The sequence below is a fragment of the Emydura macquarii genome, unplaced genomic scaffold, assembly GCF_026122565.2.
Source record: "Emydura macquarii macquarii isolate MOO-44397 ecotype Brisbane River unplaced genomic scaffold, CSIRO-AGI_Emac_v2 contig_1498, whole genome shotgun sequence".
Taxonomy (NCBI): Eukaryota; Metazoa; Chordata; order Testudines; family Chelidae; genus Emydura; species Emydura macquarii.
Window position 1 is genome coordinate 57,915 of NW_027131635.1, and position 72,089 is coordinate 130,003.

The 72,089-nt window shown below is 43.6% G+C and overlaps 2 protein-coding genes across 2 annotated transcripts; both read left to right on the forward strand.

The window, feature by feature from the left end:
* The first annotated feature begins 10,363 nt into the window (after positions 1–10,363).
* On the forward strand, positions 10,364–17,910 carry LOC137157430 (natural killer cells antigen CD94-like). Its single transcript, XM_067554679.1, has 7 exons — positions 10,364–10,457; positions 13,315–13,413; positions 13,615–13,713; positions 14,153–14,221; positions 14,726–14,874; positions 15,755–15,858; positions 17,775–17,910. The coding sequence occupies exons 1-7, from the start codon at positions 10,364–10,366 to the stop codon at positions 17,908–17,910; spliced, it is 750 nt and encodes a 249-aa protein (XP_067410780.1).
* A 10,386-nt stretch (positions 17,911–28,296) lies between these two features.
* On the forward strand, positions 28,297–44,107 carry LOC137157431 (natural killer cells antigen CD94-like). Its single transcript, XM_067554680.1, has 7 exons — positions 28,297–28,390; positions 29,851–29,946; positions 31,310–31,408; positions 34,726–34,794; positions 42,589–42,737; positions 43,282–43,385; positions 43,966–44,107. Exons 1-7 carry the CDS (start codon positions 28,297–28,299, stop codon positions 44,105–44,107), a joined length of 753 nt encoding a protein of 250 aa, XP_067410781.1.
* Positions 44,108–72,089: the final 27,982 nt, after the last annotated feature.

Here is a 72,089-nt window from a genome sequence, read left to right on the forward strand (position 1 = left end):
CTGCCAACACAGACTGGCAGCCACATTAACCAAGATAAGAGCGTGTAAAGCCTGACTGAAGGTGCTCAGCAGCACTTTGAGTCCTGGCGTGCCTCATGTCACCCACTAACTACTTTCTAATTCCTGTCTCCCAAGAAAGAAGGATAAAGGCTGATTGGGGTTGTTAATCAGGTTATTCATGTCAAGTGAAGGTTGTTTTAAGCAAACCTCCACAGACTGAAATGTGGACAGCATTCTGTCCTCGCACAGTGCGGGCTCAACTACTTTCCTCAGTGTTCGAGCTGGGCACTACCCCCACTACTTTTCACCATCCAGGGGGGATTTGGATCCATGCCATAAGTACTGCTGTGAAGGCTGAGAGCAACAAATACTTCTCAGGCTTGCTTGAGAACCTTGTTAAATTCAACCAGGAGAGTCTGGGTGTTTATCCCACTACATGGCAATGCTTGAATAGGAGGAGAGGACCCTGCTCTCCAGACTGATCTCTGATGGAAACATTGAAAAGGGATATGTATCCGAGGCAGGAAATGTTGGAGCTCTATTAGCTTGCAGAGAATTTGGTTACTCCTAGCTACTCTTTCCTTTTACATGAGACTTTCTGACTATTCTCATTATAAAGGGCCAATAGGAGCCAACAGGGGAAACAAGAATATGTATTGAAGGCCCTGGTTATGCCACACAGGAAGCCTCAGACTCAGATTGCTGGTGAGAAGCTCTGCACCTGACCAGAACATGGAAACTTTTAGAATTAAAGACAAGCCATCAAAGAAGAGTAAAATTCTAATGTTTTTTTTCCCCAGATTAACTTCTCAAAGTTAATGAAAATGTTGTGTGTGTGTGTGTGTTTGTGAGAGAGAGAGAGAGAGAGCATTTCTAGAACCTTTCTGTAGTGTTTTTTCTTCTTCCTTAGATTCTGAAACTTCACATAAAAAAACACACACAAGGAACCTCAGGAGAGCAATTTATATCTTTGTCCATTGTGCATGAACATTCACCGTGTAAATGATGCTGCTAATTTCACCTTGCAGAAAACTGGCTGTGGTCAAATATCAACAACTGAGAGGAACATCTCAATTATGCACATATATCTAACCAACTTCAGGGTGCTCTAACTTGCACCAGGTTGCTTCCACTCTAGCCAATTGAACTGTTTGTTACTGAAAGGGTAGGCTAGGGATCATTTATGTGCAACCCATCTAGCCACGCTGATTCATGTGGAGAACCATTTCAGGTTTGCCCTGCATCCACTATAGCACTGTTATAAACCCTTTCAATTGCAGTGGTTTCCTGGGATCTCACCAAATTCCCAACACAACTCCTGACAAAGCAGTAGATTTCAGAGATTTTTTAAATACTATTCTTGAGGATTGGTTGAAACATTTCCACTCACCCTGACACTAACATGCTTCAGACTAAAATGGGTTATGTGAATAACTCAACATTTAACACTGCTGAAAGCACATCCACTCCAAATGGTATTTGTCTTGCATTTGGAGTGTTTTTGTGACTAGACACAAGATAATAAATGGAGTAGGGGACCATAGGGTTTCTACTGTGGAGGGAAAAGAAGATGGAGTCTTTATTTCTTAAGAGAACTGGTCTGTAGGAATGGCCTTTCTAGCAAATGTTTAATCTTGGAATGTTTAGAAGTAATAAAATAGTTATGGGGCCTAGGCGCCGGCAGGGATGGAATGCGGAAGAAGACCTTGCAACTTAAATAGGGACAGTTAAAAAGTACTGGGCCAAAAATTCCTAAATAAGCAGTTTGTTAGTATGTATGGCCATAAAAACTGTAATGTAAAAAAACTTGTTTGTGTAAAGCTATAAAAGCTTTTAAAAATAAATGTTTAAAGTGGCACCTAGCATATAGGGACATAAAAAATAAACTCTTAACTTTGCTAAACTGCTGTCTGGTTAATTTAAACTATCCGCTAGGCAACAAAAGTATAAGTAAGAACCCCTAAATTTGGGTTCTTCCACACTACCATGGTATATTTCTCTAGTGTAGACAAGGTTGAATAATTGAGTCATCAGCAACCAAAACATAAGGTGTTGGAGTTAAAGTATTGGACAAAGTATTTGCAGTGAATCTTGAAAGTGCATCTTTAGGCTTGGGGGCCTTCTCAGATGCTTGTGTCTGAGATACTTTGTCTTCAGCCCTGGAAAGATGGAAGTCTGGCTGGTGGGCAAGTTACCTTCCCACCTTTTTTTTTCCTCTCTCATGTCATGTATTATGAAGTGGTTGATTCAAAGATAAGGTTAAGAATCTTGGAATGACTTTCAGCCATGCCCAGGACATCCTTGCATTGAATATGGCACAAAAGGGTGTTTGCCTCCCCACTACACACAGTTTTGCAATTTGTACAAGTCACCCTTATGTATCCTATTATGATGGCAACAACTTTTGACCACAAGAGCTCTGAACTTGTTTTTGATGCACATACACTGCTTGTTGCTTTGAGAAGCTGGTATCATATTATACTTGTGTTACATTTTTTTTTAAATTAGCTGCCTATGATGTAGGAGGCTGACATTAAATTGGCTCTTGTAACAAGGCGCTGTGGCCTTCCTCAGACCCTGGGCCTAAGGAAGGGTTGTGACACCCCTGCTGGGCAGAACAAGGTCCTACAGGCCAAACTACCCGGAAATAGAGGGGCAGAGCCAGGGCAGAAAAGGGAGATATAAAAGGCCGGTCTAGCAGGTCAGTAAGGGGGAAGCTGCTGCCGGAGGCCAGGGGCACCAAACTGTTTGCTAGCCCCACCTGTGGGAAGGTGGGGGGCTATAAACTGCATGCCTGCCCCATCCTCCCTGAGGGCCGGGGGCACCAGACTGTTTGCTAGCCCCACCTGTGGGAAGGCAGGGGCAATAGACTGCTTGACTGCCCCACCTGTTGGAAGGCCAGGGCGACAGACCCCTTATCAGCCCTGCACTACGGGAGGACCAGAGGGCTACAGACTGGGAAGGAAGCCCACCTGGCCAGAGCTAAAGACTTGTAACTGGCACCGCTTATTCCCCTAGACCAAGGTGCTGTGGCCTTCCTCAGAGCCTGGGTCCGAGGAAGGGTCGCGACGCCCCGGCTGGACCGTGTCACCTTCTTACAGCCCTATTGAGTTTTGAAGCTCTGGTCATTTTTAAGAGCCCCCTCCTTCATCCCACTCTTATGGGTATTTATATTCTGATGCAGCAAAACTTTTAAGAATTCCACTTTCATCATGTCTTAGATGTTAGATAACTTGGCAACCAACGCAAGGGGGAGAGTGCATAGTACAGATGATTATGATTTTGCTCTGATGGGTACCTTTGTATGGTACTTGATTCTCTCTGATATCTATCAAAGTAAAGCCTGCTGGAGTTTTAAACAACACTTTAAACTGATTTTCCCCAAATGTATTTTAGTGAGACTGCTGTTTTCCTTATATTTGAATTTATTTCTGTGTTTGAATGAAGTGCAACAAAGTAAACAAAAAGGTAATTAAATGAGACGTTTACAAATTCTTTTAGTTTTAGTCAGGTAGAGTGACATATCTTTGTTAGTACAAGTCGGAATTATTTGTACATTATTTTTACCAGAGACTGCACAAATTTCTGTTCCAGAGTGACATCTCATTTAATCAGAAGCAAAAAGACAGACACCTGGGTGGGTAGGGGTACTCTGATTAGCTGGTGAGAGCTCCAAAGGGATGTTATCTATCATATTTAACTGATATTTATTTTTAATGTCTGAGTCCCAGCTCCTTCTCACACTGACTCATCACCACTATATGACCACAGCACAGTGTATTGGATTTTTACAATATAAATGCAGCCTCTGAAGAGAAAAAGTCACGCACAATAGCATTTATAAGAGGATATTTGTGACTGTGTTTGGGATTCCACAGGATAAAATTCTCATGGTTTCCCTGTTCCATCTTGTGTTGATATGTCATTTTACACCAAAAGAGCTGGCTGCTCACAAATATGGTGCTTTGCATCTTTGCAGTCATCAGAGAAGAACTTTCCATCTCTGCCTATTGCACAGTTCCCATCAATCTATCCTTTCTTTACTGGAACCCTAATAATGAGGGCTGGAGCGGGGAGACTTATTTCCAGCCATTGTAAATATAGCTACATCACTATTTCAGGTTTTTTTTAAGGGGGAATATAAGTGCCTTTGTATATGGGATGGCCAGATAATTTTATTTTATTGAATGACCAATTGTGGAGAAGAAGGAATATTATTAAGGATTTATTGGTAAATGTGGTGGTTATGAATATGCGGGAATAACTGCATTGGCTAGTGAGGAGTAATACAGCAGATGTACAACTTTCTGTATAACTCTACAATTTCACCTCTGCCATGACATATAATCTCCTGTCTTCCTGTTTCAGTCCTGAGTCCCACTCCACTGTCAGCTCTGTCAAAATGCCTTACTCCTGTTTTGTGGCTTTCACTGCTATTCCACGTCTGGTGGTGCATCACCTATAGATTTCAATTATTAACCTCTCAGTTTTGGCTTGCACCATCCTCTGCTGTCTTGCCCCTCCCACACACTCAATCCCCTCACTCCTACCCTGTATTGTCAGTGTACTTCAGTCATGGCGTCCACAATGAGAGTGATATAAAAGCTTCAATAGCTAGCTAGGTATATAAAAGATCAGCACCAGCCCTTGCTATTTTAATTAGCTTATTGTTTCAAATTTAACATTGGTTTTGAGATGTTGATTACTGTGAAATAAGACAAGACATTAACATACATTTACTTCTTGAAAATCAAGATCAAGTTTCAGTAGCAGATGAATCCTGAGGAATCAAAGATCCAGTCTAAATGTAAATGGCCAACAATGAACGAAGGGAAGGAAAATCTAGATTACATCCATAAGTGAGACAGCAGTACAATTTTATCTGTGTACTGTACAGAATGTTTCATTTGTTACTGCCACTGGACCCTGGCTGGGTAATTTGGTTCATACTGGATCTCTGAGGCACATTATTGCAAACGTTTTGAGCTCAGGATCTTGGGATCTCCCCTGTCCTTTGGCTTCATATTGGGCACCACAGAAATGCTGTAAAACAATCCCCACAGAAATGAGAAGTTTCTAGAAGTATCTGGGATTCACTGATCATGGAGAGAGCTGTGCCATCCCTCCTCATCCAGGGTCTATAGGTCTTGTCATGTGATAACCCTATCCAGTGATACCTTGCCGGTGGGTTTATGAAATCCTGAGTAAGAACAAAACCAGTGTGTATAATTACATTCATTTCCCTGCTTGTTCCTTGGGGAACTAGATACCAGGTACGATAATGTGATTAACAAGACCTGATATGCTCAGGGAACCTCATGTCGGAGCAACTCTATTGGCCAGACTAATCATGTTCTTCATTTTATTCAACAATGTTACCTTTGATTTTATAGAAATTGTGATCACAGTCTTTCTCTACACCTTCTCCCACCACATTTTAACACCTTCCTCTCCATCAAACTCCTCAGGAGACTGAGGAAGTTTCCTTTGGAACCTGCCAATCCTGCTCCATTGATGCATTGCCTCCACCCAGAGGATGCATGCAATGCTTGGGAATTCCATGTCCTTGCTGACCCCAGGGAGTGAAAGAGTTAACCTTTATCCATGACACAGTATAAAGCGCTAATTCCTCATGCACTAAACCTGGCACTATTACATTTCTTTCAACTTGTCAGTTCTTTTAACTACTTCAGTTCTGGGATGATTTAGTTGGGATTGGTCCTGCTTTGAGCAGAGGGTTGGACTAGATGACATCATGAGGTCCCTTCCATCCCTAATCTTCTATGATTCTATGATTCTGCTTTGATTTCAATGTTACACACAGTCAGCATTTCCCAGACTCTTCTCATTGACCTAAATTTATCTTGTTTTTTTTCTTGGCACTGTTTCCACTCTTCTCTCTAATATTGCAGTGTCTAGTAAAAAATGAATAAAGGAGCTTCTAGGGCTGTTGAAGCAGAAACTGATAGATGCAACGTCTCTCATGGTGTTGGTGATGATGGTGCAGTTCCAGCCGCACGCATGCACACACTGCTCATGCCAGTGATACTTGTGCTCAAAGGTTTGGTAGCCTCTCCTCTTTCTGGTGATGATACTGGTGACACTGATAGTGATGGAAACCGAGTAAAATAAAGGAAATTTCCAAATGCAAAGGTGTATAGAGACTCCCCACCACCACCAAGTATCCCTCTGGTCAAAGCCATGGGAGAGGAGGCTCCCTCTTGGGAAATTGGTGGATAAAGAGTTCATCCTGAAGTTAAAACAGGGAAGGTAAGACCAGGCTTTTAAAAGTGTTTGGACGCAAGCTGAGCATTTGTTTCTTAGTCACCGTTGCTTCATGCAATAATTCACATATGTACCTGTCCAAACCAAGTGCTATAGTTAATGCCTGAGGCCTAGTCACCCATCAAGATGAAAGACCCTTTTCTCTGAGCGCATTGTGTAGGTGTAACATCCGTTAAATTATCAAAGCGAGAACATCCTTTGCGGTTTGAGTTGGAACATCATAGAGCATATAATTTTCCTCTCTCATTCATGCTGACCCTCTTGTATCAGCACAGACATATTCTGCCTCTCTCTGTCTCTCTGGATAATTTGATACAGGACTCGCTGATTACACCTTCTAAAGTTCTATTCCTGGACTCTTGCTCAATGACCAGAGGACGTCTGCACAGGTATCGTCTCTAAGTGTTTGTGGGGTCTCTCATTGTTAGGAAATGTAACTGCTGTAGGATTTTCCTCTTCTGACTAAATCAGGAATTGAGACTTAATGGTTGATGTTTTCAAAAGTACCTAAGAATCAGATAGAATTCATTGGGAATTAGGAGTCTGAATAGCTTTTAAAAATCTGGCCTTAAGTGACTTTGGAGAATAATTCTTGGTGAAAGTCAATGGGGCTCTAGCAGGAATGGCCTGTCCCCTTTAAAGATGGTAGGGACTAGGAATCAGCCAACCCTTGTTCTTTAGTATTGCTCTTCAAGATTTGGGGAGTTTGGATATAAAGGAGAGCCTAGGAAGAGGCAAAGGCATATACTGGAAGGGAGGAAGTAGTCCCGGAGGGCGAGTTAGTGCTTGGGGGAAATCCTTGCTACTGTTCCTTTAATGGCCCAGGAGCAGGAGCCTTGTAATGCAGGGTGGGACAAGTTCCCCTCTCTCCCAGCCAGTCAGAATGAGTCCTGGAAAGGAGGGACACATATATGCTGCCAGCTCCCTCTTAAAAGGGACACTCTAGGAGGAGGAGAACTGCTGCCTGCTGACCTCTCCTGACTGACAGGTGAAAGGACAGACTGAAAGGGGCAAGCTGGGGAGAAGCTGATTGAGGACTGCCGCTGGCCTGAATCAGAACCCAGCTCCAGAAGGAGAGCTGTGGAATCCTGATCTAAGGAGAATGAGACTGTTTGAATTTTAACCCTGCTTCGTGAAGAAGGGCTGGGGACTCCTGAACTTGGGAGAGGACACTTGTCTGAGTGAGTACCCAGGGCCAGATGAAGGACTCAAGGGGCTAAAGAAAAGGTTTGTACTCTGTGGGAAAGGTTAATAAATGACACCCCACAAAGGGGTTCATGTTTGAAGTACTCACCTCTGAGAACAGCCTTCCAGAAGAGCCACGCAGAGCCACAAAGGGACGTGCTCACAGGCGGTGCCCCATTGCAGGCACTTATACTCCTGAGTCAGTTGGGCACTTTTGAAAATCCCTTCTATTATCTTTATTTAACAGGATTTTAGATATCTCTGACTTTTGCATTTTTTCTTTCCTCTGGTAAAGTTTAGTCTCAGCAGCAAAATTTGTATTTTTGGGATGAATGACATTGGTCAATCCATGTAATTTATGGTTCTGCAGTTGTAGCTGTGTGTTCTTTTTTGCCATATCCATTGGATCTACAAGATCACCAATAACTAGGGTAGCAAGTTTGCGGCAGAGATCTCAATATTAACAAATCTTCTGATCTTGTCTAAAGAAACTAGGGTAGCAATTTAGAAATGAGCATGAAATTATTAATGAGAATTTGCCAAGGGTCCTTAAAAATAAGGCAACAAACTCATAACTGAGATCACCCGAGATGCTTAATAGCCATAAACGTAGGTTTGGTGGAGGGTGTTTTTGGTGGAACCTTGAATTCTAATTTTCTCCCCTTGCTGTTCTTGCTGTTGAATTTTTCTGGCCTTTGAGGCATGATGCAAGCCTCACTATTTTTTTTTTTTTTCATTCTTGCATTTTCTTAAGGGGAGTTTTATCCAGGAACAGGGTTGGGATGATATGTTTTCAGCTTTTCTCCCTATCACAGCATTATTACTGTTTGAATTAATTGGGACCCTTAGATAAAAAATTTAAAAACTGTCTGAGTGATTTAGGGGCCTAAATAACATTGAATATTTTCAATGGGCCATAGTCTCCAATGTGATGTAACTACTTCTGAAAATGGTGCCTCTTATTCAGAAAAGCACTTAAAGAAGTGTAAAACAGGAATAAAACCCACTGAGGTTCAGGAATAAAAAGTAGAAACCATTGTTTTAGTTACTAAAGTCAGCAGATATGATTCAGACTGCACAGGAAACTTTCTTAAGAGAGAAGATGTCCTATTTCCATAGTAATCTTTCAGAACAAAGCCACACATAAGGTTCTTCAAAATATGGTTTCTTAATTTTGCATTTACATACTCTTTAGAATATAAAAAACTTAGTGTAGCCTTAATGTGCAATTGCTTAAAAAATGGGTTCCTAAAGTTGACCTATTCAAAAAATGGGTGCCTAAAGTTATCTATACACCTAAAAACTGATTTATGTTCAAAAGCATTTAGCACTCAGCAGCCCCTCTGAAGTCCATGCTTGCTACTGAGTGCTCAGCACTTTTGAAAACCAGGCTGCTTAAATAGGCACCCTCACATAGACTTAGAAGCCTAATTTGTAGCACCCATTTTTGAACATTTTGCCATGGTCCCTGACCCAAAGATTTAGATAAACACATTTTCTTTTTAAAAATATAAAAAAAAAAAATAAAAGAAGCAGAAAGTGGTGGGCAGTTTGGAAGGAATTCATAAAAAGACATATACTTTATTAAAGTGTCTGGAGGGATTGATTTATAAAAAAGACTGAAGTAAACATATGTAATCAAAGTTGTGCAAACCATTGTTGGAAATAACCAAACAGGTTGTCCCTGGGGTGGATCGGGGAGACGGAACCCTTTATTGCCTGCTCGTTCCACCTCGATGCCACAAGTGAGCAATGAGGGGGTTACTTTACAAACGTTTTATCCATAACAGTATGTAAATCTATACATTTTCAGCAACGCCCCATAGACCCTTATTTGGTTATATTGACACCTATAAAATGAATATTAACAACTACATGATGAATATAATTATACCCGCCCCTGTTTGTTGTTTAAAGAATTACCATACAGAGGTCAGGCACATTACCTTAACACGTATAAATTTTACACTAACATTCTTTGAAGAAAAGGTAAGCGCAGGAGTGGTGATAGTGATTTTATTAACCTCACTTCCAGCACAAATGGCCAGGAAGGAAGGAAAAGAAGAGAGACTCTAACTAGAATTCACACCAATTAACAGAAACAAGGTTTGCCCGTGCCTTGACCCCGTTCCCTGTAGCTTAGGCCTCACAACTTGTCCAGCTTTTAACTCTTTACTCTCCTACAACCATGACTAAAAGGAGATGTATAATGATGTCTAGAAATATTGAAAGTATATGAACACCTAAGAGGGAAATGGGTTATTCGGGGTGGTGTGAGGTTGTAGACCTAGGTGTAAATGGAGAGAGTTAAGGTAAACAACGTTTTCTCAAGATAAGTGGTGGAAATGCCTCCACAAAAATCATTTGAAATTAGACTGAATAAAGGACTAGACAGAATCCTACATTAAATGTACAAAAGTATAAATTCCAGTTTGCAATCGATAGAAAAATACTGCATTGACCGTGTTTCTGTGTGTGTGTATGGGAGGGAGGAAAGGGGGGAAGGGTCTCTTTTTCACCAAGGAAGGGAAGCAATCTCCAGTCCCAAGTCCCTTTTCATCTTCTTTACTGTTTACAACAAAGGGAACAAACAAAAATGAGAAAAATAACAACTGAAAATGTTGGTCATAATCCCCAAAGACTTCTCTCCCTCAACGAGTCAGAGGGAAAGAGGACTCCCAGCCCCCTGTAACTCTTCTGGACCCAGAACTACATGCCATAGTCCAAGTGCAGTGAGATAGAGGCTTTGTTCTTGCAAAACACACAGTTATTCTGTTATTAGATCATGATGATTGCTGTTGTGGTTCCTTAGTACAAATATCAGTTTCCATCAAATACTATTGTTCATCACAGTTTACTAAATCCAACCTTTTTATCCCAGAGTGCATCAGAAATGAGTGAGCACACAGTGACATATGTAGACTTGAAATTTCACACTTCTTCTGAGCAGCAGAAGAAACAGAGATTGAAGAACAGCAAGGCCAAAGGTGTGGTATGTTTCTAAACATCTGAGAACATCTCTGCTGTTACTGATATTTTATTGCGTGTGTTAAATCTTTTCTGTGAGCTGTACATATTTACCAGACTTTATCTACTTATATTTCGCCTTTTTCTTCATTCTCAGGCACAGTTATTTTAGTAATTTATCAACATCTTTCAGCCACTGAAATGCCCCTATAATGGCATACAAAGTACCATGTTCTCTCTGGTTTGCCTGATTGTGATAGTCAACATCATGAAGTCATGACTGATTCTTAACTGTCCATATTTACTTACCATCCCAGACCCTTAAACTCATTCCTGTTCAGCAAAGTATTTCCTGATCTATACAGGAATTCCAGTGAACATCAAAGAAATTGAGCAATTAGTTTTTTAGAAGATGATAATTAAATATGCTCTTTTTAAAAAAGAAGAAGAAGATGGTCTCCATCAAGAAGAGCATATTGCCAAGTGCCATGTTTCATTTTTACATCAATTGTAAATCAGACATTGTCTTCAATGACAGCAGGCTATAGCCTTAAATTAAGGATATAGCACTAACTATGTTGAATGAGTTTGTAAATTGTATTGTAGATCAGAGTTAAAGTTGTGTTAGAATCATAGAAATGTAGGGATGGAAGGGACCTTGAGAAGTCTTCAAGTTCAGCCATCTGCACTTAGGCAGGATCAAGTGAATCTAGATCATCCCTGACAGGTGTTTGTCCAACTGTTCTTTATTTGCTTCCAATGATGGGATCTCCATGACCTCCTTTGGAAGCCTATTTCAGAGCTTAACTATCTTATAGTAATAAAGTTTTTCTTAATATCTAATCTAAATCTCTCTTCCTGCAAATTAAGCCTTCTTGTCCTTCCTTCAGTAGACATGGAGAACAATTGATCACCCTCATCTTTATAACAACCCTTAAAATTCTTTTCTCAAGACTAGACATGCCCATTTTGTCACCCTTTCCCCACTGTTCAGATTTTCTAAACCTTTTATCAGTTTTGTTACTCTCCTCTGGACCCTTTCTAATATGTTCACATCCTTCCTAAATTGTGGTGTCCAGAATTGGACACAGTATTTCAGCTGGGGCCTCACCAGTGCTGAGTAGAGACGGACCATTATCTCCTGTGTCTTACATTCAACAATCTTGTTGATTCCCTCCCCATCATAGTTTTTTTTTTGCAGCTGTGTCACACTGATGACTCATATTCAGTTTGTGGACCACTGTTGCCCAAAGTGCTCACAACCCATATCCAGCTTGGTGTCATCTACAAATGTTATAAGTGTACTCTCTATTCTATTGTCCAAGCCATTAAAGAAAATATTAAATAGAACTGGACCCAGGACTGACCCCTGAGGGACCCCACTGGATACACCCTCCCAATTTGACAGAAAACAGTTGATAACTATTCCTTGAGTACAGTCTTTCAACCAGTTGTACACCCATCTTATTGTTATTCTATCTAAACCATGCTTCCCAATCATAATTTAGCTTATGTACCAATGATTCCAGTTCTTTCTGTTCATTCCTATACCCCTTGCTTATGTGTACTCACATCTAAAATGTTGATCCAGTTGCCCCACTGATTCCTTTCTTATTGCTCCTTTGACCCTATTGTAATTTTCCATGTCCCCTCCTCACAACATCTAACTCGCTGTTAAGGTCACCTTTTTATACTTACCTGTGGGCTTTTGTCACCTGCCCCCCTAGAACCTAGTTTAAAGCCTGCCCCACTAGGTTGGTGAGTCGATACGCAAATATGCTCTTCCCTTTCTTGGTCAGGTGGCCTCCATCTCTATCCAGAAGATCTTCTTCCCAGAACAGTGTCCCATGATCAAAGAAGCTGAAGGCCTGCTGTCGACACCATCTGTCCCGCCATGCATTCATCTCCAGGATGCCCGTCTCCCTGCCTGGTCCCTGACCCTCAACAGGGATGGTGGCCAAGAACACAACCTGCACCCCTGACTCCTTCACCCTCGCTCCCAGAGCCTTGTAGTCATGCTGATCTGCTCAGGATCAGACCTGGCAGTATCAGTAGTGCTCACATGGATGAGTAGCACAGGGTAGCGCTGAGGGGACAGATGAGCAATGGCAATCTTTCCATAATATCTCAGACACAGGCACCAGGCAGGCAGCATGTCCCCAGGACATCATGTCAGGTCAGCAGATGGATGCCTTCATTCCCCTCAGGAAGGAGTCCCTGATCACCAGCACCATTCATGTCCTCCTCTTGTATGTGATGGTAGTTAGCCTTCCAGATGTGGGGCAAATGGCTCCTCCTTCTCAGCCATTGGGATCTGCTCCTCGTCTCCTGTTGCCAGTACAGCATACTGGTTCTTGACCTTGATAGACAGGGGATCAGGGTGGGAGGTGGAGCATTGTCTACTGTCTAAAGTGGCCAACAACCTGTCACTTCCTCACAGAGCTGCCCATTCTTCCATTTCCTCTGTTGCTCTGTACTCCAGTAGATACATTATTTTAACTGGTGATTTCCATAACTTTTAATGCTTAGCTTTTTTAACTGTACTTTTCTGATTATATAGTATGTGCAAAGGTTATATTGCTCCTTTGAACGACTTTAAGTGTAAGTTAACAACACTTTTGAGCGGGATTCTAAATAGGAATCAGATATCAGAAAAATGTGATAAGATGCATCTGCTGTATTCACAGATGTTTGTTGATCCCATTATGCTGATAAGCTAATGAAGACCATTGTACTGTAGATCATAACCTTTTAATACAAAAATCCTGCCTTACATACTGCAATTACAGTTTTATACCCCTGTAGATTGTAATCAGATCTGTCCACCTTGTCAGTACACTGAATGAAATTCACTATTTCTATGCTATAATCCACTAGAAATAAATAATCAGGTGGTGACCTATAAGGAACTGAAATGTTGTCATAGTGCTTCTGAGCAGCAGAAGAGACAAAGGACTTTGAAGGCCCAGAGCAAAGGTACTGTTTGCTACAAGCTGCTGACTCCACACATAACACTATTTAACTATCTATAGCCTAATGCCATCCTTGAACTATATGGGACATGAAAAGAAAAACCCTGCATAAAGATGCAGGAAAAATTACAGGTTGGGTTTATGCCTAGTGTGAGGTTTAAAATTTTCTCCTTAATACTGCATTTCTCCCTTTTTTCTCTCTAAGGTTCTTCTGCTCCATCTCCTGTATGGAAGCTCGTTGCAGGGATTCTTGGGATCTTCTGCCTGGCTTTACTGATAGCAGGGGGTATCTTGGGTGCCAAAGGTAAGTATGAGCAGAGAAGAAACTAAAAGTCCAGTTAATTCTGTGCTGACCTCTTAAGTCAATTTTCTCCTTACGTGCCTAGCTTGGAAAATCACGTTTGTGCTTTGTAGTCATTTCAAACAACCACTGTTGTGACTAAAAGATTAGAAATCAGAATATTTTCATTTGTATTTTTTTCAGCATCTTCAGAGTCAGGATTTTTAGTCACATACAATTTTTATTTTTAATTTCAAGGTGCTTAATTTTAAATGAACATGTACTTGCTTTAAAACTGCCTGCTATGTTAATAGTAACATGGTAACATTATTAGAAATATATATCAGATGGCACAATTGTGCCCTTTGTGTTACTGAAAGGCACAATGCATTGATCTGTAAAACTATGATGAGATTTAGTTTTAAGCTGTCCATCATATAGTCATGTTTATTTTGACTTTCAGTTTTTCAGGTCTCTGATCCACCATGTGGACAGCTGGAAAACCTCACAAAAGAACCAGAAATTATCCAAGGTGAGAATGCAGACCTACCATAGGTTTTGAACAGGAATGATATAGGTCAATTTCCTTCAAAAAGCAACTCTTTCTTCTATATCCTTTACCTTTTGACTGAAACAATTTCAAATTGAATCCCCAACTCTGTAGCAGCACTGAGCAAGAATACACAGAGTATGACAGTTGGGGTTCATTAGAACATTGGTCTTCTCTGAAATGCTTACCAAAGAATCTCTCCATATCCTCACTAGACAAAATTCAGAGGTGAGCCTTAGGGAAGGTGAGGGAAGCTAAACTGATCTAAGTCACATGCATAAAGGTCACAGAGAGAAGTGTGGCAAGAAAAGCAGTCAGCGGGAGAGAAAAATAAACTGTAAAATAAATCAGTCGACGTCCCACTTTGCCTTACACTTTCTTCTGGATTCTCAGCATATTGGTTACACCATCTTACAGTCCCTGTCACTCCCATGTCAGCAGAGGTTAACCGCGATAGGAACCCTGAACTGAATTTTCTTTTTAAAGGATGGAAGTCTCTTTGCTCAGAACACTGGTTTCAATATGGAAAGAAATGTTACCACTTTTCTACTGAATACAAACCTTGGCTGGAGAGTCAAAAGACCTGCTCTTCTCTTGGCACCAGACTCCTTCAGATAGAAGACGGAAAAGAGTTGGTAGAGTATCTTCTTCTTTTTGAGAACTGCATGTTCAAATCTGCCAGTAGAAGATTTGTCAGTGAAAACAGGATTGGAGAGAATGAGATTTGGATGCATTTTGTATCTTGCTTTATTACATATTTTTCTTGAAGGCTAATTACCTCGCATGTTCCCCACTCCTGCCAGTATTAGAATTATAAGTAAATCCTAAATTAAAATCAAATACATTCCTGCGAGGCAGGAACCCAATGTTACCTGAACTTTACATATTCATATTCAAGGTGCTGCTATAACTGTAGTATAAGAAGGAGCTGTACATTGTGCTGGGCATATTCTCTTGCCTCAGAAGTGATCTATGGGAGATGATGTCTTCCAGACAAGAGAGTGAATAGAGATTAATCAACAATGAAGAAATGATTTAGTTGAAAGAACTAACAGAGTTTAAGGAAATGTAATTGCACCAGGTTCAGTGTCATAGGAATTAGTGCTCTGCACTTCTCTGCTAGAGATCAAGGTTGGACTCTCCTTTCTAGTCTTTTCACTGCCTGGGGTCAACGAAGACAGGGAATTCCTCAAGGAGGAGACAGTGCATCAATAGCGCAGGGCTGGCAAGTTCCAACAGAAATGTCCTCCGTCTCCTGAGGGTTTTGATTGAGATGAAGGTGTTAAAATGTGCTGAGGAATGGGGGGAGAGAGAGAATGTTTCTACAAAACCAAAACTTGCATTTTTGGAGAAAATGAAAAACACGATCAATTTGGTCCATGGAGTTGCTCCCACATGATGTTGCCTGAGCATATTGGGAATTGTTAATCACATAACCGTACCTGGTATCTATATACCTATGAAAGAAGCAGGGAGATGAATGTAAATGTATGAACTGGTTTTGTTCTTGCTCAGGATTTCATAAACCCACTGGCAAGTTCTCACTGGATAGGGTTATCACGTGACAAGACCTTCAGACCCTGGATGTGGAGGGATGGCACAGCTCTCTCCACTGATCGGTGAGTCCCAGATACTTCTAGAAATGTCTCATTTCTAAGAGGATTGTTTTACAGCATTTCTGTGTTGCCCAACATGAAGCCAAAGGACAGGGGAGATCCCAAGATCCTGAGCTCAGAAATGCTTGCAATAATGTGAGTCAGAAATTCTGTATGAACTAAATTACTCCTTATTCCAACCAGTATCCAGGAACTGTATGTAAGGAATGAAGAATTTTTTTCAGTATATGGATAAAATTGCACTTCTGTCTCATTTAGGGATGTAATCTGGATTTCCATTCTCTTTGTTCATTCTTACAATTGGCCATTTATGTGAAAACTGGATCTTTGATTCCTCAGGATTCATCTGCTATTGAAACTTAATTTTGATTTTCAAGAAGTAAATAGGAGTTTGTAAATGTCTTTTCTTATTACACATTAGTCACCAATGTTAAATATCGTTTGATTGACTGATTAGACTACTGAAGAATGATGCTGATCTTTTATATAACTAGATAGTTATTTAAGGACTTATACCACTCTTACCATCATGGTATGTGTGTACATGGAGGACATGACCGAAGTTCATTGACAGCATGGAGTGGAAAAATACCCCAGCATGGAATAGCAGGGAGTACAGCACATCATTACTGAAAAGTATTTTTACAACTCTGGAAGGGGCCTAAAATGGTATAAGCCAAAACCGAGGTGTATTAACTGAGACCTATAGGTAATACAACACCAGAAGTGGACTAGCAGAGGATGCTGGAGGTCAGAGCTGAGAATGAAGTGGGACGCAGGACTGAAAAATGGAGACAAGAGGTTTTGTGTCATGGCAGAAGTGCAATTCTAGAGTTATTCAGAAAGTTTACATAGCATCTGGGACACTACTCCTGCCTAGCCAATGCAATTATTCCCTCATATTAATAAACACCAAATGTATTGATCTATCTTTCAATAATGTTCTCTCTGCTTCTCCACAATTGTTCTGTTATTAATAAAACTATCTGGCAAAGCCAGATGTTAGGGCTCCGCCACCCTGTCCCATCTCAGTTCCCACACCCACTTCACTGGAAAGCAACAATCCAGAGTGCAATCTGCAGGCTCTCTGTGAAGGGTTTATTGAGGGTTACAGTGCCAAGCTTAAAACCATAACCGTATCTCCAAGCCCTTCACACCAGTTGGGCTTATTCCTCTATATGCTGGTGGAGTTTCCCCCTTCCCCCCCCATCCTAATTCTGTACACCCACAGAACTCCCCCTTTCCCTGACCATAGTTCCGTATGCTGAAGAAGCCCCCTCTTCCCCTCCTTCTTCTTGATAGCCTTAATTACACCTGTAGGCGCCCCCTGCCCCTGGTACCATCCTTTTCAATATGTGGTCATGTTCCATTTTGTGAGATCTGGGTCTAAGGGCTTTATTACAACCCCTTTTATATGTCGTGGGAGGGGCAAGGAGCAGTGTCACATCTTGGCCATGGTCAATTAATGGCCCTATGTTTATGTTTCTTTTTAACACCTCCCTTCACATTCCTTGCTAGCCAAGCCACTTGCTTAGCTTTTCTCTGGCCTCTGTTTTGAAGAGGAGTCAGAGCTTTCCCTCATTTGTGCATTCATAGATCACACCTTCACTACGCCTTGAAGCATTCTAACTACATCCCTTATCTTTTCCACAGTAATAAAGAAAACCCATCTAATTGCTGGCAGGCAAAAGGAACACAGTATGTCTTTGTTCTTTGCTTACATGTGTATTTTAAAGAGCTTAGCTCTCAGGCAGGCAAACAGGCCCCAATAGCAGGCCCAGAACACCATCTAAGGCAGATACACAGGCCTGAATACTTACTTAGTTTCCAGAGTTATTAGGCACCTCAGAAAAAACTAAAGTAGTGATGTAGATACATCTACAGTGACTGGAAATAACTCTTCTCCTCCCCCATTATAGGTTTCCAGTAAAGAAAGGATACGTGGATGGGGACTGTGCAGTTGTCAGAGGTGGAGAGTTCTTCTCCGATGATTGCAAAGATGCCAAGCGCTATATCTGTGAGCAGGCAGCTCGTTTCCTGAAACCTGACAAATGAGCACACAGTGGAGCTTGGAAACCATGAGAACGTTATGCTGGGCAACCGCAAACACAGCAACAAATATCCTCTTATAAATTCTACTGCACTTGACTTTCTCTTTTTGGAGGCTGCGTTAAAACTATAAAAATTCAATATACTGTGTTGTGATCACACGGTGTTGATGAGTCAATGCCAGAAGGAGCTGGGACTCAGCCATTCAGATTAAATAACAAATGTTTAAATATGAGAGTTCACATCCCTTAAGGACTTTCACCAAAGGACTTTCACTCCTATCTGTCCAAATGGCTGTTCTTTTGCTTATGATTCAGAGAGACATTATTCCAAAGTACAAATTGGTTCAATGTCTGGTAAAAATAATTTACAAATAATTCTTACCTGTGCTACTGGTAATAATAATTCTCTAGAGATTGCTAGAACTGAAAGAATTTTTAAAATATCTAATTCAGTTGTTTCCTTTTCACTTATTTTGTTACACTTCATTCAAACACAGAAAAAGATCATGGACAAATAAATTCAAATACACGGACACAGTGGTCACATTAAAAATATATTTTTGGGGAAATCAGTTTAAAGTGTTGTTTAAAAGTTCAGTAGGATGGACTGAAATGCATATCAATGGGAATGAAGTTCCATGTCACAGGACGCACCACAGCAAAATCCTAATTATCTGCCTTGCATACTTTCTCCGTTTCATTTTGTGTCTGTTGCCATGTTATCTAAGACATGATGGTGGTGGGATTCTTAAAGGTCTTGTTTCATCAGAGTAAAAATACCCATCAGGGTGGGCTGAAGAAGGAGCTCTGAAAAACTCAATAGGGATAGTTTAATGACAGCCTCTTATAAAATAGTCAGAAAATGAAAAATATATAATGCAATATGTAATATGAACCCAACCTCTCAAACCACTAAGCAGAACTATAGGTGCATCAAGAACAAGTTGAGATCTGTTTAGAAGTTCTTCTACTCATAAGGATAGAAATTGTTGCTCTCATAATAATGATGTAAGCAGGGTCTGAATGAGCTCTCCCCTGACAGCTAGCGGAGCAGGGAAAAAGACTTCAGGACCAGACTGTATTTACATGAACACGCCCACCCTGACTAGGGATCCAGTAGACAGGCTGTGTTGACAGTTAAAGTGACCAAGTTTGGCTGGTGTTGGGTTACAAATCACTTTACAAATTCACTTCATTTGAATGCAGGAGTAATGAGATGTTGTTATCCTTGTTGTATGGGTAAAGGGCAGCAGAACTGTGCTCAGCTTGTCCTGATTGAGGGAGTCACCTTCAACTGAACTGAACAAGCTAGGCAGGAGGCTTGTATGCCAGACCCCTGTGAAAGATAGAGGGGGTGGGGACAGGTGTTTCTGCAGGGCTTCTGCCCAAGAGCCCTAGGCATGGTTTAACCTGCCCCTTCCCACTGTTCAAAGATAGAGCTAATTAAGGTTCCATTGGGAGTCGTTTGCTTTGTTAAGTGATCACTTGTGATGGGACAGTGTTTCTGCCCAGCCAGCTTTAACAATGACATTCCCCCACTGAGAGCTGAAAATCACGGAGAACTGGGAGGAACTTCAAGAGGTCATCGTTGAGCAGCACGTGGCAGCAGAAGGTGACAGTGTTAATTGGTGACATCTGGCAGGGCACCCAGCAGAGCAAAGCAACCAGCTGGGCTGCCGGTGAAGTAGCTAGGTGCCTTCTTCCCCCTCCCCACCACAACCGAGGTGGGAGGTGAACCCTGCAGCTGCACCCTGGAACTCTGGGTCTGCACTGACTAAGGACAACAACTGTGAGTGGGGTGCTGTGTGGGGACGGGCACAATAAAGGAACTTTTGCTTGCTGCACTTAAGAACCTGAGGCAGAAGGAAACTGCCCAAAGTACTCTGGAGTGGGTGTTTTGCTCATGATTTGCCTGTGAATCCTGCTTATGACATTTTCCCCTGTTAATGCTGGGTCACTTTCCCCCTTTTATTAAGAGTTTCTTTCCTACACTCAATGTGTGTGAGAAGGGAAGTATTGTTTCTAGATGCGCCCAAGAGTGGTGTGTAATTGTCCCAGGTTACTGGGCAGGGGCTTGAGCCAGTTTTGTGTGTTGTTGAAAAGGAACCCCTAGGTATTGAACCCCGCCTTTATTGCTGCTGACTCCAACTGGCAGAAGGGTTACAGTATAATTAAAGGTGCACATGTAAAAATTGCAAAACTATGTGTAGCGGGGCGGGAAACCCACTTTTATACCTATTTAATGCAAGGATGGCCATGGTCAAAAGTGATGCCAAGATTCTTAACCTCATCTCTGAATGACCCCTTTGCAATACATGTCATGACAGAAGAAGAATTTGAGGACAAAGTGTCTCTGACATAAGCGTCTGAGAAGGCCTCTATCCCTCAGGCTGAGCTTTCAGGATCCACTGCGAGGAATTTGTCCAATACTCTAATTCCAGCACCGTGTGCTTGGGACAGAGATGTCCTTGTTCCACAAGATGGTCCTGCTGCTCACGACACAGTCACCTCACCCTTGTCTGCACTGGAGAAATGAACCATGATAGGATCCCCGTGGTCCCTCTAGTATGTTTATTATCTTGTGCCCATTCACAAAAGCACATTAAACGTACGACAAATGTCAGATGAAGTAAACTTACTTTCAGCAATGTTTAATGCTGTGATCTTGGTGGCTGTTGGGAGTTGTGTTGGGAATAGGTGAGGTACCAAGAAACCATTGTAATTGGAAGGGTTTACAAGAATGATATTGTGCATGCATGAATCAGTATGGCTAGAGTGGATGCTCTTAAACCAATCCTAGCCTACCCATTGAGTAACAAACAGTTCAGTTCTCTAGTGTGAAAACAGCCTGGTGCAAATTAGAGCAGCCTGAGGTCTGTGAGATGTTGTGTGTGAATAATTGACCTGCTACTCTCAGCTGGACCATAGCCAGCTTCTGGCAAGGTGAGGTAAGCAGGTTAGCAGCATCAGTTGCACCTTGAAAACTCTGCACTATGGAAAAGGATATCAATTACTCTAGCAGGGTGAAGGTGGGGTTCTCTGAACTCCCAAGTCCAACTGTTCATTGTTTACTGTCTTGTTCCCCAGTTAGCAGCACTTGGGGGATCTCTCTGAGGCAACCGCAAATGGACCCAGGTCAGTGCCTCCTCGTCCCTTCCCATTGCAAGAGATGAGGATCTGTCAGGAAAGAAGGCCAGTCTCTCAGACAGCCCGAAGATACTCAGTTCTAAGAGTTTAGTCATCCACATTGGCGCTTCAAAGGGTTTACCGTCTTCTCCTCTTCCTGGAGTGTATTACCTCGCTGATACTCAGGACGGCTTTGGGAGCAGTGTGTCTTGTGACTGACTCCTCCTCAGCTGGATTATCTCTGCTACCTGCAGCCTCTGGGTAGAGCATCTTCCTATTCACCACCCCTCCCTGTGGTAAAGTCCCCTTTTCGAGCTCCTCCTTCAGGCTGAAAAAGTCTTGCAGGTGTGTCCTGCTTGCGTGGAACAGGCCCAAAGAGCTGGTTGGTCTCCTGCATATCAGTAGGAGGGTGTGTCCCTTCACATGGGGCTTTCTGGTGTGTTTGTTTGCTGTGTATTTCTATATGAAATCTCAGCATCTACGGAAGTAGCGAAAACGCTACAGAAAGGCCCTAGAAACTGAGAGTTTTTGATGAGAGCATAAGATGATAACATATTAACATAAGAATGGCCATACTTGGTCAGACAATGATCTGTCTAGCCCAGTATCCTGTCTTCCAACAGTGGCTAATGCTAGGTGCTTCAGGGTGAATGAACAGAACAGGCAATTTTTGAGTGATCTGTCCCCTGTTGTCCACTCCCAGGTTCTGTCATTCAGAGGCTAGGGACACCCTGGCAATGGAATTGAATAGCCATTGATGGCCCTATCCTTCAGGACCTTATCTAATTCTTTTTGAACCCCATTATAGTTTTTGGCTTTCACAGCTTCTCCGACAATGCGTTCCACAGGTTGACAGTGCGTTGTGTGGAAAACTACTTCCTTTTGTTTGTTTTAAACCTGCTACCTATTCATTTTATTGGGTGACTCCTAGTTCTTATGTTACGTGAAGGAGTAAATAACACTTCTTTATTCACTTTCTCCACAGAATTCATAATAGCATATTGGGCTGCATTAGTAGGAGCATTGCCAGCAGATTATGGAAAGTGATTATTCCCCTCTATTCGGCATTGGTGAGGCCGCATTTAGAATATTGTGTCCAGTTTTGGGCCTCCCACTATCTATCGCTTGAGGTAAATTGTAGGGATTATATCCTTTTTAGAGGCCTTCATCAAGTAGGAAGAAAATCCAACTCTTGAGTATATTGCTTTCTATCCAATGGAGAGCAGTAGGGCAACGTACACAAGTATTGACATTAAATAACATTAAATAATATGAGATTGCATCACACCCATCCACCAGATATATGATGAGTCTATGAATGTGTTTTCTTTTCAAGGAAGTGAATGTAACCTTTGTCCGGGGACTGGAGGCTGCATGGAGAATTTTGTTACCACTTTCCCACAAAATGGAAAACTTGGCAAGTAGAAGCGTGTGTAGACTAGAACCCAAGTCAGCACAGTGTGAGGAGGACGATAGTCCCACAGTAACACCAGGAAGCCACACAGAGCTACATCAAGGGAGCACTCTGGAGAGTAGGTGCTGCAGGAAGTACCATCCAAGAAGCAGAGTGGCAGTACCCTGCATCCCCACTGGTTGGCCAAGTGCTCCTACTTAACCTGAGGGCTTGCCCTGGGAAGTTGTCTGGGCAAAGACACAGGTTTTGACCTACTGCAAGGCCAGATTTTGCCCTGTCTCCTCGTCTCTGACTCCAGCCTGACTCTGACCCTAATTCCTGTCTCTCGATTCTAACCTGGAACAGACTCTGATCTCCAGTCTCTGATCCTGGCATGATTCTGACTCTGACTCTTGTTTACAGGACCTGCAGTTGGGATTTCTCCAACTCTTGCCTGGTGGTCAGACCTCAACCCAGCTGTGACCGATAAGTCAGACCACCTATGCCCTAGTTCCTTACAGCAAGGGAATGAAGATTATTGCATTTCTTTGGGCTCCAGTCTTAAGATAGAAAAGAAGAAAGAACCGGTAATCTCTTACTCTGCAGTTTCCAGAACCAATCTCAGCATTTTTGGGCAAGGCTGCAAGACAATTTTTTCCCACAGCCCTATGCCCCAAACATTACAGATTCCTGTGCCCCATAATCACACCAGCGTGTAAAGAGCCAACCCAAGGATTTGAAGTGCTTAGCAAAATGATTCTTTATTACCCCCAAATATAACTAACTCTCACAGTGTGTGTAACGAGACAAGGACAGATATTGTGCACTAGTGAAAGGCAGGAAAAGAAATTCTAAACCTGTTGGTTCCTGAAGCCAAAACCACTTGAAATCAATGGAAAGACTTGCATTGACTTCAGTGTGCTTTGGATTAGACCCCAAACTGGCAAAGGCATCCTGTGTAAAGGATCCATTAGCACAAAAAGGAGAAAGTGCCTCATATTTCTCCGCAACTCCTGGACCTCACTAAGGAACAGCAACAGAGTCTGAGGGTAATCCCATCCAGTTTCTTCAGTTGGATGGGTGGTGGCTGTCCTGAGGAGAGTGACCCCAGAGGGAAAGAAAAGAGTTCAATTGTGTCATGCTGTCTGGAATGGATCAATAAAGTTAATCAGAGTATTATCCACCAACACTGTGTCCAGTGTTCAACCTTTTTAGACTTCTCCCCTATCCCATAGGGGGGCTGTCTATCACGAGTCTAACAGAGTAACCTAGACTAATTGGAGGATTGGGCCAAAAGAAATATGATGAGGTTCAATAAGGACAAGTGCAGAGTTTTGCACTTAGGACGGAAGAATCCCATGCACAGCTACAGACTGGGGACCGATTGGCTAGGCAGCAGTTCTGCAGAAAGGGACCTGGGGGTTACAATCGACAAGAAGCTGAATATGAGTCAACAGTGTACTCTTATTGCCAAGAAGGCTAATGGCATATTGGGCTGCATTTGTAGGAGCATTGCCAGTAGATCGAAGGAAGTGATTATTCCCTGTATTCAGCACTGGTGAAATCACATTTGGAGTATTATGTCCAATTTTGGACTCTCCGCTACAAAAAGGATGTGGCCAAATTGGAGATAGTCCAGCAGAGAGCAATAGGGGGGGTGGAGCACATGATTTATGAGGAGATGCTGAGGGAAATGGCTTGTTTTAGTCAGCAAAAGAGAAAAATGAGAGGGGATTTGATAGCAGCCTTTAATACCTGAAAAGGGATTCGAAGTAGGATGGAACAAGGCTGTTCTCAGTGGTGGCAGATAACATAACTAGGAGCAGTTGTCTCAAGTTGCAGTGGGGGAGGTCTAGGCTGTCTATTAGGAAAAACTTTTTCACTAGGAGGGTGGTGAAGCACTGGAATGGGTTACCTAAGAAGGTGGTGGAATCTCCATCCTTAGAGGTTTTTAAGATGCGGCTTCACAAAGCCCTGGCTGGGATGATTTAGTTGGGGTTGGTGCTGCTTTGAGCCAGGGTTGGACTAGATGATCTCCTGAGGTCCTTCCAACCCTAATCTTCTGTGATTCTATGACTGTCCACAGCCCAACTTGATAGTGCAATGGTGGACAACACGAAGAGCGCATCCAGTTTTTTCCTGCTCTTGACTCATTTGCATTCATTCCCTGAGGGAGCTTCATGAGAGACAAAAGCCCTCCCCACAGAACTGCATCCTGGAGCAAACACAAATGCTCCAGTATATGAATATATAAGGATGGTAATTTGTGAATCTCTTTTGTCTGAAAGAAAGGGAAAGTTTGAGAGGAGAAAATGGAAAAATCAGAGAGAGAAATCGGGAACAGTGGGTCACAGGCAGTCTGACCCAGTGGTCAGAGCAAGAGTCAGGTGTTGGGTCATCTCAGATACTGGAAGGTCAGAGTCTGATGCAAGCCAGAGGCCAAAACTGAGAGTGAGGTGTCAGGCAGGGTCATGTTATCAGATCAGTATCTGTCAGTAGGAGCAGGGGAAGCAGTCCTGAGCAGGGAGAACCAGTTGCATGGATAATATCCTGTTCCTGTGCTTGGATTAAATAGGGGCTGGGGACCAATCAGGACTGCCAGTGTTCCACTAATCAGATCCCAGTACCGGAGTCTTCTGTCAGAGTTCAGCTGCTATTCCGACTGCTGTTATCAGGTTGCTGTGTGAGAAATCAGGATTGCCGAGTGCCAAGGAGCCCTGTGGACTATGTTCATGACCCCTGGTCCCTACCAAAGGATCCAGAAAAGAGATAATGCACAAATGTTTGGTTATAATTTAGCAAAGACTGGGGATTGTTTTTCTTGTACCAAAACCACTTCATTGCCTTCCAGAGAATTGAAGTGGCTTGGCCATAGTCCACAGGTGCGTGGTAAAGTCAGGAAGAGCACTCAGGTCTCCACTGGGTGACATTTGCCTCCCCGGTAAGTCAAGTTGGGCATGGAAGAGACCACAGTCTAGACCCTGATCTCATTTATATCAGCATAAATAGGGAGTGAATGTATTAACTTCAGTGGAATTACTGTTGTGTCAGTTATTCTGGTGTAAACTCTTCAAATGAGTTTTCACTAGAGTTTTCACCAAAGAATTTTGTCCCACGTTTTAAGAAGTGCAGAGACACTAGCTGATCATTGGTTGCTTAGACAACCCGGTTTAATAAATTCAATATTTAACTGACCTCAAATAGGTTAAAAGTAACACCCTAGGCCGCGCCTAAAACCTCAAAGAGAAAAGTTCCTATGAGCGCTTTGTGCAGAGTCAGCGCACTTCAAACTAACAGAGTGAGAACTTCCTGTGTAGTTTCAGATGGAGCATTGAAGAGTGAATACATCTTCCCCTCTCATCTCCTGTTGTCCCTCTCCTTACAAGGCAGTGGGAGGGTGATATTAGACTATCTCTTTTGATCCCCAAGGATTTTCATGAAGGACAAAAACATCGCGGCACTGCAAAGTCTAGTTCCTCTCCTCCAGCCTCTTATCAAACAGCTACAAAGGTATGAGTTCCACATTCCTCAGGGGAGCTTCGTTGTTAGAGCACATAGTTGTTATAAGAGGTATAGTTTATTATTTCAGTATAATTCAAGAACTGAGTGACGTTATTCTCAAATAGACATATTCTGCAACCTTTACAATATATTTCTTCTGATTAAAATTTAAGAGACACAGTATGAAATATAGTACCATTCCATTATTATTATTTGTATTAAGTGATATGAAAGGATTTATTATCTTAGGCAAACCTGAATTAAAATTCTACATTTCCGTATTTTATTAATCTCTGGTGCAGTATATAAACTATATAACTGTATATCACAAAGAAGATCAGTATACAGTGTGGAAAACTAGAGATATGATACCTTGATTTTTAGTAAGGAGTTTAACAGTGTTTCTCAAGATATCTTACTTAGCCAATTAATTCAAATAGTCTTAGATGAAAACATTATCACTGAATTAAAAACTGGTTGAAGTACCATGAAAAAAGTGTAGTAATAAATGGAAATAGACTGAGTTTAGTGGCAGTTTTGACTTTTTTATTTATCATCTTCATAAATAGTCTGGGAACTGGAGTAAATAGCTTCTTAATGTAAAATAAATTCATGTCATGTAATTCTCAGATGATTCTAAATGGAAGGGTGTTGCAAACACAAACAAGATCAGCTAGATAAGATCAGCAAACCAATTTGGAAAGTTTAGCAAAATGAGCAGAAAAATAAAGCTATAACACCTGGTGTAATAATCCAACATATGGCTATTCAGTGGTAGGGAGAACTGGAAGCCAGTAATGATGAAAGAAAACTAGGAGTGAGAGCGGATAACAGATTAGACATGTTTGCAATGTAGTATGTTTGCAAAAAAGCTAAATAACATTGTGTGCATAAGTAGATACATTGTTTAGCAGGACTCTGTCTCTCTCTCTCTGGCGCTGGTGAGAGTGTACCTAGACTACCACCCTAGATTCTGTGCCCTTCTATTTTGAGTCATTATTTTTAGCATTTTATTATTTATTTGTCGAACACCTACTGTGTAGCTGGATGTATAGAAGACAGGAGAGACGGGCCAAGATTTTCAGAAATAGATGTCTAAAGTTAGTCTCCTACAGTCATATCTAGGCATATAAAAAGTAGATTTATCTTCGAAAACTTTGAGCATCCATCAGCCCCCTCTGAAGTTGCAGGATGCTACTGGGTGCTCATCGCTTTTGAAAAACCAGGCTGCTAAAACAGGCACTCACACCTAGACTTGGAAGCCTAATTTTTAGCACCCATTTTGAACATTTTGGCCATGGTCCCTGCCCCAAGGATTTATATAAACTTGGCTTAAAAAAAATAAAGCAGAAAGCAATGGGCAGTTTGAAAGGAATTGAGAGAAAAGACATTCACTTTATTAAAGGGTCTGTAGGGACTGACCTACAAAGAATGACTGAAGAACTGTGTGTCTAAGGAATTTTGTGCAAATCATGATGAAAAGGAGATGCACAATAACATTCTGACCTCAGTTGGATTGTGTAAATCTGGAGTAACTCCACTGATTCCCATGGAATTACACCAGATGTACACAGGGCTGTCTCAGAGCCTGACACGGCCCCCTGACTCTGTCTGTACTGGAACTCAATAGGCATTATGCTAAAGGATAATCACTCACGGGGAGCAGGTGCATGCCTCAAGGGGCAGTTGTTGGAGGCACCAGAGCCTAAAGTTCTGCTCCTCAATCCATATTTAGGTGCCTGAGGGTGGGATTTTCAAAAGTGCCTAAATGATTTAGGAGCACAAGCCGTATTAAAGTCAGACCCAGAAGAATCAGGAGAATCAGACCCAGGGCCATTAGAAACCTAAGGGGAGAACAGAGAGGTATACCCCTTGTAATGTTGCACATGTATGACATGTGGTAAACATTTTCCTCAGCACAGCCACTCCTGTCAGCAAGGGGAGGGCTCCACAATCCAGTGTCTGCATTACCCAGAAATTGACAGGGGATCTTTTGCTATAGGCAGAGCTAACTGCTTCCTGAGTTCTCCAGCATGTGGAGACAGATTGTGTCTAGCCTCCCTCCACCTCAAGAGCAAATTAAATTGTAGTTCTGCTTTTATACTCTTCTCCTAAATCAGTCCCTCCAGGATTTTATTTGTTTGTTTTTCTTTTCAGTCAGCATTAAGGTGTCCCCCATTCAGAATCGTGTGCCACATTCCAGTTGCATTGAAAGAGAGGCTTGGTTCTTCAAAAATCCCCAGTTTATTCTGCTGTTAGATCATGATGATTGCTGCTGTGGTTCCTTAGTACAAGTATCAGTTTCCATCAGATCTCATTGTTCATCTCAGTCTACTAAATCCAGCCTTTTTATCCCAGAATGTACCAGAAATGAGTGAGCAGGCAGTGACATACGTAGACTTGAAATTTCACACTCCTTCTGAGCATCAGAAGCAACAGAGATCTAAGAACACCAGGGCCAAAGGTGTGGTATGTTTGTAAGCGTCTAAGAATATGTCTGCTATTATTGATATTTTATGGTCTGTGTTAAATCTCTTCCTTGAGATGTGCTAACTGTATGTGAATTTATCTACTTATATTATTATCATTTTCTTCAGTGTCAAGCACAGTTATTTTAGTAATTTGTTAACATCTCTCATGCATTGAAATTTCCTTAAAATGGTACACACTATTTTGGGCAGGAGAGCAAAAGTTATTGTACCTTTGAAACCCTGGAACACAGGACTGTGACCATGTTATCGCAAACCTCTCCTTGTTACTGGATGTTGTTGATTTGCCCTGTGTTCAAGGAGATGTGGTCTCTTTAAGTCATGCCTCGTGGTGGGAGGATTAAAGAAGGTGACATCTGAATTCTTTTCTCCCTTCTGAAACCTTAATAAAGAACCTTAATAAAGTACCATGTTCTCTCCGCTTTGCCTGGCTGTGATAAACAACATCATGAAGTCATGACTGATCCTTAATTGTCCATATTTATTTACCATCCCAGAGCCTTAAAGTCATTCCTGTCCAACAGAGGGTTTCCTGAACTGTAGAGGAATTCAGTGAGCATCAAAGAAGTTGAGCAATTAGTTTTTGAGAAGATGACATTTTAAAATGCTTTTAACAAAAAAAAAAAAAAAAATGATCTCCGTCTAGAAGAGCATAGTACCTAATGACATGTTTTCACTGAAGTCAACTGGAGTACAGCTATTGACTTCAATGGGAGAAGAAGCAAGTTTTAAATCAAGGAAATGGTACCAGCTATGTTTAATGAGTTTATAAATATGTTTTTTAGATCACAATTCAATTTGTTTTGAATTATGTAATGTGAAATGTTACATTTCAAGATTGTCATTAGCAGAATGCATGAGTCATAAGGTAATCGAGTAGATACATTATCATAACTGGAGACTTCCATAACTTTTAATGCTTAGCTTTTTTAATTCTAATTTTCTGATTATATAAAAACAGAGAGAGTTCCGTGGCACCTTTAAGACTAACAAATTTATTTGGGCGTAAGCTTTCGTGGGCAGAAAGTGGGTTTCTGCCCACAAAAGCTTATGCCCAAATAAATTTAAGGTGCCACAGAACTCTCACTGTTTTGCTAAAACGGACTAAAACGGCTGCCCCCGCTGGATCTGATTATATGGTGTGTGTAAATGGCTATATTAATCACTGGAACAAATTTAAGTGATAGGGTTCTAAACAGGAGTCAGACATCAGATAATAGGCAATAAGATTCATCTGCTGAATTCACAGATGTTTGTTTACAGTACACTGGCATGCTACTGCACACCATTGTACTGTGGGACAAAACCTTTTACTACAAAAGTCCTGCCATGCCCTATGTACTACAATGATAGCTTTATAGCTCTATAGATTGTAATTATATCTGCTCACCTTGTCAGTGCAATGAATGAAACTCACTATTTCTATAACTACTAGAAATAAATGAGCAGGTGGTGACCTACACAGAACTGAAATGCCATAATGCTTCTGAGCAGCAGAAGAGACGAAGGACTACGAACACGCAGGACAAAGGTACTGTGTGCTATACATACTATGTTTAACTGTCCATAATCTAACACCTCCTTGAACTGTACAAGAATATTGAAATTCTGCATAAAGATTCAGAATTTAAATACCCAAAATCAAGGCATTCAGTGGCTAAGATGCCACAAGAATTATTCACCTGGCTATTTTGCACATTCTTTATGTTAAGATACAAAGTTAATTTGGTAAAAATAAATTCAGAGCAGTGCTCTGTATCTATCCAATAAAGAGAATTGGGCCAGATTATTCCCAGCCTCTGTATGAATGTTTGTGGGGAGAAGCGCAGAGGGTACAAGGAGTGCCCTGCCTTTTACCCCCAAATGCAGTGGTCAGATATTTTCTTCCCAGATGCAGGGATTGTTCCTCCTAGAACACACTGCCACACTGACCACCCTAAAGTGGGTGGAGGTGGAGACACCACTGGAGCCTTACATAGCCCCCTCCCCAACTAGGTAACTCAGGAGAGCAACTACATAACTTATAAGATAGTGCAGTGAGTGCTCTCCTCTTACACACTTGAGAGCTCGGGGAGCGACTGTGCCTCAGGAGACATAATACCCACCCAGGCCTCCTGCTGGGGAGGCTCCACACTGTCCCAACACAGGGCAGGGCTGTCCTAAAAGGCAGAGTGGAGTCTTTAATGTTGTTTTTTTAAGATGCCCTTTAAGGTGTAACTTCTGAGACGGACGGGGGAGTCCTTAATATTGTTCCTAGAACTCTTTGTTCTGAGCCTCCTTATCCTTACCCCACCTTTATGAGTGCACACAATACTTGCAATGAATGAAGATAAGGCTTCCCCTCTTTCATAAACTGCCAAATAGAAGCAGTTTGGTCCATTGCACAGTGCTTCAAACAGACACTCAGGGGGGTTGGGTTTTAGTCACTCCCTTGGTAAGGCTGGACAAAGCATTTCACATCTCTCTGTTTCAATTTCCGCATCCGTAGAATGGAGAGAGTAGTTTCCCATCTTTTTAAAGTGCTACAGTTGAAACGCTTAATATAATTGGTAAGGTGAAAGGAATATACCTTAGTGGTGTTCTACTAGGGCCCGGGAACACAGTTGTGTTGCCCTCAAGTCCCATGTAAAATTGTCTGTTTCCTTACTAAGGGTTTATTAAGGCTAGATCCTGCTATCCAGACATGCTGACCTGTATAATTTTAAAAAGGCAAGAGTTTTCATTCCATAGTTCAAGAGCCCTGATGACCTCTTCTGGCATGGCTGAATATGTGTGAGGTTAGGGGGTCAAACTGCATTTCATTAACACAGAGAATATGAATGGCTTATGCCTAGGTTTTGGTTTAAAAACATTTCCCCCAGCAATTCTGTACTTCTCCCTTCTCTCCCTCTCAGATTCTTCGGCTCCATCTCTTGCATGGAGGCTTGTAGCAGGGATTTTGGGGGTCTTCTGCTTGACTTTGCTCATAACAGCGGGGGTCTTGGCTGCCAAAGGTAAGCATAAGCAAAGAAGATATTGCAGGTCAGATTCTGTGCAGACATACTCCTTGTGTAACTCCTGGAGAGTAAATCTCATGAGGTGTCATGAGCTGCAAATGGTTAGCACCTCTGAAGGCCACATATTTAGATGCCTAATTCATAGAATCATAGAGTTGGAAGGGACCCCAGGAGGTATCTCGTCCAACTCCCTGCTCAAAGCAGGACTAACCTCAGTTAAATCATCCCAGCCAGGGCTTTGTCAAGCCGTAGCTTAAAAACCTCTAAAGATGGAGATTCCACCACCTCCCTAGGTAACCCATTCCAGTGCTTCACCACCGTCCTAGTGAAAAACTTTTTCCTAATGTCCAACCTAGATCTCCCCCACTGCAATTTGAGACAGTTGCTCCCTGTTCTGTCATCTGCCACCACTGAGAACAGCCTTGCTCCATCCTCCCTGGAACCCCCTTTCAGGTAGTTAAAGGCTGCTATCAAATCCCCCCTCATTCTTCTCTTCTGCAGACTAAACAAGCCTAGTTCCCTCAGCCTCTCCTCATAAGTCTTGTGCTCCAGCCCACTAATAATTTTTGTTGCCCTTCGCTGGACTCTCTCCAACTTGTCCACAACCTTTTTGTAGTGGGGGCCCCAAAACTGGACACAATACTCCAAATGCGGCCTCACCAATGCCGAAGAGAGGGGAATAATCACTTCCCGCGATCTGCTGGCAATGCTCCCACTAATGCAGCCCAATATGCTATTAGCCTTCTTGGCAACCAGGGCACACAGCTGACTCATATCCAGCTTCTTATCCACTGTAATCCCCAGGTCCTTTTCTGCAGAACTGCTGCCTAGCTCATCAGTCCCTGGTCTGTAGCTGTGCATGGGATTCTTCTGTCCAAAGTGCAGGACTCTGCACTTGTCCTTGTTGAACCTCATAAGATTTCTTTTGGCCCAATCCTCCAGTTTTCTTAGGTCCTTCTGTGTCCTATCCCTACCTTCCAGGGTATCTACCACTCCCCCTAACTTAGTGTCATCTGCAAACTTGTTGAGGGTGCAATCTACCCCATCCTCTAGATCATTAATGAAGATGTTGAACAAAACCGGCCCAGGACTGACCCATGGGGCACTCCGCTTGTGACCGGCTGCCAGCTAGACATGTAGCCATTGATCACTACTTGCTGAGCCCTATGCTCTAGCCAGTTCTCTATCCATTTTATAGTCCATTCATCCAACCCATACTTCTTTAACTTGCTGATAAGAATACTGTGAGAGACCGTATCAAAAGCTTTGCTAAAGTCAAGGTATATCACGTGCACCACTTTCCCCGCATCCACAGAGCCAATCACCTCTTCATAGAAAGCAATCAGGTTGGTCAGGCATGACTTTCCCTTGGTGAATCCGTGTTGACTATTCCTGATCACCTTCCTCTCTTCCAAGTGCCTTAAAATGGATTCCTTGAGGACCTGCTCCATGATTTTCCCAGGGATTGAGGTGAGGTTGACCAGTCTGTAGTTCCCTGGATCCTCTTTCCTCCCTTTCTTGAAGATGGGCACTATATTTGCCTTTTTCCAGTCATCAGGGACCTCCCCCAATTGCCACGAGCTTTCAAAGATAATAGCCACTGGCTCTGAAATCACATCAGCCAACTCCCTCAGCACCCTCGGGTGCATTGCACCTGGCCCCTTGGACTTGTGTATGTCCGGTCTTTCTAAATAGTCTTGGACCTGTTCCTTCAGCACTGTGGGATGTTCACCTCCTTCCCATTCTGTGCCACCCAGTGCAGTTGTCGGGAAGCTGACCTTGTCTGTGAAGACAGAGGGAAAAAAAGCATTGAGTACTAAGCTTTCTCCACATCCTCTGTCACTAGGTTGCCTCCCCTATTCTGTAAGGGGCCCATACTTTCCCTAATCTTCCTCTTGTTGGTAACATACCTATAGAAACCCTTCTTGTTCCCTTTCATGTCCCTTGCTAGCTGCAACTCTAATTGTGCTTTGGCCTTCCTGATTTCATTCCTGCATGTTCGAGCAGTATTTTTATACTCCTTCCTAGTCATCTGACCAAGCTTCCACTTCTTGTAAGCTTCTTTTTTGTGTTTAAGTTCACCAAAGACTTCTTTTTAAGCCAATCTGAACACCTACCATATTTGCTATTCTTTCTGCACATCGGGATGATTTGTTCCTGTGCCCTCAATAAGGTTTCTTTAAAATACAGCCAGCTCTCTTGGATTCCTGTCCCCCTGATATTAGCCTCCCAGGGGATCCTGCCCATCAGCTCCCTGAGGGAGTCAAAGGCTGCTTTTCTGAAGTTCATGGTTCGTATCCTGCTGTTCTCCTTCCTTTTGTCAGGATCCTGAACTCGATCATTTTATGGTCACTGCTGCCCAGGTTGCCACCCACTTCTACTTCCCCTACCAAATCTTTAGATATTTAGATATCTAATTATTTAGATACTTTAAGGGACCGGGCATGGACGTCAGCTGGCTTTTTCACATTCTATCCCCCAAGCACATCCAAACCCATGGTGAAAACAGCATTTGCATTGGCTTGTCCTCTGTGGTCTGGAAACACCCCCTTTGCATCACTTCCATGGACTACTGCAGCTGGCAAGCCCTTGGCATAACAACTCCAACTGGCCACATCACCCAAGAACCAGAAGGGGTATAGGACCTTCCAGAACCAATATGAGGCCTAGACTTTCTGGTGAACCCCTGTACAATTATGAATTTGGGGTCTAAACACCTGTCATTTGCCTCATGGGCCAACTGACATCCCTTGAGGTAAGCATTCCTCTGAACTCCATGGGCTGATACGCTCATTGAATTTCCTGTCCACAGAGTAGTGTCTTCCTTGCAAACATCCCAGAGCTTTTCACTTATGATTTTCTTCCTAAGTATCTGATTTGCTGCTTTGGAGTCTAACTTGCAAAATGGGATTTTTCTTCTTTGTGGTCACTGCAAACATTACCTGTGTTCAACCCAGATGCTGGAAATCTGGATATTTTCACTTGCTATGTTTTGTGATTCTTTACAGAGTCAAGATTTTCAGCTACACAGGTTTGTGTGTGTGTGTGTGTTGGGGGGTGGGGGGAGAGGTAGGTAGGCTAAATTCACAATGTTAATTTTTAAGATGACTTTCAACAAGAAAAAGTACCTGCCATGTTATATATAACATAGCATATTGTTCTAGCAACATACTAAACATTGTGCCCAATGGCATAACTGCGAGTAGGACCTGGTCCTTTGTGTTCCTATAAGTCATACTAGGTTGATCTGTAAAACTGTATTGCAATTGACTTTTAAAGGGTATATCATATTGTTATTATATTTTGGCTTTAAGTTTTTCAGATCTCTTGTGTACCATGTAAACAGCAGGATAACCTCAACCAGCACCAGGAAATTACCAAAGGTAAGAACGGAAACCTGCCAAAGGCTTTGAACAGAAAAAATACAGGTTAATTGGCTTCAAAAGGGCAACTTTTTTTCTTCTATGTGCTGTAATCTTAGACTGAAATAATTTTATATTGGAATCCCAACACTGTTGCTGCACTGACTAATAGCAGATTATGACATATTGGGTGAATTAGATTCCAGTTCTTTCAATCCTATTTACCAAAAATTTACACTCATTTCAAAACTCAGAATTGAGTCTTAAGGAAACATAAAGAAGGCAAAGCTGGTTTAAGTCACATGTTGAAAGACTATAAGAGAGGAGTGTAGCAAGAAACAAGAGATAACGGGAGGGAATAAGAATAATACAATCACAGCAAGATAGAGCTGGGAAGGACCTTCAAGAAGTCATCTAATCCATCCGCCTGCACTGAGGCAGGTCCAAACATACCTAGATCATCCCTCACAGGTGTTTGTCTAACCTGTTCTTAAAAACTTCCAAAGACGAGGATTCCGCAACCTCTCTTGGAAGCCTATTCCAGTGCTTAAATATCCTTATAGTTGGAAACATTTTCTTCTAACATCTATCTCAAATCTCCTTTGCTGAAGATTAAATTGATTACTTCTTGTCCTACCTACAGTGAACATGGAAAACAATTGATCACCAGCCTCTTTATAACAGCCTTTAGCATATCTGAAGACTGATATCAGGTCACCTCTCATTCGTCTCTTTTCTAGACTAAGGATGATCAGTCTTTTCCACCTTTCCTCATAGGTCACGTTATCATTTTTGGTGCTGTCCTCTGGACTCCCTCCAATATGTCCACATCTTTCCCAGATATGGCACCCAGAAATGAACACATGACTCAAGCTGAGGCCTCACCATTGCTGAATACAGAGGGACAGTTACCTCGGAAGTCTTATATACAACACTCATGTTAATGCACCCAAAAATTATATTAACTTTTTTGTAACTCCATCACATTGGGGGCTCATATTCAATTTGTGATCCACTATAAACTCCAAATCCTTTCCATCAGTGTCACTGACTAGCCTGTTATTCTCCATTCTGCAGTTGTGCATTTGATTTTTCTTTCCTAAGTGTAGTATTCTGCACTTGTCAATATTGAATTTCATCTTGTTGATCTCAGACCAGTTTTCAAATTTTTTAAGCTGATTTTGTATACTAAATCTATTCTCCAAAGTGCTAGCAACCCCTCCCAGCTTAGCGGCATCTGCAGATTTTATAAGCATACTTTTTATTCCATTATCCGCATCACTAATGAAAATATTGAACAGTACTGGACCCAGGACAGCAAACCATTGATAACTACTCTTTAAGTATCATCTTTGAACCAATTTTGAACCCACATTATATTAATTTTATCTACACCATATTACCTTATGATAATGTCATGTGAGACTGTGTCAAAAGACTTACTAAAATTAAGATATATATGGTTTACAGCTTCTCTTCTATCCACTAGTTTGGTAGCCATGTGAAAGAAGGAAATTAAATTGGTTTGGCATGATTTTTTTCTTGGTCATTCTATTTTTTCCTATTATTTATCACCCTATTTTCCTCTAGGTGCTTACAAATTGATTGTTTAATAATTTGTTCCAGTATCTTTCCTAGCATCAAAGTTAGGCTGACTGCTCTAGAATTCCCCAGGTCCTCTTTGTTCCCTTTTTAAAAGATCGCTATTATGTTTGCCCTTCTCCAGTCCTCTGGACTCCCCTAGGAGTTCTCAAAGATATTTCATAATGGTTCCAAGATTGCTTTAGCTAGTTCCTTAAGTACTGTAGGGTGAATTTCCTCAGGCCCTGCTCACTTGAATACATCTGACTTATCTAATTATTATTTATCCTGTTCTTTCCTTGTTTTGGCTTGTGTTTCTTCCCCTTGTTGTTAATATTAATTGTGTTTAAGCATTCGATACAATTACCTATTTAATGAAGACAAAGGCAAAATAGGCATTAAACACCTCAATCTTCTTGATATCATCCGTTTTTCACTGTCCTTCATGCTAAGTCAAGGACCTACACTTTCTTTCATCTTTCTCTTACACCTAATGTATTTACAGAAACAATTCTTATTACCTCTTATGTCCCTTGCTAGGTGTAACTCATTTAGTGCCTTGCTCTTTCTGATTTTGTTCCTACATGCTTGTGCTATTCTTTTATATTTATCCTTCACAATTTATCCATCTTCCACTTTTAGTAGGATTTCTTTTTGATATTCAGTTTGCTAAAGAGCTCTTGATGGAGCCATGTTGGCCTCTTACTATTTTTCCCATTTTTCCTGGTGTAATGGGGTCTACAAACCCCATACTGAATACAGGCAGAAGTGGGAGGGGAGGCTCTCCTGCTTACACGCAAGCAGCCTGGCCATACCCCCACACGGCTGTCACAACTGCCAGTCATGGAGGCAGGCATCCACGGCTGCAATCAATAGGGGAAACAAGGCCTGCTATAACAGGCTTGCAAATAGGGAAGAGAGGCAGAAAGGCCTGGGACAGTGAAGGGATAACAGCCCTGTACCAGGCTGTGTCCAGGAATGCAGCTCAAAGGGACTGAAGCAGACCACTAGGCCTATTTAGAATTGTTGTGATCAGGGGTTAACCAAAGAGAGCCAGTCAAGGGACAACAGAGACCCCCAGAAAGACAACAGCAAGGACTGGCGCCCTTTCACATCAGGATAATTTGCTGTTGTGCTTTTAGTATTGTCTCTTTGAGAAATTGCCAGGTTTTCTAAACTCCCTTTTCCCTAAGATTTTCTTCCCATGGGGTCTTACCTACCAGTTTTCTAAATTTGTGAAACTCTACATTTTTAAGTCCATTGTCCTTATTCTGCTGCTTTCACACCTTCCTTTCCTTATATTCCTGAAATCTATCATGTCATGATTCCTTTCACACAAGTTACTTTCCACTTTCAGATTCGCAACCAATTCCTCCCTGTTAGTCAGACATATTAGACTCCCTGGTTACTTCCTCCACCTTCTGAAACAAAAAGTTGACTCCAATATATTCCAAGACCTATTTGAACATTTTGTGTTTTACTGTATTATTTTCCCAACAGATGTCTCGGTCGTTCTACCAGTTCTTGTGTTTTCAGTATTTCTGTTATTTGTTCTAGAAATGCTGCAACCACTCCTTCTCCTGATTTGGTGATCTATAGTAGACCCTTACCATGACATCGCTCCTGTTTTTCCCCTTTTATCTTCATCCAGTGACTTTCAACTCGTCTGTCTCTCACCTCCTTCTGGACCTCAGAACAAGTATATATATTCTTGTGATATAATGCAACATCCACATCATTTTTAACCCTGCTTTCTTTTTCAAACAGCCTGTACACCTCTATACCGATGTTACAGTCATGAGATTTATCCCAAATTGCCTTTAACCTTCAGAATCATAACCAGTTCCTCCCTGTTAGTCTGAATCAAGACTAAAATGGCTGCCACCTAGTTACTGACTCCACCTTCTGAAATAAAAAGTTATCCCCAGTGGATTCCAAGAACTTACTGGACATTTTGTGTTTTGCCGTATTACTTTCCCATCAGATGTCTGGGTAGTTAGAATCTCCCTTTACTACCAGGTCTTGTGTCTGGGATGTTTCTGGTATTTGTTCTAGAAATGCCTCATCCACTTCTCCTCCTGATTTGGTGGTCTGTAGTAGACCTGTACCATAACATTGCTTCTTTTTTCCCCTCCTTTTATCTTCAACCACAGACTTTCTGTCTCTCACCTCCTTCTGGACCTCAGAACAAGTGTATACATTCTTGATATATAGTGCAACACCTTCTCCATTTTTGCCTGCCTGTCTTTCTTGAATAAGCTGTACACCTCCATAGCAATATTCCAGTAATGAGATTTATCCCACCAAGTTTCAGTGATGCCAACTAAGTCATGATTAGCTTACACAACAATACTTTGAGTTATTACTGTTTATTCCCCATACTCATTACATTTGTATATAGATATCTAAAATATTGATCAGATTCCCTCCAGTTATTCCTTTTGTTGCTCCTATGACCCTATTGTAATTTTCCAGCCACCTTTCCCATTAAGACCTCTTTTAAGGTCATCTTTTTAATACCTACCTGTGTTCTTTTGTCACTTGCCCTCATAGAACCTTGTATAAAGCCCTCCTCACTAGGTTGGTAAATTGGTGTGCAAAGATATGTTTCCCCTTCTTTGTCAGCCTGAACTCATCTCTTCTCAGCAAACTTTCATCGTGGAACAGCATCCCATGGCCAATGATGCTGAAGTCCTCTAGTTGACTATCACAACTATGGATTCATCTTCAAGATGTGCATGTCATTGCTTTGCCACTTACCCTCAATCAGGAGGATGGAGGATGGAGTGATGTGCCCCTGCCTTCACCATCTTTGCTCCCAAAGCCCTGAAGTCATTGGCAATCTGTTCAGAATCATACCTTTTAGTATCATTAGTGCCCATATGGATGAGCAAGCAAGGGGTAGTGGTCAGAAAGATGGATGAGCCTTAACAGCCTTTCCATAACATCTTGGACACAGGCTCCAGGAAGGCAGAACATCTCCCAGGACTTCATGTCAGATTGGCAGATGGATGCCTCTATTCCCATCAGAAGAGACTCCCCAGTCATCCCCGTCCAATGCCTTTTCCTCTTGGGTATAGTGGCCATGAGTTTCTCAGTGTAGGGGTAGAGTGGTTCCTCTTCCCCAGCCATAGGGGTCTGCTCCTCACCCAGTACAGCATACTGGTTCTTGACCATGATGGTTGGGGAACCTGGCTGGGGGTTGAGCGCTGTCTACTGCCTGAGGTGACCAGCAGCCTGTCTCCTTCTTGTTTTTCTTCGTCCTCTGAGGCCAGTGTAGTTGTTACCTGGGGTTTCTCAAACCCAAAGCTCTTGATAACTTTATTTTCTGCAAGGTGGTATCAGGAAATAAACCAAGGGAGATGCAGCACCTCTGTCTGCTATGTGGGTGACATAAGTCACACAGAATCAAGTGCTTTCACTTAAAGCCTTCACTTTATTAGTCTCCAGCACTCTCACAAGAATGTCTTTACTAAAAGTCTCTGCTTTATTTAGTCTCAAGCACATACAAACACAATAAGTTATAAAGCACCTCAAACTAAAAGTTAACTCACAAGTCTGGAGTGGTTTTTGGCTAATTCAGCAACATATTTCCAGTGGTTGACCTTCAATCTACTGCTGGAGATCTTTCCAATGTGTCCATGAAGCGCCTGCTAAATGCAATAAACAAAATAATTGATAGACCATCTCAGCAATTGGTGGTGACTTGGACAGCTGGATGATTGCTGAAAATGCCTCTCACCATAGTCTTCTGTTAAGAAACTGTAAGCTAAACTAGTCAACTTCCCACTTTAAAGTATTCCTTCTCAGGTGTTTTTAATTCACCATCTTTGATTCCCTGACACTTGCATCTCAATAAATGAGTGATAAATGGAGTCTAATTCTCTGTGGAGGAGCCTCACTTGCACATCTTCACTGAATTTTACCCATTGTGCAAGAATCCTGCTCAATAATTACTAACAAAGAAACAGCCAATTACTTGCAATAGCACAAACATTGATGGATAGAATCCATAAAATACATAAATTCCTCTAGGAGAAAAAACCAAACAAATGTGATTTGTGTATAAAAGCAAAGTGATGCAGGCATAATAATAATTAGTCTCTTTGCTGTAGTAGAAAGTGAGAGCCTGAGGCCTAATACAACAGGCCTAGATTAAAAACTGAGGCTTGAACAAAAGTCTGCCTTTAAGAAACAGCAACTCCTTGCCTGCTTACAAGTTCACTGATTGATACCGGAACTTGGCAGAAACACAACACTGTTAATGAACTGGCATTCCTAAGGAGTGGTAACAGGAATACATTATTGTTAAAAGCAATAGTAGTCCTAACTTCCCCGATATATGGTGATTGCAGAAACACAATCCTGGGAGACTGTACCCATGCTCCCCAAACAGAAATACAATATAGGGAGGCAGAACAGACTCTCCCCAAGATACAGTGGTGCACAAAGACAATCATGAGAGAGAGTACAAAGACACCCAGCCTTAAGATAGAGGAAACAGGAGGAAGGATGAAGCTGTTATGCTTGACTTGGAGGCAAGGTACAATAATCAATATCAAAGACATCAAAGAGGTATTATGTAACCTGTTTGCATCAGGGTATAAGAAGGGGATCCTAACAGGGGAAACTTTGTCCGGCCTAGGGGATAACAGAAAGTCCTGCCATTAACTGAGCTGGTCCATTGTGATGAGCATACATGTCCCAGTGTACCTGTAGCTTGTATGGGGCACTAGCACTGTGCTTTGCTTTCAATAAACCTGACTGAGTGCCTTCGCCACTGTAGGGCATGCAAGATTATTGTAACGCAAGGTCAGTGTAGTATGGCAAGAGCTAGGCCCTAGAAGTAACAGCAGGCTTATGAGCAATAGTTAGGCCTCTCGAGAGCCAGACATGATACTGTTCTTTGGAAAGCCCCTAAGGATAAGGGGTACTATCTCCGAGTCTGGAAATACCCTTGAGACGAATATAGAAGCTAGCTGACCTTAAAGTCAGAAGAAAATTAGCAGCCTTAGCAATAAAAGCAGCAGTTTTGGGATAAACAACTAACGTCATCTTATTGCAGAAAGCCCCTAGCTAATGATCAATAGACAAATGAAAAACAAGTGTTAAGGCCCAATCCCCACGTGGATTGAGATATACGTCACCAATTACTAGCTAAAGCTTATGATAAGACCTAAGGGAACAGGGGTATATAGGGACCCCGGGACCCCTCCCTGCCTGAGAGTCTCCGTGGATCCGTCAAGGTGCTAGCGGACGCCCCAGGCAGCTCGGTTCCCTGGTCGCCACTTGCTTCATAGGGTGAAGAATGGGTCTCCTCGCCCTCGTATTAGTAAGCTCCTTCTTTCCTGCATGAATAGATCGGGGCGTAAGAGTAAGAACCCTGGTCTGCTTCCTTAACACTAATGGGCTCCCAGTTAATTATCGCAGTAAGCGTCCTCCTGGTGGCCGTGCTCTTTGCTCTTTTAATTGCTAAGTGCTGCTGCTGCTCAGGCTCAAATAACACCAACAATTGTGGATACTTCCCTCTTGTCTAGGATGGACTGTCCCATCCTTCTCATGGCAAGTGCTCTCTTTGGACTCTTAGTAGCTTGGGTAATAGTGCTTTGGCTTTTATGTAAAACTTGTGAAGATTTGTAACCTTTTTATTCAACCTTAAATAAATCTTTTCTTGGGTATTGCCTTGTTCGGTTGTTTCTCTTCGCCACCGAGATTCCAAAACACGAACTCTCCGCCCTAGTGGAGCACAGCCACTTATCTGAGTCTGTGGTAATTTATGGGTCATGCTTAACGAGGTCTATCAATTCAGCTAGCTGCAGAAGCTGAGACGGCGTCCAGAGGGGAACTCACACCAGCACATACACCCTGACTGACTAACAACATTTGCTATAGAACAAGAGCCTTCATGCCAGCAACTGTTTCAGTGCTTGTGAATCTCAAAATGGTTTGTGATGCACCTGAAGCAAAATCAAACTACAGCAGAAAACCTGTTATTACAGCTTGAACTTAATACTTCTAATAAAGTAACATCTGAAGGCCCCAATCAGGTATGGGCCCAATTATATTAGATGTTGTACAAACACACAGTAAGAGAGAGTCTCTATGTGAAAGAGATTACAAAGCTAATACAGAGAAAGCACGCTAAGTGGATGAAACAGTCATGTGGAGAGAATCAGGGAGGGAGGACAAGGTAAAAGCAACAGAAGAAACTTAAACTCTATTTTCTATTTTAAGGATGGAAGTTTCTTTGCCCAAAAAATTGGTTTCTCCATGGAGAGAAATGTTACCACTTTTCTACTGAATCCAAACCTTGGCTAGAGGGTCAAAAGGCCTGCTCTTCTCACGGCTCCAGACTTCACCTGATAGAAAGCAAAGAAGAACTGGTAGAGTATCTTTCTCTTTGGAGAGCTGCATATTCAAAACAGCCAATAAAAGATTTGTCAGTAAAAAGAGGATTGCAGCAAATGAAATTTGGCTTCATTTGTTATCTTGCTTTATGATGATTCTTTTCTTTAAGGTTAATTACCTTGCACCTCCTCTTCTCTCCCCTTAATTGAACCCTGAATTAAATTAAAAGGTACATGTTGCAAGGCAAAACCCCAAAACCTGTAAATCACTTTGGGTATTTTCTCTCTCTCAAAAGTGATCTAGGGGAGGTATTGTCCTCTAGCTAAGAGAGTGAATAGAGATTAACCAACAGACAATGCAGTCACAATTTCTACAGAAAAGATTCTTGAAGGAAATGAAGAATGTTATCAATCTGGTCAGTGGAGTTGTTCAACCAGGAGGCTTCCTCAGCATATAGGGACGTGTTAATTACATCACTTTACGTGACATCCGTGCACTTGTGAAAGGAACAAATGCCTGATGAACGTACACCCATGAAATGAACAGTGAAAGGAATTAACTGGCTTTGTCTTTATACAGGATTTCATAAGCCCCCTCACAGCTTCTCACTGGATAGGATTATCACGGGACAAGACAAACAGACCTTGGATGTGGGTGAATGGCACAGCTTTCTCCACTCACCAGTAAGTTGCAGAGACAACTAGAAACTTCTCATTTCAATGAAGTGCACTGATAGTGCTATGACAGACAGAAACTCAAGCTTGAATAACGAGAAGTGCAATATGTCATCACTGAAATTTATTTTTATAATCTATGTGGGCCCCAATCATCAGAGGATGGTGCAAGTCAAGGTTGAGATGTATTGATCAAAAGCTATAGGTGACGAAATACCAAAAGTGGAAAAGAAGGGGGTGCTGCAGGTTAAGAACGAAGTGCACTGGCATAACTGAGGGGAATTGGAACTCAAAAAAAAAAAAAAGAGTAGAGAGGAGAGGAGATTATGTTTCATGGCTGAGGTGCACTGGCAGTTCAGTGAGAAGTTTGCACCGCATGCAATGCACTTCTCCTGACTCTAGCCAATGCCGGGATTCTTAAATACCAAATTTACTCATGAATTTTTTAATAATGGCCCCTCTGCTTCTCAAAATAAAATAATTTGTTTTGCCATATGTTTAACTTACAGACATTTTTACCTTTGAGAAAATAAGGTCGTAATAAAGATATAGCTAGAATGGCTCAAAGTAACATTTTATTTTATGACAGGTTTGAAGTAAAGAAAGGATACATTGATGGGAACTGCGCAGTTTTAACAGGTGGAGAGCTCTCTTCTGGTCCATGCAAAGATGCAAAGCGCTATATTTGTGAGCAGCCGATTCTTTTGCCAAAGCCTGACATATTGACATGAAACGGACCATGGAAATCACAAAAACTGGGGCATCCCAAACACAGTGACAAAAATCCCCCAGTAAATACTACCACTCTTATCTTTTCCTCTTCAGAGGCTGTGTTTATGCTGTAAAATTGTAATACACTTTGCTGTGATGACTTATTGTTTGTGAGTCTGTGTCAAAAGGACCTGGGAGTAAAAAGCAAATAGGTACATTTCATAAATCACACGTGTTTTGGATACTCACTGACAATCAGAGCCCTCCCACCAGCCAAACCTGGTCTCTTTTTCCTTTCCCAGTTCAGTGATAATGAACTAATTACTGTTCTTAAATAAACTGTCTCATTAAAATAGTTTTCTTTCAATAAATTGTTTTAAAAAAATAAAATTCTGTTTTAGTTGACAGCTTTTATGATTTTTTAAACTTTCTTGCATTTCATTCAATCACAGAAAAATTGCCATGATGAATCCAAATACGAGGACAACATAAATCAGACTAAAAATGCCATTGGGGGGAAATAGTTTATAGATGTTCTTTAAAAGTGTGGTTGGAAGGACTGAGATGGATGTCATGGGCAATCAACATCCGTGTCATAGAGGCCAACACATCAAAGGCAAATTCACCTACTCCACTTACTCTCCTCCCCCATTCCCCAGCTTCTAAAATCAGTAAGCAAACCTACAAGTGCATCATGAAGAAGATGAGATCACTGGAGAACCCTTGCTGTGAGTTGTTGTTGTCATCAGGGAAGAGGTTCTCACTGACATTACTTGAATCACATTTGTGTACCATATTCCACGGACTGGGCATGGTCAAAAAGGAGATTCCTTAATTTCACCACCTCAAATCCAGTAAGCTCTGCTTGGGGACAAGGGATCTTTACACCTCATGACCCTGTCAGTTCCCCTTTGTCCTCCCTGTAGAGATGTTCCCTACCCTATTTGTTACACACCTCATATCCACTTACCAAAGTGCTCCCAAGGATTTATATTTATGCCAAATGCTGTTGGGACTAGGCTAGCTTTCAGCAGGGCTAAATCCTGTGTGGTCCCATACAATTTCAATTTGGATCATTTTAGAATCTCTGCAGACAAGCTATGGGTCAAGTCTTTCTTTCCTTTCATTTTCTTTTCAGTCATTACTTGGGGGGGGGAAATGAATTTTTTAAAATGACTAGAAAAAAGGGGAGAGAATAAAAGCAGGGAGAGGAGATAAAGAAAGAAGAGAAGGAAAAAATTGATAAATGAAAAATATGGAAAAAAGATGTTTTTAAATAAGAATAAAATCTGAAAAACGAACAAACGGATCCATTTCTAAAACCTGCAAAAATCAAAACAATTTTGTAAATTTTCCCATTTTCTGGACCAGTTTTAGAAATAAAATGGAAAGTTTTAAGGAATGAAGTGACAGAGATCATCAACGGTGATAGGCACATACTGAAAAAACTCACTCCAGTTCTAGAGGTAATTCTGCTTTTAGTTGTGTTCTCCATTTTAAGCCTGAACCAATGATATCTCTGAAACATGAATTAAACTTTTAAGTGATCCCACTGCACCTCGCCTTCAGGCACTATAAATTCACATGAGTGAACAGATGACAGGAAGCCCATTCTCGATGATAAACAGAAAGGCAATAGGACCATAAAATTTAAATGATGGATTATTGGAATCAGATCCTCAGCTCGTGTAGCTCCATTGACTGGGTATTTTATAGATTCTCTTGCTCAGTAAATTGAACATGGGCTGGGGAAGGCAGTGGAATTGTGGGCCAATCCATGAGGGGAGGCAGTGGGGGCCAGAGGTAATGGGTAGGGGCCAGGGACAGCAGTGGGGGTCAGGGGCACCAAAATACAACTGTACATTATTTTTATTATTGAGTCTGCAAAAAAACACTACATAAATAAAGTAGAATGATTTGGACATGTATATGTGCTTATTAATTTGTTTTTCCTAAAGTTAATTACATGTTTTAAGGAAATTTGTCAGAGCAGCCACCAGCAAGAGTTGGTGGCCGCACTCTGAGGCCAGCAAAATTTTTTTTGTGAAAACCCTGCCATAGGCATAATCAGTGCCATTGTTAACTCTCACAGATAAAAGCCCCTGTGCAGTTTCAGCTGGGACATCACACAGGAAATAGTTCTTCCTGTCGTGGCTGTCTTATTACTATCACAACAGTCTGATGGAGCTGTCAGACTTGTTCTTCCCTGGCTGAGGATTCACCTACAGAACCAGGACAGATTTGCCACTTAATACATCTAAGAGTTAAGCTTCTTCCCAAGGATCTACAGGAACAATAAATGGTTGCATGATCAAATGGTTATAGGATTTTTATTTTTAGAGCAGTAATTCACTGGTATAGATAAAAGTTACTTGTGCTATATAAGTCAGGAATAAATGACAGCACTTACTGTGAAAGAGATTATATAGATGTGGAACTTTTAATTCCTCTGGGGTGAAGTTTGGCCCAAGCACAATGAAAGGCATATTAAAAGATTTGTTATTCCAGGCAGCTCATATAGCACACAGTTCCCGCTTGAAGCTTTGTGTGTCGTTTTCCTCTAGTGCATTATGCTTTATCTTTAGAAATGAGTCCAAACCAAAAACTTGGACACAAAGTCTGAGTTGCCTGAGTTGCTTGACCACTGTTTGAAGCCTAGTCTCAGCAGCCTGGCTGCTTTTTACAGTCGGCAGAGACCAATAGAGTTCTGAGTAATCTTGTGGTATCTTAGTTTCTGTGCACCACACCAGATAGTAAATAGGGTGGGTTTTATACAACACAGCAAATAGTTTGTTAGTTTACAGTTGTATATAGATAAAAATGAACAAGGACAAGAGTTTATACTTTTTACAGTAAGGTGTGTACTTTCCCACTGCCTCTCCCACTACCAGATGTTGTTTTGCTCCAATTATCATGGTGAGAGCATAATACGTAGTTTTTATAGATGATGAAGTATATGGAAATTGAAGGATATGGAACTATCACCCAAGATAAGTGAATGAAATGATGCTGTGTACAAAAGAGTATAAAAGGCCACTACCCAGGCAAGGGGGCGTGCTTCATCACCACCGATTCCACAGGAAATGCTGTCAGCCTGATCCCCTGGCAGGGCTCCTGAAGCAAGTCTTTCCTGTATGCAGCCTCTTGAGTGAACACATAACTCTTTGAGTCTAGTGAGTATAATATGTTGTAGTTCGTTTTTAGCTTTGTATTGAACTAACTATCTAAGAAATCCTTGCACATTAAACCTTACTGATCTGCAAATTGTGCGTACAGTGTCTCACTGATAACTTCACACTGATCATAGCAAGTGCCTGCAACAGTAGCTAGCCACAACTCTAAAGTTCACTTGGGCAGAGTCTAAAATTTCCATCTTTATAACCCACCAGAAATGAGCCTTCTGAAGCTGAGCAACACGAATCTAGAATGTCACACTCCTTCCAAGAAAAAAGACACAGAGACCTAAGGACACCAAGAGCAAAGGCACTGTCTTAATAAGAGGTTGACTTTTACTTCTTCAAGTAGTGTCTGTGTGGGTGCTCCACTTCAGGTGTGCATGTGGCTTTTTGATAGGAGATTTCTAGCTAGCAGGGCCTGTTAGGCCTGCTCATTCTTCCTATGTCACCTTGTGGCAGACACCGAGCTACATAGAAGTAGACAGGAGAACTGCTCTGAGTCCTTCTCTACCACCTCACCCCAAGACGGAAGACTAGTGTGTCCACATAAAGTGTATTTGGCCTTCTCTTTATAACTTTTCCTATCAAAGTTGGTTAGAGTTCTTGTTCGTTCGTTCGTTCGTTTAGGTGAGGGGCCTGTTTTCCCTTTTCTTTCCCCCCCAGACACTTGTCTTGGTGGTGTATGCCTGGCTTGCCAGTATTCTAACACTGCTGTCTTGTTGGGAGACTATACAGGTGAACTATGAGCGTACAGGTGAACATGTGTGTCTGTTGCCTGTGGGAAGTACCACATCTTCCATAAGTTCTCCTTTTGTTTACACCTCAATCCAGGGTTAGAAAGATCAGTGATCAGAGAAATAAAACTCAGTATGTTGGTGATGGAACATTCCCTGCAACTACACTCTCAGCCAGGTCAGCAGATCCCCCCTGTAACAGGGCCTTCGATTTCCTGCCTCTGCTTTGGTCTGCCTCAGATCTGCCCCACCCACAAATTAGGCACTGCCTGCTTAATCAGTCAACTCCAGTCTGCCTTGCTTGATTGGAGCTTCTGTGAACAGAGTGGCTTGTCAAGGATGGTGGAACCAACCCTTGTATGCCTCCCTTGCTCCCTAATGGACCTCCACAATGGCCAATCAGCAATAATTCAGCCAACCATGGGAACCGTCCTTTAGTGAGGGCAGGGTTGCACATCCTTTCTCTACCCTTCCATGGCAGGAGGAGATGTTTGAGAAGCTGGAGGCCAGGGCATATGAGGAAGTCACCATTGGCATTTCCATTTTGTCATTATCACCGATTGAGGCGGTTATGCCTCCCCCTTCTTTCATTGCTGATGACTTCAGATCACATTAGAAGGATAGCTGACATTCTGCAGATCCCTCTGGAGGAGGTCAATGATCAGCAGCACAGGCTTCTGGATACTTTGCAGTCATTGAAACTCTCCAGAGTGACTCTACCTATTAATGAAGCTCTCCTGGATCCATTGAAGACAGCATGACAAACAACAGCCATTATTCCACTAATGTGCTAAGCGGTGGACAAGAAGTACTATGTCCCTCTCAGAACTCTGACTTTTTATTTTACCATCCTGCACCTAATTCCCTTAAGATGGATGCTGTGAAGGAACAGGGTAGGCAAAACTTTTCAAGATCAACCCACTATGACAAGGACTAAAAGCGATTGGATCTCTTGAGATGAAAATCTTACTCATCTGCAACTCTGAAGTTTCAGATCATGAACTATCGGGAACTCTCCAAACATCCCTAGGTGCTGCGGACATTACTAGCAGATCCATTTCCACAGTGACAGCTGTTGTTACCCAGGGATCTTTCAACCCAAAGCTCTTGGTAATTACTAGTCTTGGCGAGGTGGTGGCAGGAAATAAATCAATGAAGACATGGCCTTCTGACCAATAAGTGGCTGGCAAAAACAGTACAATACAAGAGTGCTTCTGTTTAAAGCTGCACTTTATTCTAGTATCAAGAACTTATGTCTGCAGCAGGTTAGTAAAACACCCCCAAAATCAATCATTACTGAAGTCTGGTGTGGTAATACAATGACAGCCATCCGATTGGTCCTTCTTTCAGCTGCCATTGGGAACCCTAAACTGTGTCCATGAAGTGTCTGCCTACCCATACTTTCTCCCCTTATTTATTGGGTGTGACAGGGCCAGACCGCACGGCTATGAAAGAGTGCTGGAGGGCATGTATATTAGCCCCAGGCTCCATAAAGCCCTCTTCCCTGGGTAACCCAGCTGGGGCTAATTTAAGACAGTTGGGCCAATTAGGCCACCTGGGGCCCATCAAAGAAGCTGCCCCAGCAGATAAAAGCCTCCACTTCAGGCAGGCCAGGAAGGCTGAAGGGAGTTAACAGCGAGAGGAGAGGAGGCACAGACCAAAGCGAAGCGAAGTAAAGCAGAGCGGAGAAGAGCTGCCCTGCCCTGCTGCAGCGACAGCCGCGGGGCTCGGAGCTATCATCCGCTGCGGCTACCACACTGAGGCGGAGAAGGCTACAGGCCGGGGGGCCACGGACAGGCGACCCAGGGAAGGTAGTCGGTCTCAGGGACTGAGCAGGGTGAGACCACTCCTCACAGGGTCCCTGGGTCGGGGGCCCGGGGCAGAGGGTGGGACCGGGTCCCCCCCCCCTGCACTCCCCTCCCAGCCGCACCACTGGCGTAGCCGGTGAAGCGCAGGATCCACCAAGCGGAGCAGGCGTACCCCGCCACACTGGTGTCAGAAGTGGGATTCAGCGTGCGCAGCGGCTAGAGAGAAAGAGAGAGAGAGAGAGAGAGAGAGAGGAAAAAAAAAAAAGGAGAAAAAAACCCCAAGAGGGTGCGGGACTTTCCCTTTCTCCTCCTTCCCACCGCAATGGACGACGTAGTAAAGGCACTCATACAGGCCACGGCGGCCCAGCAAGAGGCCACCCGGGCCCAGATGGCCACTCAGCAGGAATCACTGAGGCTTCAACAAGAGACTAATCAGTTGTTGATCAGCCAGGCCAACCAGGACCGGGCCCTTTTGCGAGAGGTGGTGGCCCAGCTGAGGGCCTTGGCTTCTCAAACCCCAGGGCCGGATGGGGCGCGAACACTACGTGCCACCGGCTATCTACAGAAGATGACTGGGGAGGACGATTTGGAGGCATACCTCCTTACTTTTGAGCGGGTCGCCGCACGGGAGGCTTGGCCCCAGGCTCAGTGGGCTGGTATTCTCGCCCCCTTCCTGAGCGGGGAAGCCCAGAAGGCCTATTATGACCTACCCGCGGCGGCGGCGGCAGACTATGCCCAGTTGAAGGCAGAAATCCTGGCTCGGTCGGGGGTAACGACAGCCGTGCGGGCCCAGAGGTACCACGACTGGAGATTCCAGGAGGGCAAGGCTCCGCGGTCGCAGCTATTTGACCTCGTCCACCTCGCCCAGAAGTGGCTGCAACCAGAGGTCCACCGGCCGGAGAAGGTCCTGGAGATCCTGGTTATCGACCGGTATATGAGGGGGCTGCCGGCCGACCTCCGCGCTTGGGTAGGGCAGAATGACCCCTCGTCTTATGATGACTTAGTTGCGCTAGTAGAGAGGCAGGTAACGGCCAGGGGTCTCGCCCGGCCGGTCAGAGAGGACCTGCCCCGGGTCAGACGACCCACCCCAGTTCCAAGAGGCCGGACACCCCAGAACCCAGCGAGGACTAGGTGGAGGACAAAGGAGACTGAGGGCCCACTGGAGGCCACCAAGGGACGGGATGACATGGGCAGGGAGGATAGAGCTAGACCCCCTAGCCCAAAGAACAAAGGGGTGCCTAGGACCCTCTACCGCTGCTATGCATGTGGGGAGTGGGGACACATAGCTGCCCAATGTCCCAACACCGACGAACCCATGCAGTGCAACCTGGGAACTTGGCCGGACCCCTGCAGCCTAATCCACCTCGTAGGGGTCGCCCTAACCCCCCACAGATACACGAGGCCTGTGAAGCTGAACGGGGTCAAGACCCTGGCACTGGTGGATTCTGGGAGCGCCATTACGCTCGTCTCGGGAAAATTGGTGAAGCACAGCCAATTAGCACAAGCTAAACGCACGGGGGTGACATGTGTCCACGGGTCCGTAAGCTACTACCCCACCATCCCAGTGGACATCGAAGTGCAGGAAGGTGTCACCAGAGTGACCGCAGGAGTGGTTCCTAGGCTCCCATATCCAGTTCTTATAGGGAGAGACTTTCCGGGCTTTGGGACCCTCCTTCCCCCAGAGGGGCCAGGGGGAGAGGAGGAACTTGAAACCACCAGGCGGGCCCTTCCCCGTGAAGACCATCCCCCGATGTTCTCTGAGATCGCCCAGGATCTATTCCCAGCCCCAGGGACGGGCCGGAAAACCCGGGCCGAAAGGAGGGCGGCTAAGGCTTTGGGCACGAGAATCCTGGCCCAGGGGCTGAAGCCAGCCATGGTAGGCCGACAGACCCGGGCGGCAGCTAGAGAACCGGCCCGGAGCGAAGAAGGCCCTGAAGCAGACGCCGAGCTGAGTCGTACCGAACCGGAAGCCGGGGTAGAGACCGGGCCCTTGGAGCTGGGACAACTAGAAACAGGGCGAGAGAACTTCGGTCGAGACCAGGCCGATGACCCAAGATATGTCAACGCCAGGACAGAAGTGGCCGAGATCGATGGAGTCCCAGTGGAAGGAAGAGCTCGAGGCCCGGGGCCGTACTTTCTGGTAAAGGGGGACCTGCTGTATCGGGCCACGGAGATGAGCGGGGAGCGGGTGTTGCAGCTCCTGGTGCCGAGGAAGCACCAAAACGCCGTGCTGAGCTTAGCCCACAGCCACCTCTTTGGGGGGCACTTGGGCGTAGAAAAGACCCTGGCCCGGATCCTGAGGAGGTTCTTTTGGCCAGGTATACACGAGGAAGTTCGGCGCTATTGCGCCACCTGCCCCGAATGCCAACTACACAGCCCCCAGCCTCACTTGCGGGCCCCTTTAGTGCCCCTGCCCATCATTGAGATCCCCTTCGAGCGTATTGCGATGGACCTCGTGGGGCCCTTGGAGAAAACAGCCAGGGGGCACCAACACATACTCGTTGTCCTCGATTATGCTACCCGGTATCCAGAAGCCGTTCCCCTGCGGAATACCACTTCCAAAGCGATCGCAACAGAGTTAGTGAAGATTTTCGCCCGGGTGGGGCTGCCCAAGGAAATACTAACGGATCAAGGGACCCCGTTCATGTCGAAACTCATGAAGGACTTGTGTGCTCTCCTACGGGTGCGGGCCCTACGGACCTCCGTCTATCACCCCCAGACGGACGGCCTGGTGGAGAGGTTTAATAGGACCCTCAAGGCCATGATCAAGAAGGTGGTGAGCCGAGATGGCAAGGACTGGGATACCCTGTTGCCGTACCTTATGTTCGCCATTCGCGAGGTTCCCCAGGCCTCCACGGGGTTCTCCCCCTTTGAACTACTGTACGGGCGTCACCCCCGGGGCATCTTGGACATAGCCAGAGAAACCTGGGAGGAGGAGCCCACCCCGGGAAGGAACGTTATCGATCATGTACTCCAGATGAGGGATCGGATAGCCCGAGTGACCCCCATTGTGCGGGAACACTTAGAGAAAGCCCAGAGGGCCCAGCAGGTCCACTATAATCGCCACGCCATGGTTCGACGATTCCAGCCAGGAGACCAGGTGATGATTCTCGTACCTACCGCCGAGAGCAAACTGTTGGCCCAATGGCAGGGGCCCTATGAAGTGGTCGAGCCCGTGGGAGAGACCAACTATAAAGTACGGCAACCAGGGCGCCGGAAGCAAGAGCAGATCTACCACATCAACTTGTTAAAACCATGGAGGGCCCGAGAAGCATGTATGACCTTCACCCAGGAGGTGATAGCACCAGAACAAGTGAAGATATCCCCCGATCTAACGCCAAACCAAAAGGCCGAGGCAGTGGAGATGGTAGCCCGGAACCAAGATGTCTTCACGACTAGCCCAGGCCGAACAACGGAGGTCGTTCACCATATCATCACCAGCCCTGGGGCAAGGGTCACGATGAGACCCTATCGAGTACCCGAGGCCAAGAGAAAGGAGATTAAGGCTGAGGTCAAAAGGATGTTGGAGATGGGGGTCATAGAGGAGTCCCATAGTCAGTGGTGTAGCCCAATTGTGCTAGTACCAAAGCCAGACGGCACTACGAGGTTCTGCAACGACTTCCGCCGGCTAAACGAGGTATCTCGGTTTGACGCATACCCAATGCCCCGTATAGATGAGCTTGTGGACCGAGTGGGCAAGGCCCGATTCCTGACTACCCTAGATTTGACCAAGGGATACTGGCAAATCCCACTAGCTACAGAGGCAAAGGAAAAGACGGCGTTTTCAACACCAGATGGATTGTTCCAGTACACGGTCCTCCCCTTCGGACTACATGGGGCCCCAGCCACCTTCCAGCGCCTAATGGACAAGCTGTTACGCCCCCATGCTGACTATGCCGCTGCGTATCTGGACGACATAGTCATCCATACCCTAGATTGGGAGACACATCTGAGGAAGGTGGAAGGGGTACTGCACACTTTGAGGCGGGCTGGCCTCACTGCAAATCCCGCCAAGTGTGCCATTGGTCTAGCCGAGGCTAGATACCTCGGCTACATTGTAGGGCGGGGCACAGTAAGACCCCAGCTCAACAAGCTGGAAGCTATCCAGAATTGGCCCCGGCCCAACCGAAAGAAGCAGGTCCGAGCATTTTTAGGGGTGGTAGGGTACTACCGACGGTTCATCCCCCATTTCGCTTCCAGAGCCAGCCCCCTAACCGACCTGATCAAGGCCCGGGGCCCGGACATGGTACGATGGACCGCAGGGGCAGAGGAAGCCTTCACAGACTTACGGACGGCCCTCTGCAGTAACCCCATACTCCTCGCTCCTGACTTTACAAAGGAGTTTATTTTGCAGACCGACGCCTCGGAGGTGGGGCTGGGGGCGGTCCTGTCGCAGATGGTGGGTGACGAGGAACATCCCATTATGTACCTCAGCAGGAAGCTCCTCCCGAGGGAGCAGAGGTATGCTGTAGTGGAGAGGGAGTGCCTCGCTGTCAAGTGGGCTATGGAGGCACTCCGATACTACCTGCTGGGGCGCCACTTTACGCTGGTGACCGACCACGCTCCCCTCCAGTGGATGCAGCGAAACAGGGAGAAAAACGCGCGGGTGACCCGGTGGTTCTTGTCCCTCCAACCCTTCCGGTTCACCATACAGCACAGGGCGGGACGTCGCCATGGGAATGCTGATGGCCTGTCCCGGGTTCACTGTCTGACGTCCCAAGTTGCCCAAACCTGGGGGCTTGAGCAGGGGGGGAGGATGTGTGACAGGGCCAGACCGCACGGCTATGAAAGAGTGCTGGAGGGCATGTATATTAGCCCCAGGCTCCATAAAGCCCTCTTCCCTGGGTAACCCAGCTGGGGCTAATTTAAGACAGTTGGGCCAATTAGGCCACCTGGGGCCCATCAAAGAAGCTGCCCCAGCAGATAAAAGCCTCCACTTCAGGCAGGCCAGGAAGGCTGAAGGGAGTTAACAGCGAGAGGAGAGGAGGCACAGACCAAAGCGAAGCGAAGTAAAGCAGAGCGGAGAAGAGCTGCCCTGCCCTGCTGCAGCGACAGCCGCGGGGCTCGGAGCTATCATCCGCTGCGGCTACCACACTGAGGCGGAGAAGGCTACAGGCCGGGGGGCCACGGACAGGCGACCCAGGGAAGGTAGTCGGTCTCAGGGACTGAGCAGGGTGAGACCACTCCTCACAGGGTCCCTGGGTCGGGGGCCCGGGGCAGAGGGTGGGACCGGGTAAGCTTCCTGTTTTCCAAAACACACACCCCCCCCCCTGCACTCCCCTCCCAGCCGCACCACTGGCGTAGCCGGTGAAGCGCAGGATCCACCAAGCGGAGCTGGTCTGTCCACATCACATCCTGGGCACTGTTTTTTGTGACTTGACTGCTAAACAGGCTGAAATTATCTGTCTCATAAAGCAGGTCCGAAAAATAGACAAGCCCTGGGAAGATGACTCAGGAGTCAATGATACAGAGTGAGTTTGGCATTAGCTGTTTTTGGTTTATTTGCAGGTTAAAAGCAAAATGGGTCAGGTCTTTAGATTCTTAGTGTATGAATGAGTCTTGAAACACAAAACATACCTATTTAAACAAAGGGTTAAAGATCCATTTAACATGATTAGCTGTGGTTATGGCAAAATGTGACAGTGATAATGGAGTAGGTAGAATTTTGCAACATTTATCCATTGTCTGACTGTCCATTTCAGATTCTGTCACTCCTGTCACATGCCATAGAAGCTGTTTCTATCTTACCTCCAGGTTTTGAGTTTTTCTTCCTCCTATTTTTGCACCAAATCTCACTAATTAACCTGTGTGTCTGTGTGTCTTATGCATGTAAATTGCACGGTCATCTCTAACAGACATGTGCTGCACTGTGGCATCCTGTTGAATGATTCTCACCAAGCTTCCAGCTATGAAGTTTTGCCCCAAGGATCTGCGAGAAAAGTCTGAAGTAACATCCTGCTGTACTTTTCCAGAATATGTCTGTTGTTCATGCTTGCTGGATCCTGATTGCCCAGTAGAGGCATCCCTAAAGTTTTGTCACAAAATGCCAAACCTGCTGATACTCCAAGGGTGTTAGCGGTCGGGACTCCCATGATTCCAGAGATAATGTAGGCATTTTAATGGAATTGTACCTGAAGCCCTCGGAAGAACAGCATTGTTTTATGTGCAAGTAGCTAAATTCTTCATTAATGAAAATGTTGCTAATCTTTGCATTCCTGCTCTTTAACACAGTCATATTGTAAGACAACTGGAAATAAATAACATTCAGCTGGACACTATTAGATATTTTTCCTTTAAGATGAGGCCTCATTGTTATATTGTGATTGAACTAAGCAGCAGAGACCATCCTGTTATTCTTGCATCTATTTCTTCCTTAATGTGCCTCTGTGTCACAACTGGGATATGGGCAGTCTGACCTAGTAGCCAGATCAGGAGTTGTGAGTCAGGCCAGGTCAGATATCAACAGGTCACAGTGTGAAACAGACCAGAGGGCAAATAGGGAGGCAGGCATCAGGAGGCAGACAGTGTCAGGTTACCAAGAGATCACCATTTTTCTGGGAATCGGTTTATTACGAACTTGTGTGGTATAAGGCAGTGTCAGGGAGTTTTATTTCAGGCCCACTTTATTTAGGGAAGAGCAGATACTCTTCCTTCTCTACAAGAAATGTATTAACTCCTGGGGCTAAGATATTATATAGATGTATAACTTTGATTTTATTTTTTCTCAGTTTGTACCTCAGAACAAGCAGTAGGGATGGTGTATTTAAAGATTTCCTAGCAACATGTAGTTCTCTGTTTATAATTCTGTGATCTACTCCTCCTTGTGGTAACATGAATTAGATATAAAGTAGTGAGGGGTCCAATCTAAAATTCACCCCATCACGCCCCCCAGCCGGAGGATGCCCAGAGTTCTGCATCATATTAGGCTCTATGGTAGCAGGGCAAAGTTACTATTTCAAACCATGTCACTTTTAACCTACCTCTGCACTAAGAAGTAGGGGTGTGATTCCCCTGTTTGTATACAAATCCTTTCATTGGCACTCGCTGACCTAGCACAAGTAGAAATAGCAAGGTAGCCATGGTAGCAAGGGTAGCAGCAGTGCAGGCATAGCTTAGCTGTGTCGAATATGTACCCACTGGTTTCAGGGGGCTTTGTACTTGGCTTGGCTAAGCTGTGACTCTGCTGCCACTGCCCATGCTACGATGGCTACACTCACACACCAGCTCATAGTGCAGACATAGCCGTAGGCACCTCAACTCTGAAACTGCCCATTGATATGCCTCAGAGGTTGACTCTCTTTCCTCTGTTCCCATTCTTCTTGCCTCTGGAGTCACATGGTCTCGGCAAAGAGGGCTGAAAATGATGATGGAGCTGGTGTTGTACCTCCTGATGCGGTGATGGTTCACTGGTGCTGCTGGCACAGCTGCTGATGACAGTGAAGTGAGCCTGGTGATCAGACAGTCAGAGAAGTTAGAAAAGAGACAACCTTGCATCCCCACCTATATCCTAGGAGGCAGTGCGGATGTTTCCCTATAGCACTTTCCTAGTGCTATCCTGTCAATTTAAATGTCCAGAACTCTGGGGCTTCTGTAGTGGAGCCTGTTCTAAGAGACTGAGCCCTAGGATTACAAAGTGTAAGAAATTGTTTGGACTAGCTACTGTGTGTTCCATAGATATTGGTATTTATAACCTCAGCATTTAAAATTGAATTTAACACCGTAGGCCTAGTCAACATCTCTGTAACTCAAGATGAAAGCCCCTTTATTCTGAGACTTTGGACTGGGGGAGTTATGACACGCTATACCCCATTGTAGCAAGGCGTGTGGCCTTCCTTGTAGCCTGGGCCTGAGGAAGGGTCGCAACACCCCTGCTGGGTGGAGCAGGACACTGCAGGCCACAGACCTCGGGAGCAGAGGGACGGGGCCAGGACAGGAAGAGGAAGTATAAAAGGCCAGCCTAGCAGCTCAGTGAGGGTGAAGCTGCTGCCAGAGAAGGATGCTCCTTCCCTGAGGCTGCAGTCTGGGCCTGACCCAGGCCCCATGGTTGGGCAGTACGAGTCCTCCACTGAGTGGAGCCTCAGGGGCCTGCTGGGCCCTGGCAACTGGGAAGAGCTACCGGAGGCTGCTGACTGGGAGGGACCTCCCAAGTCCAGCCATGATCTAGAGGAGCCGCCCATCACCTGGGACCCGCCGGAGCTGCCTGAGCCCTGTGTGCTGGAGGACCCACTGGGACCTTGTGACCTGGAGGAGCTGCCATGCACTGATGGCCCTGAGGAATTCCTGGACCTGCTGATGGTGAGGGACTAGTGGCCATCTACCCCGGGGAATCTGAGGAAGACACCTGGTTCCAGGTACCCGGGTTCAGGGTGGGAGGAAGTAGCCTGGGGCAGCCGACTACAGTCTTGCTCAGCTTGCACATGCACCAGTGTCAGCGCGTTGGAGCCTCGCTGACCCAGTGTCAGGGCTCCTTGCCACTGGTAGGGCCCTGGGCTGGGATGCAGTGGAGTTGGGTGGGCCTGTGTTTCCCTTCCCTAGCCACCCTGGGAGTGCCTGACATCCTCTGGGCCTGCAGCTGTATAGGATACTAAGTGTTGTGTCTCCAGACTCTTTGCCAGCCCTGCCCTGCCTGGGGAGGCCAGGAGCTGTGGCCTTCCTTGGAGCCTGAGCCTGAGGAAGGGCTGTGACACCCCTGCTGGGTGGATTCGCCAGCCTACAACCATGTACACCCTTATGGTATGATTTGTGTATCCTTCATGTTCATCCTTATAGTGTAATTGTGTGTTTAATGCAAAGTATGTCATGTAAGGTGATGCTCATTTGATTCAAGTAGTGGAAATCATGTCCATTGACAGACATGGCTGATCACCTGACTCCAGGAAGTGATGAGGAAACATGTTAAAGACAGAGACTTTTTGTCTCTGGAGCTTTCTCTTGCAATCCATCTACAGGACAACATCAAGGCTGCTCAGAGGGAGGGAGCCTGGTTGGGGGCTGACAACCAATCAGCTTGTGTGGTGAGAACCATCTAAAGACTGAAAGGCTACTGAAGGGTTAACATGAGTTTAGAATGTGATTTGTTTTTTTAATTCCTTTTGATCAAATCTGACATTCCTTTGGTGCATATCACCGAAAATCTTTCTATACTTAATAAACTTAATTGTTTTTATCTAAAGCAGTGCATGTCATTTGGGTATCTGTAGAGACTTCATTTAGAAGTGACAGAGCTGGCTCATATCCATTTCTTTGATACATTGACTAATCTATGAGCTTGCAGAGTCCAGTGGCAGGGATGGTGGCTGGGGGTCACAGGAGTGGCTGGCTAGAGGCAACTCACTCACTGAGTCAGGGAGGCAACGTACTTGCTGGTGTCTGGGTGTGAGTTGTCCAGGAGTGGGTGTTCATGCAGCAAAGCAGAGTGAGATGCACTCCAGGAGTGGGGGATTGGGGTGACAAAGTAATATACCAGTTCAGACTGCAGAGGGGAACATCACAGGCAGTTCCTTGGGTTGCATCTGGAATTGGGGATATCAACTGGGGGTCATTTAATTGTAGAATCTCATGAGTGACTGGCCAAAAGCATTCATTCACTAAGGTAGGAGCCACTTGCTTGGAGGAGGCTGTGAGTGAACTGACCCAGGATTGGGTGATTCACACTGCAAGGCAAGTGAAAGATGGGCTCCAGGAATGAGGCACTGGGGTGACACAGTGATTATACCAAATTGCAGAGAGGAATGTCACAGGAGGTCTTCTCAAATTAGCAGCCTTTGAACTTCCTGTGCGGTTTCAGACAGAACATCATAAAGCGACTAACCCTTCTTCTTTTGGCTTGCACTCTCCATTTTCTTCTATCAGGACAGCCTGAGAGACATATAGTTACTCCCTGAAGATTCATATATATAATATATTGGGACCAGATCAGACACACAGGACAGAAAAGTCTATTCCAGCTCTCCTGAGTCTTCTCAAACAACTACAGGTACAAAAAAAAGGTATCATAGTCAAATGCTTCTGGAGCTATTGTTAGAGTGCAACATAAATCTAGGTAAAATTTACTTGTGTTAACTAATTGAAGAAATGAGTGAAAGTGTTTACCATGAAAAATATTATGTAGATGTGCAACTTTGACTTTTTTTTTTTCCTTTGGTTATATTCAGTACAAGCAGTAGGGATAGTGCATTTAAAGATTTACTGGTGGGACCATCCAGGTGACTTGTAGGTCTGTTTATAATTCAGTGATCTAATGCACATTACCACAAGGAGGAGTAGATATAAAGTAGAGATATGTCCGATCTAAAATCCTGGATCTGTATGCCATTTCTTTATTTACCCTGAAAAACAAAATCTACAACCTCACCATCAGACACAAAAGATGGTAGATGGGATCTTTATATTTAAAAGCATTTGATATAGACTCTCAAGAGAGCATTCTTCAGAAAAGAGCTCACATTAGCTTGGCTTGGGATGAAGTCATTCGTCCTGGAAACTGCTGAAGGCTGTAAGCAAAGGGAAAAGATAAATGACAACATACAAATTTGTGAGGGAGATGACCAGTTGGGTATCACAAAGGTCTCTTTTGTATCTGAGTTTACTAAACATATATATTCTTAATTTGTAAAAGTGAGCAAATAACACAATAACAAAATATTAAATCCACAGATGTAGTAGGTTTTGGCTCCCTTGCAATGCACAAATGCCCCTGCCAACTCCTGTGGGCATTTAAACTCACTCAACATAAGCCGGAGAAGATAGGAGATATATTATCTTGATTTTAGCTAGGAATTTTCTCAAGAAATCTTACTTGGGCAAGTAATGTTTTTACGCAAGACTATTTGTATTATCACTGACAGCATCTGGGCACCTAAAACTGAGCTTGAAGTACAAACTGGCTGTTTTATGTGGTATTATGTAGTCTAAAGGCCCTGCAGCCAAATATATGATGAACTAAGGGTAATGATAAATAGAAATGTGCTGAGTTTAGTGGCAGGTTTTTGTTGTTTATCATCTTCATATATTGTCTGGAAACTGGACTAAATAGCCTGATAATGTAATGTAAATCAATGTCATGTAATTCTCAATGGAGGGGTCTTGCAAACAAAAACAAGATCAGATAGATAACCCAAATCAATTTGGAAAGTTTAGTAAAATGAGCAGGAAATAAAATTAAAACTATAACATCTGATTTAATAATCCAAAAAATGGTTATTCAGCAGCAAGGAGAAATGGAAAGCAGTAATGATGAAAGAAAACTAGGAGTAAGAGTGGATAGCAGATTAGATATGTGCTTACAATACAGTATGTTATCAAAAAAGCTAATCCAATTGTATGGATAGGTAGATGCATTGAGTTATAGGACAGTCTCTCTCTCTAGGGTGCTGATGAGAGTGTATCTAGAATTCTACACTCAGTTTTGTGCACTTCCGTTTGAATTCACTATTATTAGTATTTTATTATTTATTTGTTAACCTGTACTGTGTAGCTTGCTGTATAGAACATAGGGGAAATGGGCCAAGATTTTCAAAAGTGGGTGCCTAAAGTTAGCCTCTTAAATCTATATCTAGGCACCTGAAAAACTGATTTATGTTAAAAACAATACTGAGCATTTCACAGCCCTCTCTGAAGTCTGAGACTTACTGGGTGCTCAGCACTTTTGAAAATCTGATTGCTTAGTCTTAGAAGCCTAATTCTCAGCACCCATTTTTGAATAAGACCATGGACCCTGCCCCAAGGATTTAGATAAACATGACCTTAAAAAAGTAAACCGCGGTGAGCTGTTTGGAAGGAACTCAGAGAAAAGACATTCACTTGATTAAAGGGGTTTGAGGCATTGACAAAGAAAGACTTCAGATCTAAAAGTGGGTAAGGAACTGTGTGCAAATCTTGACTATAAGTGGATGTATGATAACTGTCTAGAAATACTGAAAATATATCAACATCAAAGAGGGAAATGGATGATTGGAGTAGTGTGAACTTATAGAACTAGGTGTAAAGGGAAGGAGTTAAGACAAACAAAATTTTCCTAAGGTAAGTGGTGGAAATTCCTCCACAAGAAACATTTGAAATTAGACTGAATAAAGCACTAGCTAGAAGCCTACATTAAAAGTACAAAAGTATAAGCTCCAGTCTGCAATCACTAGAACAATCCTGCCTCGACGGTGTGTGGTGGTGGGGGAGCGATGTTCTGTTTCATCAGCTGGAGAAGGGAAGCGATCTTCAGGCCCAGTTCCTTTTCATGCCTTTCTTTATTGTTTACAACAATGGGCACAAAAAGGAACAAACAAAAATCCCTCAGCTGAAAATGTTGGTAATAATCTCCAACATTCCCTGCCTCAATCAACCAGTGGGAAAGAGAACCCTCTGACCTCTGTGATTCCTCTGGACCCAGCTTCTTCTTCCTGCCCTGCCATATGACAGGCCTTAACCCTTCCAGGCTGTTTATTTGTCCTTGTCATAGTCTCCCACAGGATGAATTAAATAACATAAAGATAGGAAAGACATCTTGACTTCTTTGATTCTCTGCACTATGGCCGCATACTGACCTCATTTGGAATGTGTAAATTTAAAGTAACTCCACTGAATTCCTTGGAAATTACTTCAGATGTACATAGGAGTGTCTCTGAGTAGAATGGGGCCCCATGACTCTGTCTATACCATGTGTTATTCAAACAATATTACTCAAGGGGAGGAGCAGGCGGAGGAGGTGCACTATTCAAATGGCTGTTCTTGAAGGCACTGGAGACTAAAATTCCATTTCAAAATCCATATTTAGGCACCTAACGGTGAGATTTTCAGAAGTCCCTAAATGATTTAGGAGCACAAGCCATATTAATGTCAATGGAGTTACACTGGTGTAAAACGGGTGGAGAATCAAACCCAGTGCCTCTAGAAACCTAAAGGGGAAAGCAGAGAGGGGCACCCCTTGTAATGTCGCATGTTTGAATTGTGCTGTAAGCATTTCCCCCAGCACAGCCATCTGAATCAGCAGGAGGAGGCAGACACCATCCAGTCCTCTCGTTATCCAAAAGTTGACTCACTGGGGGCTCTTTTGCTACTGTCAGAGCTAACTGCTTCCCCTAACTCTTGCGTTCTCCAGCATTAGGATCCAGATTGTGTCCAGCCACCCTCCACCCCCAGACCTAATGAAATCACAGCTCTATCTCTTTTACTCTCCTCCTTCTAAATCGCTACCACCAGGATTTTATTTCTTTGTGTTTTTTCTTTTTGGACTCCCTCTAGTTTGTCAGTCTGCATTAAGATGTCCCCACCCAGAACTGTGTGCCACATTCCAGCTGCAGTCAGAGGGAGGCTTGGTTCTTCCAAAACACCCAATTATTCTGCTATAAAGTCATGACAATTGCTGCTGTGGTTCCTTAGTATAAGTATCAGTTTCCATCAGATTCTATTGTCTGCTAAATCCAACCTGTTTATCCCAGAATGCAGCAGAAATGAGTGAACAGGAAATCACGTACATAGACTTGAAATTTCACACTCCTGAGCAGCAGAAGAAACAGAGACCTAAGAACACGCAGGCCAAAGGTATGGTATGTTTGTAAGCGTCTGAGAACATGTCTGCTTTTACTGATATTTTATTGTCCATGTTAAATCTCTTCCTTGAGTTGTACTCATTGTATCTGACTTTATTTACTTATATTTTTATATTTTTCTTCAGTGTCAGGCACAATTATTTTAGTAATTTGTTAATTTCTGTCAGGCATTGAAATGTTGCTAGAATGGTACACAGTATTCTGCGAGTTGGGAGCAGAAACCATTGTACCTTCAGACCCCTGGAGCACAAATTACTCCTTTTCAGTGGATGTTGTTTGAATTGACCTGTGTTCAAGGAGATGCTTTAAGTCAGACCTTGTTGTGTGAGGATTAAAGGAGGTGATGTCTGACTTCTGCTCTCCTTTCTGAAACCTACTCATACCTGAACAAAGTAACATCTTCTCTCTGCTTTGCCTGATTGTGATAGTCAAAATCATGAAGTCATAACTAATCCTTAATTGTCCACATTTATTTACCATCACAGAGCCTTAAAATTATTCCCGTACAGCAGAGGATTTCCTGAGCTGCACAGAAATTTCACTGGGCATCAAAGAAGTTGAGCAATTAGTTTTTGAGAAAATAACATTTAAAAATGCTCTTTAAAAAAACAGAAATAAAACCTGGTCTATAGCTGGAAGAGTGTAAGAACTTGTGGCCTGTTTCCACAGAAGTCAATTGGAGTACAGCTATTAACTTTAATGGGAGAAGGAGCAGGCTTTAAATTGAGGAAATAGCCCAGGATATGTTGAATGAGTTTATAAATATGTGTTGTAAATCACAGTTCAATTTGTTTTGAAGCATGTAAAATGAAATTTTATATTTGAAGATTGTCATAAATAGAATGTATGAGTCATATGTATCAGCAAGTTGAAGAAGTATGGGTTGGATGACTGGACTATAAGATGGTTAGACAGCTGGATAGATCATCAGGCTTAAAGGATAGTGATCAATGACTCCATGGTTAGTTGGCATCCGGTAACAAGCGAAGTGCCCCAGGGATCGGTGCTGTGGTTGGTTTTGTTCAACATCATCATTAATGATCTGGAGGATGGGGTGGATTGCGCCCTCAGCAAATTTGCAGGTGACACTAAGATGAGGGGAGTGGAAGATACCCTGAAGGATAGGGATAGGATACCTAGACAAATTGGATTGAGCCAAAAAAAACCTGAGGTTCAACAAGGAGAAGTGCAGAGTCCTGCATTTAGGATGGAAGAATCCCATGTACTGCTAAAGACTGGGGACCAATTGGCTAGGCAGAAATTCTGTAGTAAGGGACGTGGGTATTACAGTGTATAAAAAGCTGGATATGAGTCAACAGTGTGCCCTTATTGCCAAGAAGGTTAACGGCATATTGGGCTGCATTAGTAGGAGCATTTCCAGCAGATCGCGAGAAGTGATTATTCCCCTCTATTTGGCATTGCTGACGCTACATTTAGAGTATTGTGTCCAGTTTTGGGCCCCCCATCACAGAAAGAATGTGGAGAAATTGGAGAGAGTCCAGCGGAGGGTAGCAAAAATGATTACGGGGCTGGAGCACAAGACTTATGAGGAGAGGCTGAGGGATCTAGTCTTGTTTAGTTTGCAGAAGAGAAGAATGAGAGGGGATTTGACGGCAGCCTTTAACTACCTGAAGGGGGGTTCCAGGGAGGATGGAGCTAGGCTGTTCTCAGTGGTGGCAGATGACAGAACAAGGAGCAATGGTCTCTAGTTGCAGTGGGGGAGGTCTAGGTTGGCTATTAGGAAAAGTTTCTCACTAGGAGGGTGGTGAAGCACTGGAATGGGTTACCTAGGGAGGTGGTGGAATCTCCATCCTTAGAGGCTTTTAAGGTCTGGTTTGACAAAGCCCTGGCTGGGATGATTTATTTGGGGTTTGTCCTGCTTTGAGTAGGGGGGTTAACTAGATACCTCCTGAGGTCCCTTCCAACCCTAATATTCTATGATTGTATGATTCTATTTTGCATCTGGGACTAAGAGTGTTTGCTGGGGTCATTCTATTTTAATAATCCCATAAATGACTGGCCAGATACATTCATCACTGATTTGAGGACCGCTTGCTTGCAGGAGGCTGAGCATGGGCTGACTCAGGAGTGGGGGGTTCACACAGCAGAGCAAGTGCAAGACAGGATCCAGAAGTGAGGGATTGGGTGACACAGCTATACAGTCCAGATTGCAGAAAGGAACGTCACAATCAAGAATCTCACTAAAAATATATTTTGGGGAAAATTCATAGTGTTTAAGTCTAGTAGGCTGGACTGAGATGGATGTGAAGAGGAATCAAGATCCAAGCAATGGGAACCATCCCAGGAAAATCATAATCATCTGTCCTACACACACTCTCTTTCAACTCGTGCGTCTATTACCATATTATCTAAGATCTAAGACATGATGTTGGTGGGTTTTCTAAGGGTCCTATTGCACTAGAGTACAAATACCCAGGAGGGTGTGTAGCCCCCGAATTTGACATTCCTGCATGTACCCCAGAACTTGACAGTACTGCAGTCGGTCATCTTATGTGTGTTTCTCTACTGCCAGCTAAAACCCAAACATCACAGAGCTAGAAATAGTTTTAGGACCCTGAGAGGCAAGGCCTTCCAAATGCATGTTTGGAGTTTTGCTGTCAGAATGAGAGAATAGGGTAAGAAGTGAACGTACTATGAGACTAGAAGGAATGTTTTGGACAACCAGCCTTGATTTTAAGTGCCTTTGACACCTTTGACATGTAAGTTGCATTGTTGTTATGATTAGAAATGATTTGATAATAAGAGATAAAGAGTAGTTTTGTTGAAACAAGGAGAATTGGTTACCTGTTAAAGGTTACTATGGTGACCCACTAAGAGTCACTATATAGGTTATGCACTTTGTTTAAAAGATTAGATGTAAGCATTTGCTTTGGAGCAGTACCAGAGAGCTTTGCTCTGGACAAGGCTCTGACATCTAAGTTCCCTAGCAGCTAGACGGAAGGAGGGCTCAACGCAGAAGCCTGGCTGTTGAGTCCTCAAAACCATCTTAACCTTGGTAAATAAATATAAAGGTTTAAGATACTCTATCTAGTGTGTGTGTGTGTGTGTGTGTGTGTGTGTGTGTGTGTCCTAATAAAAAGTAGTTTTAGTTGAAAGCACCCTGGTTTGTTTCAGTCATTTACTAGACAAATGAGCTTTGCCCCCACTGATTTGTTTCTGACACTGCCTGGAGAGAAACTGTTAAGTTACCACTGCTTTGGGTTCTGAAAATCCTGAGTAACAGGTGGGCTGAAGGAGTAGCTCTCAAAAATAACCAGAGCTTCAAACTGAATAGGGCCAGTTTAATGATGGCCTTCTACACGAAAAGCAGCCAATGTAAAAAATGAAATGAGAGATGAAAGCTAATCCTAGCTTCCCAAACCAGTAAGCAGAATTGCAGGTGCGTCAAGAACAAGAGCAGAGCTGTAAATAGGCTCTGCTGTGAATTTTTGGGCTCACGAGGATAGAGATTAGTGTTTTCATGATAGGATGAGTAAGGGTGCACATATACAAACCAAAAAACTGTGGGTTGGGAAGAAGGAAATGCACTTTTTTTAACCATATTTAATGCAAGGATGTCCATGGTATGGTCTAACGTGATGCCAAGATTCTGAACCTCATCTCTGAATGACCCCCGAGACAATATGTCACATGACAGAGGGAGCAAAAGCATAATGACAACTGCCCACCGACAAGAATTCCATCTTTCCAGGGTTGAAGACAAAATGTCTATGACCCAAGCATCTGGGAAGGCCTTTGGCTGAGCGGTCAGAATCCACTGTGAGGAATTTGTCCGATACTCTAACTCCAGCACACTGTGCTTCGAACAAAGATGGCCTTGATCCACAAGATGGTCCTGCTACTCTGACCCAGTCACCTCATCCTTGTCTACACCGGAGAAATGTTCTGTGGTAGGAACACTGTGGTCCCCCATTACATTTATTATCTTTTGTCCATTCATAAAATCATTCCAAAGGCATACAAATACCATTTGGATTAGACTTGGGCGACCTGTCCGTGCCTAGGGTAGCCACCTGAAAATGCTAAGGTCTGGGCAGGCTGTAAAAGGAGAACAGATTCTCCCAGCACTGGTGGGTGACACTGAAGTCAGACTTCTCAGCCAGCCACAAACAATGTTTCTAATTCCCCTGACTGGTTATCAAGAAGCCAAAATAAAAATATACACAGCCCCCTTTACTGCATTTCAGTCTCTGGCTCCCAATCGGCCATTAGGTCCAGTAAAGAGACCAGTTATTTAAAACTCTATGTTCTTTACCAAAAAGATTTCTCCTGACCCCAAAGGGTCAGCCACAGTACCAGATCAATATAAGTTTGGATCTTACCCAAAATACCACACTGCCAGCCAATCCTTTAGTAACTAAAACTAAAGGTTTAGTATAAAAAGAAAGAAACAAAGGATTAAAACAATCAGATACACACAAATAACTGGAAAGTCCATATATATCCGGTTTCTAATAGAATTGTGGAGTTTGCAGGCTTCTATACTCCCTCTGGCATATATATCCAGTACCTGGATGGGTCTCAGCCCTTTGTTTCACAGCTTCAGGTCAGCTGTAGAAGAATTGATCCAGAGGCAGACTGAAGTCTGAAGACTGAAGACAAAATGGATGTGGTATAACTGCCTTTTATGTCCTTTGGGCTTTGCCATGCTGCTTGTGGAAATTTACAGGAATAAGATGAAGTCCAGAGTCACATGAGTAAGTCCTGGTGACTCATCAGGTATATCCCTGGCTTCTCCCCTGGGCCCCCTGTACCTATGAATTTCTTAATGGGCCATTAAGCAGGCTAGTGCCGCAGCCATCCTGTCCCTCAGACCCAGCACAATTTGAAATACAGATATATCAAACATATCCATAACTTCCATTACATGTATAACACATGAACATAATCATCTTACTTAGCACATTATAGCCTTTTTAACGGTACCTGACATGGCATATCTCACATGAATTATTATGATTTTGACATACTGATGTTAAAAAAATATAATAAATGCCCCCCCCAATCCAGCCAGCATGACATCTTGTTTTCAGCAGTGTTCAATGCTGTGTGGTTCTCTTAATCAATTTTCATCTGAACTATTTTAGTGTCAGTGTGAGTGGAAATGGGTCAACCAGTCCTCAGTGGTGGCATTTCAAAAGCCTCCAAAAACCCACTGCTTTTGGGATTTGAGTTGGGTGAGGTACCAAGAAAACATTGCAGTTGAAGGGGTGTATAACTGTGCTATTATGGATGGATAGCAAACCTGCAGTTGTTTTACCATAAATCCTCACGGCTAGCGGGGAGGTACTTGAACCATTCTCTCATTTGGTAACAAACAGTTGAGTTCTCTAGCATGGAAACGGTCTAGTGCAAGTTAAGGCAGCCTGAAATTTCTGAGACCTTGTATGTGCATAACTGAGCGGCTACTGTCAGGTGTTGATAATTGACCACAGCCAGTTCCCTGCAAGGTGAAGTAAACAGTCTAGCAGCATCTTTTACACTGTGAAAGGTTTGCACCATGGACAAAGATATAAACTTCTCTAGTGCGACTTTCTTGTATGTTTCTTTGCTGTGTGTTTCTGTATGAATGCTCAGAACGTAAAGAACAAGTGAAAACACTGCAAAAAGGCCCTAGAAACTGAGGGATTTTGATTTTTTTTACTCTTGCAGATTTCTAGTGTCTGCAAACACACACAGAGAACCTTTAAAAACATAAATTAATCTGCAAAAATTTTACTCTCCTTAGCCAACTTGTCTTTAACTCTAACAGTTTCCATGCTCTGAGTTCGCTGCTCAGGTGCTGGGCTTCCTGTGTGGTATAAACCAGGGTCTTTGGTAGATATTCATATTTCCTGTGCTGTCTGCTACTGACCCTTTAATATCCAGAGGATAGCCAAACAGTCTCATGTAACAGGAAAGAGTAGCCAGGTGTAACCAAATTGTTTGCAGCCTAAGATGGAGCCAGCATTGGCTGCCTGTGACATTTTTGTCTGTTCAATCTTCGTACCGAAGATCAGCTTGGAGAGCATGGTCCTCACCTTCGTAACAATATTGCTGTTTAGTGTGGTAAACACCCAGCCTCTCGTGGCTTAATTTAACACAGTTTCACAAGCAGGACCCTAGAAGTATGTGTTGCTATCAGACCCCACAGCAGTACGTATGGAGTGAACCGATATGCCACCTGGATGATGAAAGCCAGAGGGGTGATCCTAGCTCTAATAATGAGGAAAGTCCCTCAGCATGAGAGGGCAGAATACCAGCAGCTCAAGAAAGCTTATGCCTGTAGAAATGTGTTACTTTTTAAAGTGCTACAGGACTCTTGTTGTTTTTGACCACACTTCAGTGTGTCGAGGTTTGTCGATGGCTTTAAACAACTGTCACCTGCTATGAGAAAACCTAATTAACTACTTGGGACGGGGGTCCTCAGGGTGCCACCAGGGCTGTGGGACCACTGAGCCCTGCAAATGCACCAACCTAGGCTGCCTCTCTCACTGTGATGCTGATGTCAAGCTGCAAACCTCTGACAGTCGCTGCACTTATGCAGACATCCACAGGCAGGGACGCACCTAACTATGTTACATGACTGATCTCCCAGCCACTCATGAACCATCAGTGGAGAGGCTCCAGCCAATTCTTCCCAGCTCGCCTGCCTTGCACTCCAGAACTGTAACGTCTTACACTGCCCAAGGCCCATTATGCAGTTTGCCACCCCTCAGTGAGGAATGGACACACACTAGCATTTGTAAATTGAGCGGAGATTTCTCTAGCACTTTAGCCAAAGCACACTGTTTTAGGTAAAATAGAAAACTGATTTATTAACTACAGGAATATAGATTTTAAGTGATTACAAATGGTAGGCAGAGATAGTTACCTGAAGAAAACAAAAAGTAAACATGCATTCTAAATCCTAATCTTTAGTCTAAGAAAGAGTTGAATCAAATAATGTCTCACCCTGAAACAAGCAGTGACCGTACCTCAATACGCAGGCTAGGACTGCCTTCCAGCCTGAGACCAAACTTCCCCCAGTTCAAAGTTTTTGTCTTCCAGACATGCTTCCAGGTGTTGGGGGTGGGGAGAGGAGAGTCCAAGTGATGATGTCATTGCCTCTCTTTTTATACCATCTTCCAGCTTGCTAGAAAGACCCTTGCTGTGACCTGTGTTAGTCCACCCCCCATGGCGTATGTGTCTTCCCGAGGAGTCTTGGGGCTAGTGGATTGTGTGTTGATGAATCATTAATGACCGTCTAGATAGCGATGGCTACTCCATTGTTGTAACTGAAATGCTGGTTGTGGGCATCTCCCAAGCTCACAACAGCTTTTAGTAACACATATAGCAGTACTTCATCACTTCACATACAATGATAGCACATACAATCCAACAGATCAGGAGTTTTCAAATGATACCTCGCAAGGCATACTGTGTACAAAACATATCATAATTATAAGACAGTGATGAATGTAGGGTTTGCAGGGCGCTACTTTGAGGTACAAAGTGTCACGCTACCATCCTGCCTTTAACCTTCCTTTTGGGGACACAGTCATTAGAAAGTACTCAGTGGGTTGCTTGAGGCACCCCAGGATTTTATGGGCTTCTTAGTATGTTCAGTCAGACTTTACACTCTCTCCTGCCTCAGCTAATGTGGCTGACAATGTGCGTTGATGTTGGATTATAACTAAAACCAGACAAATAACCATTTTTTTTTGGTTTGATGGCCAAAATGAAAAATAAAACTTCAGGGTGAGCCAACATATTTTAATTCCTCTTGACTAAAGTTTAGCCTAATCACAAGGAAAGGCATATTCAAGGATTTGTTATTTCAGGCAGCTCACGTAGCACACAGTTCCCTCCTTGAAACTTTGTGTGTCATTTCCCTCTAGTGAATTATACTTTATCTTTAGAAATGGTTCAAAACCAAAAGCTTGGATGTAACCTCCATTGAACTTCAGGGAGTTCAGATCGATATTCAGACTTCGTAGCTAGCCACAACTCTAAAGTCCCCTTAGGCAGAGTCTAAAATTTCCATCATTATAAACCACCAGAAATAAGCCATCGGGACCTGAGCAACACAAATTTGGCATATCACACTACTTCCAAGAAGCAAAAGAAACAAAGGTCTAAGGACACCAAGAGCAAAGGTACTGTCTTAATAAGCAGCTGACTTACCCCATCACACTCTCCCAGAGTCCTGACTCAGGGCAAGGTTCCTGTATCACCCCATGTCACTTTCAGGCAACATGACCTTGACATTACCTACTGATCTGCCTCAGAGACTGACTCTTTTTTCTCTGTTCCCACGCTCCTTGATTCTAACATTGCACCATCTGGGCACAGAGGAATGAAGATGATGATAGATAGACGTTGGTGCTATTGTCAATGGTTTTTCTGTGGCTGTTGGTGCTAATGTTGGTAACACTGAAGCTGCTTGTGTTGAGCCTGGTGATCAGGCAATCAAATAAGTGAGAAAGGAGACAATTTTTGATCCCCCAGCTCATTTCCCAGGGACCAGTGCAGATGTTTCTCTGTAGCACTTTCCTAGCATTGTCCTATCATTTTAAATGTTGAAAGCCCTGGAGCTCCAAGTACTTCCCTTGGAAAGCTTGTTCGAAGAGACTGAGGCCCCATGACCATAAAGTGTTGCAAACCCTTTGGCCTAACTAGTCTGCATATCTTAGATACTATTTGTCACGCTGGCCGGAGTGGGGGAGGGGGGCATTTATTATATTAATTAACATCAGTATGT

Coding starts and splice junctions, on each gene's coding strand:
- LOC137157430 (XM_067554679.1), top strand. CDS start 10,364: ATGAGTGAGCACACAGTGACATATGTAGACTTGAAATTTCACACTTCT. Junction 13,414..13,614: donor TTTGAAGGCCCAGAGCAAAG/GTACTGTTTGCT, acceptor TTTCTCTCTAAG/GTTCTTCTGCTCCATCTCCT. Junction 13,714..14,152: donor GGGTATCTTGGGTGCCAAAG/GTAAGTATGAGC, acceptor TTTGACTTTCAG/TTTTTCAGGTCTCTGATCCA.
- LOC137157431 (XM_067554680.1), top strand. CDS start 28,297: ATGAGTGAGCAGGCAGTGACATACGTAGACTTGAAATTTCACACTCCT. Junction 29,947..31,309: donor TACGAACACGCAGGACAAAG/GTACTGTGTGCT, acceptor TCTCCCTCTCAG/ATTCTTCGGCTCCATCTCTT. Junction 43,386..43,965: donor ACAGCTTTCTCCACTCACCA/GTAAGTTGCAGA, acceptor ATTTTATGACAG/GTTTGAAGTAAAGAAAGGAT.